Here is a 71,496-nt window from a genome sequence, read left to right on the forward strand (position 1 = left end):
ACACTCTTAAGAGCTTCCTGTAGCCTAAACCTGTCTCGCTCTCTGCCTGTGTCTGTCCGTGTCTACCTCTTAGACTCTCTCGCTCTCTCACAAACACACACACACACGCACGCACGCACACACACACACACACACACGCACATGCTGCACATTGGCTAAGAGGGTTAGCTTGTCTCTGTTCCTCTGTCTTACATCATTGATGAGGAAGGCCAGGGCATTTATAGTATCCCACTCAGAGTTCAGCAGCTCCAGATCTTCCATGAGCCTCTTATTAGACAGGAGCAGAGAAGCAGCACGCACAGATAGCATGGCTGCTACTCAGTGGTCAGACAGGTTACTTGGTGTTGGCAGCCTTGTTTGTGGATCAGATCGAGCCTGGCTTGCACTTGTACTTGGTTGGTGCCATCGTGCTTAACAAGAGGCAGCCTCTGTAGACCGTGTCTTGTGGTGGAAAAGAAAGGGCTATTTTCTTTCCTCATGATCCATTTATTGCTTATCCTCTTCTGTCCTCTTCTTCCTCCCTGAACATTCCTGCTTTTTTCTCAAAGAGCAGTAGCATGAATGTGAGGTGGAAACGTTACCTCATTTCACCCTGGTTTTCATTGGTCTTGCTGGTTTAACACTGCGAGACAAAGAAGTCTAACAGGAAAATTTATTTTATTTTTATTATGTTTTACTTAACCTTACAGTATCTCAAGTTTTCCTTTTTTAAAAGTGGTTCAGATAAAACATTCCATATGATACAAACAGTATGTAAAGCAGCAGTGGCCTTCTGTCAGGGCAAGCAAGGCAGCAGCATTTGCCCAGTAAAATCTAACACACACACACACACATGCACACACAATTGCACACACACATGCACACACACCTTTTTCTGAGCTCATTAAAAAATCACATGATGTATAATAAAACACTGCCCGTGTGAATTCTTTCATTGTGTTTTGTAGTTACTTTTACTCAATGATTTTTTTCCTTAGCACTTGCCATTGTTAGTTAATTGTGAATAAGCCAAGTAGTGCAGCAAGGTGAAGAAAAAAAAAAGACAGGCAGTTCAAAATCATTAAAAAGGTATGTTTAAGTCATTATCTCTTCTTGCCTTTCTGTAAAAGTCACTGATGTAAAGAAACATTCAATTTTTCTGTCAAACTTGTGAAAAAGGCGTTAAAATAAACAGCCTAACATTCAATGAGTTGTTTTTTTCCCTTAAATGTTAGCCTATTAACTAAAACAATTAAGCTGGTGAGCTTAGCCTAACAAAAACACTAGAATCTATAAAATGGGGAAACAGCTAACCTTGCTCTGTCCACAGCCCAGTGGTAAAAATGTACCTACAAGTACATTTCAAACTAGCTACTTAGCATGTTTACGTAGCAAATTGTTCATGTGGTCACTTACTCTCATTGTTTGGCCATGCAAGCATGACTGACATGTAGATGTACACTATAAAGACTCATATACAGCATTTTCATGTAACTTGGAGCTGATTAAAACAATTCGATTGGTTGCTAAAATTATTGTGCATTAACTGTTGATAACACAAAAAGGTAATTACACCAGGGCAATATTCTCTCTTCAGATTCTGCCAAATATGGCAAAACGGATTAAACAGCGCTTCACAGTCCAAACGGATACCGCGAAAGCAACCCGAGTGTTTCTGAAGGCAAGTCAGTCACCTGATACCAAACAGAGCAGCTTTTCAGTTATTAAATACAAAACGGAAGGCAGAGAGCTCCACAAACAACAAATACTCTGACAGAGCATCTCATGGGAGGAAACACAGTTTGTTGTGACGACCATGAGTTCTAGCGTTTAGGAATTCATTGGCTGCAAAGGATCCATGTATTAAAAATATGGAAACTCAATAGATTTATACTTAAAATGATTAAAGTCTGCATTTCTGTCACATCTTTGATTTTTGGTAAAAATCCTTGATTATAAAAAGTGTGTGTGTACTTGCAGGATGTACTTAAAGGATATGATGAAATTATAGCTGCAGGTGGCAACTGGCACATTTTTGCATGCAATGTCTACACCATGTAACTTCGTTATTATCATTTCATTGAAGTAAAAGAAACACAAAAACGGTTGGGATCAGTAATTTGTTTGTGATGCAGAAATTCACATAAACAAAGAGGAAAATATAAATATATATATTAAAAGAATATTTTGAGATAAACACAGAAAATTAATGATGAAAATTGGTGTGGCATTTACATGCATTTTCATGACCCTGCAAACTAATTATTTTAGTTTTCACTGTGGCGTAAAAAAAATGGATTAGAGGGATTCTGATTTCATTCTGGGACCTTCAGCACCAACCACTGAGAGCTAAAACCAAGTCGAAGGCTCAAAAAGCATCTACATGTTAAACAGCGATTAAAATTGCATAGATTTCATACTTTAAGGTGGAAAATGTTCAAATGGGACGCGCTGTGATTGAAAGAAGTTGTGATTGTAGTTGTTTGGCCCTCCACTGCAAACACTTTGTGCTGTACTTAGCCCTCCTCCTCTCACATTAACATGCTTCTATCATTAACCCCCACGCCCCACCTACTGCATAATAGCTAGAGCTGCATGCAGGAGGGAGGAAATAAGAATGTTTCCTTTCTTTTTTTTTCCTGCGGAGCATCTTGAATGAATGATTGATGTGAGGGGAACGAGATCAGAAAGATATAATCACGGTCTAACGAACGCAGAGCCTTAAGAAATGTATACCACAGGAATGCCATGAATTTATAAACAGACCATATATTAATATATAAGTAGGTGTTTGAAATAACAGAATCTGTTGTGTCTATCTATCTATGTGCAGTTCATGCTTTATAATCATTATTTGTGGAATACTCTGGTACAGAGCTTTGAAAGTTTAATTCAGGCTCTGCAGAGTCTCTTCATTCAAATAAACGTACAAGTTATTTCCTCGTGTACCATCCCAAACAAACATTAAACACACCCGTGTTCATTGTCAGCGGATAAACAAATTGCCATTTTCCTTGAGTGACGTATGTTTTGTGTGAAGACGTGCAACGCCAGAGCAGGGAGATAACTTCATTTCCGAGCTTTGAGCATAGATGAGGGCGAGACAGTTAGTCCGTGTTCAGTATATGAGCACCTTTCATGGGACAAATGGAATGTCAATCAAGAGCCGGTACACAGATGCTTTCTCCCTTGTGGGGACTGAGATGCTTTCTGGTGATGCAGCTCTGTTGTTCCAGCCTTACTCTGGGTGCACTGGGAATATTTTGTCCTTTTACCCCTCCACATCCCCTCGCTCCATTTCAGATCCCCTGACTATTAACGATTTCTTTAGCTCTCCAAGTTTGCCTCCTCGGGCTTTTCCTCTTCTCCACATCCATTTTTTCAAGTTGGATTTTTGCACGGAAAGTTTTTGTTTTTTTAAAACCTCTCCTTTCTCCCAGTGTTAGAGACTGTGGGAAAAGGTGAAAAACCTGAGATCGGCACTGAAGATCTTGACATTCAGAAAATATGTTCATATACAACCAATATGCACAACAAATATGTTTTAAAGGGAATCCAATTTCTTCTTCTTCTTAGATTTAGGCTGACATTTCTTGCAATCTGTATCTGAATCTGTGACCCTCATGATGCAACATTTTTCACCCTGATTTGCTAAGATATAATTTTCAGCATGCATAGAACAAATCTTCAAAGTAGCTCCAAGCAAACCATAAAGCTGCATGTGTACGTCCACAAGGAAGTAAAAATGAGACATAACTTTGTATGAAAAGCTACTTCTGTTATTGTTGCTATGAACTCTAGACCCAGTTTAAGCAAGGTGATATTCTGAATCATTTTTTTTTTAGAGAATGTCAATCTCCTAGCTTGAAAATGTCGCTATAAATTTTCAGTCTGGCTAAAAGCAATTAATGTGGGTAGAAGTAAAAATCTGTATTCAAAAAGTGGACATAAGTTCTGTGTCTGAAAACCAATGCAGTTGCTTTTACGTTGTACTCTTTCTGATGGCCAGAAGGGGGCGACACCTGTCACCACAAAATTCATCTATGTGAAAGCGACACCTAGCTATCTTGTTATGTAGCCTTCACAAACACTTTCCTGACCAGTTTGTGGACTCGTTCAATGCTAATTTGTACATTACAGTGAAAATCTTGAGCGTTCATGTGATGATAAATGGATTAGCACAGTTGTCTAACACAGCGGTCTCCAACCTTTTTTGCGCCACGGACCGGTTTATGCCCGACAATATTTTCACGGACCGGCCTTTAAGGTGTCGCGGATAAATACAACAAAATAAAACTAGTACCGGTACCGAAAAAAAGAAGATTTATTCATAACACACGTGAAAAGACCCAGGAAAACTGAGTTAACGATAAAAACGATAACAAAATAACACTGAAAACCCTGAAAACCATACATTTCACACCTGAGCCTCAACTCGCGCGGCCCGGTACCAAACGACTCACGGACCGGTACTGGTCCGAGGCCCGGGGGTTGGGGACCGCTGGTCTAACACACCAGAGATCACTGGTTCAAGAATGGGAGGGGACACAAATCCCTGGAAAGGTTGTGTAAAGATTATCCTCTTATATAGGACTATGTGAGGAGGGTAGAGTGATATTTTTTCAGGCTGGTACTGATACTATTATTTGGTGATTTTAAAATTGAGTGTTCCGATATGTCAGCAAATATATTTATATTTTGTTGATGATGTTGCTGATGATCCTATATAAGCACCATTATATTTTTCTTTTCTTTCAGACACACAAAACATAAACCTAATAAACCCTAATATTTGTTATGTGCAGTTATCCATTTACTCACTCACCAGGTCAGATGGTTGTTGTGATTAAGGCGTTCCAAATACGTGTTGCTAACAGGGAAGATGAAGAGGTCATCTGGTGGCTGGAATATTCAACATCATCATTCCTAACACGGCTGAAGGGTGTTTCTTCCATCTCTTCTTTATGTTTTTAATTTTAATTTATCGGCTGACACAAATGCAGATACCAGTCGATTGGCAAATGTCCAATAATATCTGCTTGCCTATAAATTAGTCAGGTTCTGCAATTTTTAAAATAAAAATGTATTTATCAATTACATAAGAAGATATTATATGTGTGATGTCTGTAAAGTCCTAAAGTTGCAGAGATGGTTATACTGGTTGCATTTATTAAAGGTAGATTCAACATCAAATGTCTACCTGTCTCATATCACTGCATGATCATTTGCAACATTTTCTTTTAGAGAAACAAAAGAAGAAAACAGAAAACAAAGTCACCACTCTTTCTGCCCCTTCTCCTAGCCTAATAATTTGCATACAGTCCCTAATATCTGTCCTCCTTTTCTTTCTTGTACATCAAAAACTTCTGTTCTGCCGGTGTGCCACAAATGTGTACCCAAATATTTTGGTACAATAAGCCTCTCTGTTATCCTCACAGCCCTTTCACACCTGCCCTTTTCCTCCTCCTCTATGATGAAAACCTTAAAGTGGGTTGAGAGAAAGAGAGAGGAAGGGGAAAAAACGTTTCCACTTCGTCGGGGCAGCTTAAGAGTTTGTTATTAAAAACATGACAACCCATTCAGCCACTAAAGGTGCTTACTCAAGGGAATGCATGGAATGTTTATTCTTTGATTAATTTGCTTGGAGGAGACCTGAAATTCCCCCACTCATGAATATATGGGTGACAGCGAGATTTCTCCGTGGTGACAAGTTATCTAAACAACAGGGCAAAACGATTATGCTAATATCAGGTTGTAGTCATCAATCATCGCGTGTCAATGTGGTGTCAACGCATCACGTTCCCGATCCCACCCCCTCTGGCCATGTGTGCCAGTGTAAATGCGTGCGTGGACGTGTGCAGCTGTGCGCCTGTGTTTATTGAGAGAGAGGAGAATTGATCACAACTCTCTTTACGCCTGGGGACTCTCGGGAGCATCGCTGCGCAGAGCTGTTCTCTTGGATAAGAGGCGAAAGGAAACTGGGAGGGAATTAATTAGGAGTGAGTTTCTTCATCTTGATATGAACACCGAGTTACACACACACACACACACACACACACACACACACACACACACTCGCGCGGAGTCCAGGCTGACGTCAGACAGACGCGCCTTAAAAACCAAAGAGCGCATCACGGAGAGATGCGTGGTTTGATCACACACACAAACTGGCGTTGGATTGTAAGAGAGCAGGGACACTTTAAAGAGCAGGAGCAGTCTGGTGGATGAGGTGGAAACTGCGGGTGAAGCCGAGAAGTTACTTCGAAAGTCCGTCAGCGCTTGTGCGTAAAATGAAAGCGCTGCGTAAATGTCCGCGTGTCCACTTTTGGACGAGATGGTAGATGAAATTCTAATTAAAAACAAAAAAAGCTGCAAAGTTGACCGGAAAGTATCTCTGAACTAGTGTCAGGGCAAAATAATTTAAAATAATTTTTAAAAATCTGCGTTTGGTACGGATGCTGCTGGAAGTCGCTCCACATCTGCACTCCACTTATTTCCTCTTTGGTCACATTTGAACCATGGCTTACTCTCAGCTGGGATACTCCTACTCCACCACGCCACAGGTACGGGTAGTATATTGTTTTGTCTTTGATGTTATTGATGAGGGCCTGAGCTAAATAAGGAGGATAAATAGATTTTAACTGGTCAAAAAATAGTCCATCAACAAGTCCACTATGGAGAAAATGTGACAAAATCAGCACATCGGTGCTGTTTTATTCCAGCTTTTGTTTTGCTTTTGAGAAAATAACTGAGATTAAACATTTGCTCCTTTGTGAAAGTAAGGAGACATTTAAAGCGCCAGTGTACGTAAGAGAGTTTCTATACACACCAGATTCCCTTTCCTTTATGGATATCAGTGAGTTCGTTTCATACATTTTTCCTTAGTTTCTGATGACTTCAGGCTCCCTGGCCGGTTGCTTGGAGCCGGGAACCCCCCCGTCCCACCCGGTGCTGCGCTCACCGGGCCACCAGCTCACCCCAGGAGCAGGCATCGGAGTCTACAGCGGCCCTTATCCCAAGAGCCAGAGCTATTACAACACCTGCGCTACGGACGCCGCTCTCTATTCCAGAGTGAGTGTCACACTTCACTTCTAACTCTTTAATTCTCGGATTTCAAAGTGTTCACTTCCGGATTTTTTTTTCTTATTCGTTTTGCCCTTACAGTAAAAACGTGTAAAGATTGTCTCTTGTGCAGGAACATTTCTGAAAACACATAAATAAATAAAAGTTTGTTTAACCTTGATTAGGCATTAATTTCTTCAATATTTTCAGGGGCCACTAGATCACAAAGAAGGAGCTGCATCTGTGCATGTGGGGACATCTCAGACTCCTGCCTATTATCCTTATGAATACACATTTGGACAATATCCTTATGACAGATATGGGTAAGTGAACAAGAATGTTTTCACTGCTCTTAAATTAAAACATATTTTTAACATGATAACTGTAAAATATCTGTGTCAGCATTATCATTTACTTCAGAATGATGGGAAAAACCTGTCTGTAGCAGGTTTATGGAGTCAGTGTTATACTATAATAAGATTTATTATATTTATAGTGTTTTATTGTAATTTACTCAAATTTAATTGTAATTTATAATACCACATTCTTACGAATATCGCGTTTTCTTTGCCTCTGTTTTTCACTTACTTTTGGTATGAGCTAACTGTTTATTTGATTCTCATCATCTGGCTCAGTTATTCCTGCTCAGACGGCGCTTCGCGTCGTAAAAACGCCACCCGAGAGACCACCAGCACCCTTAAGGCTTGGCTGCAGGAGCACCAGAAGAACCCCTACCCCACTAAGGGGGAGAAAATAATGCTTGCCATCATCACCAGAATGACGCTTACGCAAGTGGGTTCTTGTAAAATATTTGATGTTTATCGGGAAATTTTTGGGTTCTGTTGCATGATAATGTGTCTGATTTTCACCTTTTCCTAATTCCATACAAATAGTACATTTTCCCACATTTCGACTTTCCTTCTCCTCCTTTTCTAACTTTAAGTTCGCTTCTGATTTCTCCTTCCTTCCCTCAGGTGTCTACGTGGTTTGCAAATGCACGCAGGAGATTGAAAAAGGAGAACAAGGTGACGTGGTCACCGCGGGCTTGTAAAAGCTCAGATGACCGAGGCTGTGAAGATGACAGTGATGAAGCTGAGAAGCCACTTAAAAGTGACAAGGAGCTTCCTGGTATGCAAGTCCTAAATCAGTCTGCCAGCAAAGTTTGCTTTGTTTCATGGTTTTCCGAGCTTTGACTGTTATGCACAGACTCTTTACTGTCGGTGTCGTTTGTTTTTTTCTCAGAGCAACAGTGCGCAGACCTGCAGAGTGATCTTGAGGACTTCGATCTGCTGGAGTCTGATGCTTCTGATTGTGATCCAAAGCCACAGTTTCTACCTGAGGACAATGAAGTGAACCCAAACACAGAGCTACCCCACGTGCATCTCGCACACAACCCAGATACACTGCACAGAAAAGAGAGACTGTCCCCTGACTGCCCCAAACTCACACCGGTCCAGCACCAAAGCAGCTCCTTCTATCTTAATGCAGACCTTCGAAGCACAGATGCCAAACCCAAAATCTGGTCCATCGCTCACACTGCTGTGTCTTTGGATGCCAGCTTGCAGTCTGAGTACCCGCCATGTATGCTGTCATCAACCGGTACTTCCTCGTCACCCGGGTATCCGACCAACATGGCACTCACCAAGACAGAAAGGCAACAGGAATCTCCAGTCGCCACACTCAGAGAATGGGTGGATGGCGTTTTCCACGGCCCTCCTTTCCAACAGCCCAAACCGGCTGAGGTATGGAAAGGCCTAAACGAAGCTACGATAGAGAGCAGAACACCTGGACAGTCCTTTGAAATTGGGCGGTCTGCTTCAGCTTTGTAGTTCATCAACAAGCCATCGTTGGGAGAGACTGACTTAAACTCGACTTAATGTGAAAGTCGATATTTTGACTGTGTGACTTGATCAGCTGACCGTTCACTAAGAGCCACTCCCTGTTTGCCTGTTGAAGTTTCCATTTTGTTTTAAGGCAGGACCGCCAGTTCTAGTTCAACAACTGTTTTTGCGGGCTTGAAGACAGTGGGTAAAAATGTCATGCTTAGAGTAAAATCTTAGTATCTTTACCAGCTCACAATCCAGACTGAGCCATGCTAACAAGCTTAAGTGTCATCCCCCGTTGCACTGTTTTTCCTCGTTCAGAGAATGGTTTAAAAAAGACATTCCTTTTACTAAAGGCCCATGCACACTGCTTCAGGAAATCCAAAGCCCGGCAGACCCGCTCTGCATAGTCACAGTTGCTAAGCTATGATTGGAAAATAGTTTATTTTATTGAAGGAATTTAGTGAACGGTCAGTTATTGGTGTATGATCCTAATGTGGCAATTTGATATCCCCAATGCTCTCTTACAAGTTACAGACTGTTGCAAACTACATCAACGATCAACTGTCACGGCACACTTCTCTGCTCCAAGGCTGTATGATGCACACACATGAAAAAATACAGTGTTGTACACTTGCACGATAGCCTGCACATGCACTGAGTCACAGAAATAAAAGGCGTGTTACTTAGCATGGCAAAGTTCTCCGACTGTGCCCTTACATTAGCTGCCCACTGTCTGGAACCAATAGTAGAATCACGTTAGCTGATATAAATCCAGTTCAGGGGAAAGGGAATATACCTCGGCAGTTTTGGATGCGTGTGTGTGAGTGTGCCACAGACAGGGTATTTGTGTGTGTTTTGAAGGAAAGAAAGGGGGAATGTGAGTGGTATTCAGCCGTGACTAATGGAAACACACAGAGGAGGGTGCTGCTAAATTGTTAAATCGATGCCACTTCCACCTCGGCTCCAGATATAGCTGCAATCAGCGATGCATCCCTTTTCATTAGACGGCTTTTGACTTTGTCAACCTGGGACTGCAAGAAAATCCACCACAAGCAAAATGCTTCATAAAAGCTCTTAAGTAATTTTAACTAAGTGTCACGTCTTTATCCCCTCTGGTGATTTCTTTTTCATGCAGGCAATAAATAGAAAAGATTGCTATAATAAACAGAAATCAGGCAGTTATCATTAGCCTAAATAACTTTTTTTTTAAGAAAAAATGCGTTTTCATCAACTTTAATTATTAAAGGAACCTCCACAAATTTCACAAATAAAGCACAACAAGAAACGGTGAAGAGCTGTTGTCTTTTTCCTTCACCCCCCCAACAATATTTCTGCTCATCCTGTTTTCGATTTAGTAGCAGTGATAAAGTATTTATCAGAACAGAGGAGGGATCTGCCTGGGCTTTGTATGGAATTAACCATTTCAAATTAAATAATTCAGGATGAATTCAACCGAGAATTTCATTCTGTTTCTGCTTCATAAATAAGTAAGATCTAAGATGATAAATAATGACATCTGACGTTTTATTTCTGGAAAGTTTTCTTTCTCCTGCTTGCTGGCGACTGGGATCTTATTTTGGTAGGCTGCAGATATATCTTTCATATTTTCGCTCAAATTTTTACATTTTTCAGTCCAAATTTAATGAACCAGAACAGGTACAATTTTGTTTCTGGTTTAAAAACAATCTTGAGGCAGATTTGACTTCAAAAGAAGAAGTACTAGTGTTGTGAAGGACGCTGAATGACAGCCAGATAAGAGGTTGGCTTTGTGCTAAGTGGGGAAAGAGATATAAGGGTATACTTGCTCTCACCCTTAGCCGTTTGAGAAAAAACGTTTTTCCTCTGGTAGAGAGAACAGGGAGTACGGGGAGAGGAATATGCATTTTATCAAGTTGTGTCAATGTGACTTAGCTTTGGTTAGGAAAAGGTCCAGCTTCCCTTTATATGTTAATTGGCAATTGTTTTCAATACAGTGTTTGTGCCTGTGTTTTCATTATATAATTTCATGAATAATATGCAAACTTATTGTAAAATTCAGACAAGCAACAACACATTTATTGTCAACTAAGGGTCAGCAGCATGAAGCTGTGACCACAGTACTGACATGTACACTTAAAACTGACATGGCTAAAGGTTGCTTACTTACACATTCAATCACTGTGCAACATTAGCACTCAGTGGAAATTTACGGCCACCAGAAACTGAGCGCATTACTCATTTCCTATTGTGGTCTAAAATAACTGCTAAGAAAATGATTCATATTTTGCTGATAAACACTCCACTGTACTCGCTAGCTGGTTGCAAGTCTGCCTCACTAAAATTGGCTCATTTTTTTTCTTTGTTACTCAAAGTAGAACCAAAATAGTAGGTTAGAGCTATAATCTTAAAAACCAAAATCAAAGAGCTGGAAAACATTTCAAATAGCTCTTGGAAAGTGAACAATCTATTGATTACATTAGCATAGCCTTAGTACAAAAAAAAAAGACTTGAAGCCATCATACTTTGGTTTCTGGACTGCCTTTTTTAAGCCTTTGGTAATTTTGGTGTTACAATCCAGATTATTTCTTTTTCTAATTGTTTGGGGGGGGGGTCTTTTAATTTAAATACATTTTAACCCACATTTGGATGATAGAGTAGCTCTGGAGAGCTATTAGCTAACATTAGCTTGGTTAGCAAGGTACTACGGTAATTCAGTGCTAGCATATTGGATGGCAGTCTGATTTTGGCTAGCAGAAAACAGCTTTCAAACTGAATGAGGAACTGGAGAGACTGAACAACAAACATAGTGTGTCTTACGATGACTAAATGCTGAAGAAAAAACAACTGTCACTCAGATGCAGTTACAACTGATAAGATATAACTTTAAGCATAAAACAGGTTAGAGCAGGGGTGTCATACTCCAGTTCTCAAGGGCCAACATCCTGCTTGTTTTTGAGATATCCCTGCCCTACCAGCTGCTGAATATGTAGATCAGGTGTGCTTTGCCAATAAGAAGCTACAAGGGCAGTACAGTGGACCTCAAGGCCTGGAGTTCGACACCTGTGGGTTAGAGGACTGAACTGTGTAAATTCATCCCCCATACAATGGCCAGAAAGAACAAATTAGCTATTAGAAAAAGAATTAGCTATAGAGAACAAACTGTTTTTTGTACATGTAAGAAAAGTTTTAATGCGGTATATCTGAACATTTTAAAAAAGGAGTCTATGAGGACTGACTACAGACACCATAAAACACTGATGTATCTTCCAAGTTAGGAAAACGAAGCCAATGCAGAAGTACCTTAAACTGCATTCTCTCTTATAGCAATGGTCCTACAGAATCTATGGGGGAAAAAGCTTTCAGCCTTGACCTCGGTAAACACTTTCCTGCTGAGCTTATGGGCTCACTCTTTTTTGGTCAGATTTAATAATAGTAAAAATTAAAAATTAACATTCTGCAAATGGTAAATGGAATGGTACTTACCACCATATAGCACTCACCACTTATAGCACCTTTCTACTCAGTAGAACAGTCAGGCTTTCTAGGGCAACTCTCATTCACACAGTGACAAACATACTCATACTGTGCTTTTATATATTCCAAAGCACTTTCTAACATTTACTCCCGAAAAATGCATCAGGATCCAAACTAGAGGATTCGGGGATTCAGCCAACGACCTTCTGATTAGCAGACAAACAGCTCTGTTGATGTGTTCCAGATTGAGTTCCACGTGCCAAGTAAAAATTTTCATCTGGAACATTCAATGATATGGGATTTCCAGTTTGGAAAGGTGGAGCAGCCCCACCAACCTAAAGTTTACATTCCTAAACGGAGGCAGCGGATGCAAACAGTAGTAAAACTGTTGAACCTTTAATCTGTTGTGGATCTGTGACTTGTGCCACAGGCAGAGCATTGACTTGGCTCTATCCATGGATGTGCTGCAGCAGTCTTTTTAACCCCCACCCTCAAAAACATATTATTGTCTTTGCTAGTGATGCTTGAATTGGTCTACCTTGCTAAGAAGTAAAAAAGGTTTTTGTGCCTGCTCTGACACACTAACTCAGGAATGATGTCACTCCCGAGTCACCCGAGTAACAATCAGACAACATCTTACTCATACTATGTTTAAAAAAAATGGAGGATTATTTGTGATATGAAACTGAAACTTCTTTGGCTAACAACTTGTCAATGAGGGGGCTTCAGTCAGAAAAAGAGAAAAAAGAAAAAAACGCACTTTTTGAGGTTCCAAAAGGAAAGCAAGGTAGCTACATCAATCTTTTATGCTGTCTATTGGACTAATTTAATTTTTTAAGCCAGCCTCAAGTGGCTTTCCAAGGAACTGCAGTTATTTACACTTCCATGTTAGCTTCATTTAAATAAAAAAGAGGAAAAAACTTCACTTATAGAATATGAACAAACAATACATGTCAATGAAATTTGGGCAAAACATTTGTATTGTTGTTAGCTAAAGCTAACTAAAGGTTATCAATGAATGCGAAGTTGACATTTTAAAAATCTCAGCTAGGTCAGCATGAACTTCAATAAGTTTGCTGTTAACCAGTGCTCATTTTGTTGACCAATATTTTTAAGTCACAGTTTTCATCAACAACCTTTTTTTCTGATAAAAGCAATTTTATAACTAACTAAAAACTAAGGTACAAGGCCAAAAACTATGATTTAAAGATGTTGAAACTTGCAACAGCGATTAAAAATTAAATGAAGATATTCTGGAGAAATGAGATCCAATGAAGTTGTGTAGAAAAGTGGGACTAGTTTGTAAGTGATCCAGTCAGAAGGGGATAATGGGATCACTTTTTTGCAAAACGGTACAACCAGCTCCCTGTTTTGTAACCCACGTGGCACAACTCTCACCAGCAAAACCACATAAATCAGCTTTAGATTTAATCTTCTTTAATTTTATGGTAATGAAAAGAATTTAAACACCTAAATTATTACAAAAATGAAATGACATTTCAGTCAGAAGAATGACTGAAGATGAAGACTTCTTTTAATGGTTAAAGTATCAAATCAGACCAAAAGTTTTTTCAAATAAATGCTTTTGGGGAGGATATCGTGTGTAAACTTAACACTGAGTGAAATCCCAGTCAAAAATGTTAAAACTAGAAATGCAGCTAAAGTTTTGAGCATGAATCTTTTCCTCGTGACATTTCTCTTGTATCCCTTTTTTAACAGCCTGTTTTTTTCACGTTTCTCTTTTAACTACTCCAGCTATGTCGTGTCTCCTCTTACCTCCTTCCCCAACTTATTCCACCATTGTCCATATTCCCTCCTCCGTCTTCTCCCTCCCTCTGTCCCTCCACTTGTCTCACCTCTCCTATGTCTGCTGTCGACACAGTCGAACGACTCAACAGCCAGTCTGACACGCAGGCCTGCTCCCTGGGCCATATAATGTGATTAAGACTCAGTGTGTTGCTGCACAGGTCGGGGAATGTTAGACTCTCTGTTTACCTGTCTGTCTCACAGCACCGGGAGTTTTTTGGGCTCTTTGTGTCTCGAGGGATAGTTGACACAGAGACATGTGCGAAGGGCTTTTTTTGTGACCTTGGAAAGTAAGCTGCAAATGTTTTGCCCGAATTTCATCAACATGTATTGTTTGTTCGGATTCTGTTTCTTTTCTTCTTCCCTTCACAATCAGACCCTTTTTTCACAATCACTTTTATTTTTAAAATTTCAGGTGGAATGTCTGCACAGGAAGTATTGACAACTTTAAATTACTCCTCTCTGCACCTCTTGTCTGACACCTATTTCCTTTCAACACTATGTCTCTGGTGCGCACTCAAACACACACACGCAGGCATAGATATACACACACTTCTAAGTCGCTTGTGTCTTGTCACACACACTTTGGTTTTCCGGGGCTATCAAAGTGCTGAGTGCAAACTCTCTCCTCCAAAAACTGTCACATGTCGCCAGAGGTGTCTCGCTCCCTGCGGTAACCCTCTGAGCTCCTGGCACAAGAACAAGTCATTATTTCCATGGTAAAGGTCAGACGCTCTGTCACCTGACTCTAAAGTGGAGCTGAGTGGAGTCGCCCCGAGACAATGACCAAAGGTCAGTTTTCTGTTTTGACTCTCATACAGTAGGTGTAGATTTGAGGAGGACAGGCTGCTCCCAGATCTGCCTCTGAGCCCCTTTTGGTCACACTGGCTTCCAGACATGGAGGCTCAGATAATTGGCTGCAGGGAGCTCCTTAATGAGCCGCGGGGTCTGTAATGTGACACATCTTCAAGGAGAAATATTTTAATAGGGCAATTACAGCGATGAGGAGGATGTTTTGTGTGGAGTGAGTGATTGTTGTGGAAGGACGCCGTGCTAAGGAATTTTGTGGCATTTAACTCCATTATCTACTGTGAGGCTCGGTGGTGGGGACATTTTCACTGTGATTACAGTCTCATTTGAGCTTATCTTTGTCTGCATGGTCTGACCCGACACTGTAGCTCATAATATGCTTAAGGGTTTTATTTCCAATTACGATCTAATATTATGGAGAAGGAAAATAGGTAAGTGGATGTAGCGTTCAATCCCGCGCTGATTTGACAGTTGGAAACGGCACCCATGAATGAGCCAGTCTGCAAATTGGTTAAATCCACCTTTGCAATCTGGAGTTCCTTGATATATATATATATGTATGATGCTGAAGAATATTACATTATGCTGGAGCAGCACATTTAAAGGCGCTGAATAATGAAGCAGTGCAGTCAAACCCAGGACTAAAACACTGTGCGATTCACACGCTCAGTTTCATCTGAAGATTTTGCCCCCGGCAATGCCTCCAACCCATCCAAGCACCGCCTCTGAACCACTCAGACTTACCAACCGCAAGACCAACCAGTCAGCTCTCTGACACTGACCCGGCTCGCCTGCCTCATTTTAACAGTGCACCTCTCTCCCCTTCAATCATCCACTGTGGTCTTGACTATAGATGAGGTTAACTACAGCGTAAGCCTCACTTCCAGGAGTCACCAGGGCCAATTATATCAGCCTGACAACTCTTCCCAACCTGAGCTCCGTGGTGTGGAAAATGCAGTTCCACTGCCTGCATCACTGGGGACAGAACAGGGTAGTGCTGTCTGGAGCCCGAGCCAAGCGCAGGCCAATTTGGCATGCAGAGGTCTATGGAGAATAAGCCTGATGAAATATATATATGATCTTCTTCAAACATGTATTGTTCCACGCTGCTGTGTCCTATCAGACTGCCCCTCCACCCCCACCCAACAGTATCCTGGCAGAGCAAGACCTTCCAGCTTGGATCGTCGGGAGCCGACGGAGGAATGTTAAGGTCCTTTCAGCGCTCTTCATTGTAAACAACTGACAAAAGTCCTCTATCTATCATCTCTTTCATGTACTAAAGAAATAATCATAACTTTAAAGCAGATAACACTTTGGTGCACTATTTGTATTTTCATTGATTTTAATTACAAGTTTGCATCACCTTTCAATGCATTATATTAGAAAAAAATGAACTTTGCTGTGTCCAAAGAAGAAAATGTAAAACTTGTCTTATTTCCTGAAAGAAAGCCCTTCAGCCTGTCTCCAGCCTCAGAATAAACACATATGCAGGACTCTGCTGACCTCTGGCTGTCACAGGGTGGAACTGCACCCTATTAACCAAACGTACAGCAGCATCGGGGAATCTACAGTAAGAGCAGCAACTTATTCAGAGCTTCGCCTTCAAATCTACAAGAGCAATAATTAGAAACTGCCTGTACACATTTGACTGTCTACAAAACTTTGTGTAGTGCAGTCTTTGTCTTTATTCCAGGATGCTTAATTACAAAGAATGAACTCTCAGACAAGATATAATTTATTGAGCAATATGGCGATTTACACAGAGAAGCAAAGAGGAAATGTTTCAGTGATGATGCTTCTGCTTGAACTGCAGTCCACAGTAGCCGCACGTTCCCACTTTTGTGTCTTTATCCTGAAGACAAAAAACAAGAGCGTTTACAGTTTGGGAACATTACATCAAATAATCTTAGATTAAAACAACACTAAATAAAATTTTACAGATTATATGTGCAGAGTCAGGCTATAATCTCTCCTACTGTTCTACTCCAACCTACTGTTTGCCTAATGAAATCATAGAATTCGCTGAGTTTATCCATTTTAACAATGATGCCACACTGTTGGTAAAAGGTGGGGACATTATAAATCATTTGTATATTCTGCAAAGCAAAAAAAAAAAAAAAAAAAAAAAGGATCTTCATATTTTTCAAACCCTATTTAATATTTAACACACTACTGTACACATTCGGGAAGTGAAGAGAGCAGCTGTTCTAGTTTTGAAATCCTTGCTTGAAACAAGATTTCAGCTAAAGAGCCCTACTTTGTTTGTTTTTTTCGTTCAATCCATGCGGCATGTTAGTGGGGTTAGGTTAACTGGTGATTTTAAATTGGCCATAGGTGTGTGTGTGAGCACTAATGGTTGTCAGCCTCTTTGTGTGACCCCTGCAACAGACTGGTAACCTGTTCAGGGCGTACCCGCCGCTCTACTTGTAGCAGCTGGGATAGGATTCAGCCCCCCCAACCAGGAAATGGGTAAGTGGAAGAAAGACTCAGAAAGCCATGCTGCTAGAATACATGTACACTTTGTCCTGCTTACAAGTCTGGATAGCATCAGTAGCTTATTTTTGTTTCCAGAGACGGAGCCATCTTTACTATTAGTTTATGGCCTCGTCCTGTGCCTACAGAAATGGCCAATCAGGTAAAAGCCATTGTGAGATAATGGTTTCTGGTTCTTACGCAACTTTCAAGTCTTTTGTTTGGCCTGTTTCAACTTTGTTCCAAAAAAAAAAAAAAAAAAAAAAAAAAAAAAAAAAAAAGAAAGAAAGAAAGAAAGAAAGAAAGAACGAACATGAAAAATGAAATTGATCAATTTTATTTTCAGATAAAATCATATTTTTCCCAGGTTTGTATACCATCATGAATCAAATATTAAACCAAATATTAAACTGAATTTCATTTACATTTTATACAGCGTCCCAACATTTTGGGAAACGGGGTTTGACAGTCTTTTGGAGTCATCACTCAACCTCAGTGCTAAATAAACTTCATCGTTCCATCTGTCTATTTTCTTTTTCTTATCTAGTTCATGGTTTTGGTTGGCCTGGAGGCTGTCTTAGCTGTCCGAGGGTGAGAGGCGGCACAGAGGCATCAGGCAAACTCTACACAGAAAGGAGGATTCAGAGCTAGGAGCTTCTTGCTGTGAGGCGATGGTGCTAACCATCATGCTGCCAGCTTCATCAGTGCAACAGCACCTTTGTGTTTTCTGAGATCCCTCACTGCACAAAGCTGCTAGGTTTAGGAGATTCATGCCTATCCCAGCAATATGAATACCAAGCACTTGAAATAGTTTTATCTAATGGTGTCTGCAGGGTCTTACCAAGTTGATGTAGACTTTGGGGTGTCCCAGCGCTCCTCCGCCCCCATCGCAAGATACCACTCTGACTTCGATGTCAGACACTGGCTCCTCTGCCACCAGGTTGATGGCAAAGTTCTTATTCACCTTTAAACAACAATACAAAGCAATTGTGTAAGTACTTTCCAAAACTCGGCGAGGAAGTCGCTAGGTGTGGTATGGGGACTCTGCACTGATGTGCATGTTTTCGTTGTTTTTTTTTTTAAAGTATTTTCCAAGTGCTACTTAAAACAGCTTTTCCAAACATCGTAGTTTTAGTTTGGATGCTTACATTAATTTACTTTGCACACAGAAACAATTATTTCGCAAAAAACAAAAACTGGCATTGACCTCTGTCTTCAGTGGGATTCAAATCAGGGCTTTGTGCAGGCCAGTCAATAACGTTCACTTTGGTATTTTGGGGGCAGTTCTTCACCAGGAGCAACATATGTTCTGACTCGTTGTCATGTTTGAAGACAAAGCGATGACCCACATCTGACCTAAGGACGTGCTTCCAGTAAGCATTAATCTTTCTCCAGGTTGTCTTTAGCATACTTCAGTCTGGTTTAAAGTTGTATCTTCTGAAAAACTGAAGTTTTTCTTGGTCTGCAACCTCACAGTCTATTCAGGATTCCAGTGCTTATCTTCTTTGAGACTACAATTCTCAATTCTTGATTTGTTATTCACACAGTTTTGGCCTTGGATCTGAAAGACCTAGGCCCTAAACCCAGTTAGCAGGGGTTACACTAAGCTTAGCCAAATGAATAAATTGTTAAGTGCTTATTTCTTACCTCTTTCTGTTTGCCAACAAATCTGGCTTTCCTGTAATCATGCTCATCATACACCTAGGAGAAAAACACAAGTTACACGCAGCAGTTTACAGGCATCCTGTTATTTTGTTTATCTGTGATTTAACATTGTGGTCCTAATATGAGAACTGTTTTAAGAGCGGAACTAAATGAAACTTTTAGATTTATTGCATTATATTGCATATTGTGTATGCAATATAATCAGTGACCAGCATTCAAACATCAAACATCTTATAAGCAGAGTAATTTGGAGCTGCAGGCGTCAGTAACACTATGCTAAGGTTAGCTAACGTTGCTCCATGGGGTAAAATAACAGTAACAGAGAGGTAGTTTTCAGCTCACCTGTCCGGTGTGAGTGATGGGCTCGCCGGTAGTGGAAACATCTACACTATAACGGTGAGCAGGTACTGCAGAAAGCTTCAAAGGCGAAACGAGCAGCTTAACATTTTTACTGAAGGACAGAACTCTGCCCACTGTGGCCGCCATGTTTACAACAATCTGCTTTCCCAGACTGCCTCGCAAAGGACGCTAATACCGAGGTTAATTTCGCCCCGAGTCTGGCTTTTCAGGCTCAAACAAACTTTACCGGCGGCAAGCCTCAGCAAGGTGCCTTTCTTTATTTTGACATATATTATAAAATGTAAAATAGTTCAAATTTAAAAAAGACGGAATCCGAGACTGTTAGTATGGAGAAAGGGAAGTGTTCTCCCACAAAACTAGCGAGAGGAAACTGCCTGAAAGGCAAAAATAAGGGCCTCACTATCCTCCAATACACCGGAAGCTGTTGTATGTACTTGAAGCAAGAAAGCAGTGTGGTTCTTGTTGTGGCGATTAACACGTACTTACAGGGGCATAAATGAATTCATGAATTCAACTTTCTAGTGATTTCTGAAAGGTTTGTTTGTGTTGTTTGACTTTGTAATGTTTTCTGCGCAAGCATTCACACAGTGTGAATGCTTATTCGGTCTAGTGCTAGCAGGTCAGCTCTGACATGCTCGTCTCCTTGGCCGTTACATAGTTCTGCTGTGTGGACACCGGGTGGTAATTTTTACATGTACAGAGTTTTTTTGTACAAGGAAGGTAGTAGCCTATAAATATATCATTTTTTAAAGGCCCATGGAAGATTTTATTAAATTGGTGTGTAGCTGGTTAATGTGTTACGTACTAGGCCTCATGAGTAGTGCTTATTCTGCAATATGTTGCTGACTGTATTTTAAAAAACATGTTAATATGATTACCTTTGTTAGCCCAGGCTAGTTTGTTCATCTCAAATAGTATTAGAACGTTATTTAAGGCGGTGTATTGTGCTTTTTGTTATTTCCTCTCATTTGTGTCATGTTGCAATGGGTGATGCTTGTGTTATAAAGGCCGAGGTTTCAAGTAAAGAAGTCGGCATATGTGCAAGAATTTACTCTGACCAAAAAACTCAAATTTGATACTTTTTTTTTCTACTCTAAACATTGTATGATGTCAGTTAGGACAGGTATTCCAAATGTGGTCATGTCAGGCACGCAGCTCCACCTCATGTTAAAACTTTAGGTTTGTGAGGGGCAGCCAATTAGATGAGTGCGGGCTCAAAGGGAGGGGCGAGGGAGCCAAAACAGGATGTTTTAGACAGATGAGAAACTAAGGACCCCAGGATAGGTCCGTATGAATGAATGAATGTTTTGTGATTTTGTGTGACCGTTTGATTCCCAATGAAATGTCACCTTCCCAGACTAAGATGACCTCTCTGGATGCCCTGTTTCACCTGACCAAAAGATTTTGTTGCACTTATTTTAAACAGATGGTGAATCCACCCAATTAAGAACGTGGAGTTTCAGTAACTGTCACATTTTCAATAGTTTTTGCTTGAGGAATGGCTAATACTTGCCTAGTGAAAAAATTAAGTAATCTTTTCAGCTCTGCATCACAACGTGAGGAACTAAAAAATATCCTTTTTTGGAATTCTCTTTGCAGCTTTTCCGCCATGGCCCCCCTTCTGCTAAAGCATCTGGCTACCTCCTTAGCTAGGCAAGTGGCCCAGATGAGCCACTGGCGTCTGACCTTGTCCTCACCGGCAGCCTTTGTTCACAGATCTCTCTTTATGCTCACCGGCGGTTCTCGTGCATTTCTCCCATCATCGGCCAGCATCAGCTCCATCCAGCGCCCTTCTTCTGGCTTCCCGGCTCGTCGTGAAACCTCTCTGTTGGGACAGTGTTGGCATGTTCCCTGCGTTCAGCCCTCTGCAGGAATGAAAACCAAAACTGCCCTGAAGAGGCGCTGCAAGGACTGCTTCTTTGTTATAAGGAGGGGACGTTTGTTTGTGTTCTGCAAGACAAATCCAAGACACAAGCAGAGGCAGGGCTGAAGTGTTGTACGAGCGTGGGGGTGACTGCACCCAAGGCGTGGATATTTACGAAAACTGTGCTGAAGTAATAAATTGTTTGGGTGAAAAATACGTTGAAGTCTTCTCACCTCTCTACAGTTCCTCTCCTAACAACAAAAAAGACAAATTTTTTACGCATACTGAGCAAAACTCGTGAGCCGCCCTGTGTTTCTGCATGTTTTGATTCTAAAGCCAGGTGGGTTTTTTGGGGGGGTTGTTTTTTTTTGTTTGGGTTTTTTTTTTGTCATTTACAAAGAAAATGTGATCTTGAGCGATCGTTATCAGACTTTCTGAAGGTCTTTCAAAAGTTTTTCTTTAGACAGTGGCCTTGTTTTTCACTTATTTTCAGTCCAGTTCTTGTACCTGACCATTTTCAGGTGAATTATTATTTTATTTGTTTAAACACTTAACACCGACCTATCAATCATTCAACCATTAAAAATGCACAAGTGTTGCTTCTATAGCAGACAACTTAGCAAATAAACTGTAAACTGTGTCTTTAGGCACTTTGTTACTAGCAGCCTGTCTCAAAAGACATAATTACTTCTCACTTCTTTAGGGTAAGTGACTCAACTAAAGAAATGAGAAGTAATTATGTCTCAACTTGACTCAACTCATCTTGAGTCTATTAAAAAATGCCAACGATAACAAAGTTTTACAGGAGCAGAAAAGTATTTTTGCATCAACAAGGTCTGAAGCAGCGTGGGATCATCCTGATGGATGAACAGAACGAAACGTAGCCAACATCCAGAGCTTTAAATGTCCTTCAAAAACCCTGGAGAAATATTCCTAATGACTAAATAAAGGCATGACAAGAAAGCTGACCTAAAAGAGTTCAGGCTGTGTTGAAGAATAAACGTGGTCATGCCAAGTATTGATTTTAAAGCTTGTGAGAATTGAACAATGATATTGCCTTATATACTGTATTTACATTTATTTTTTAACCTATTTCCCATTTTTTTCCAAAGAAAATATAAATCAATGAGGGTTTGCTCAAGACATTTGCGCAGTACTATGGATAGATACATACATACTCAATGGCCACTTTATTAGGTAGAGTGATTCAGCTGTATGGTCAGAAAATCAGATAGCGGCAAGTAGTGATGTAGAGATTGTCAAGATGACCTGGTTGTTGGTCCCAGGCGGGTATTTCAGAAACTGCGGTCCACTAGCAATTTCCCTTACTAGGGTTCACAGAGAATGAAAAAAGACAAAATATCCAGTGAGCAGCAGGGTGAAAATGCTTTGCTGATGCCAGAGGTCAACAGAGAGGGTCAGACCTCTAATAGTAGGATAAAACACCCGTACAGGAGAGCATTTTTAAATACACAGTAAAGTCTGACCTTGAGCTAGATGGGCTACAGCAGCAGAAGCCCACATCAAGTGCCATTCCTCATCTAAGAACAGAAAACTGAGACTACAGTTCACATAGAATCATGAAAATGAGACAACAGAAGATTGTGTTGAAATGTTGCCAAGTCTGGTTAGTCTCCATTTCTTCTGCAACATTTGGATAGTGGGGTCAGAATTCAACATAAACAAAATAAAACTATGGCTCCACCCTGGTTCTGGCTGGCAGTGACGGTGTAAAGAGATGTTTTCTTGGACTCTTAAGTATAAATACCACAACCCACCTAGTGCAGTGCATTATGTAAAAATCATTAAAAATACAAACAAAAAGAAAATAAAAACGGGAAGATCTGTGTACTAGGTTTTTCTATGCTCTTTAAAATCAGGACCCAAATGAACTGACCAAAACTTCCACCACCATCTTCTTTTAAAAAATATCTAAAACAAAAACACAAAATGAACACTGCACAGCATACACTTACTGATTACATGGTTTATTTTTATGAATACAATTTAAAATCATCATTTATTTTTTAAATGCAATAGAATTAACCAGTTAACACCTACAGGGGCATTGAAAACCCATTTATGGTTACACTTACTGACATTTAGCACCCCCCAAAAGACAAATACAAATGTTTCAAAGGACTAAAATCCGTTACACACATCCCAGCCTTTACACATAAAATATAAAACAGTGCATCCGACAAACTGCAAGTGTTCAAAATCTCTGCCAAACAATGCTGGTTATTCAGCTGCGAGGGCTGTCCAGAGGTCGGAGCGCTGTGTGTGAGCAAGATGTAGATATTTCATGTATTTGTTTGGACAAATATGCAATATTTAAGGCACTTTTTTTTTTATGGCGGCCAATAACAGGAAGAAGATGGAGACTTTGATTTTCAATCAAAACTGTTTGTCTTGTTTTTAAATGGAAAAGTTTTTTTTTTTTTAATCTGTCATTATGCAAATGTTCATGCCTTTTTTTCAAGCATTTTGATCAATCCTGTTAGATTATGACCAATCTACTGCAATGTCGCTCCTCTTATGACCTTTATGGTTGCTTCCAGCAGCATAACACACCATGTTACAAAGCTCAAATCATGTCAAACTGGTTTCTAGAACAGTGAGTTCAATGTACTCAAACAGCTTCGACAGTCACCAGATCTCAACCAACAGAGCACCTTTGGTGGAACTGAAGTTTCTAACAACATCAGGCTGAGTTCCATCATTCTTCCACAAGAGGGAGCCAAAGTGTGCATCATGGACGGTCGCTTTTCAAACTCCCTGTCACTTTTAAAACCAGTCACATTCAAAACTTTGGGCAAATTCTCAGCCACTGTATGTTTACTAAAGGTCAGAAAAGGGGCCATGAAACGCTCTGACTGACTGCAATACTCAGTCCCAAGTGCCGAAGAAACCAAACTGGTTGAAAGATGTTTGGCAACAAACACTGAGTGTACGCTGGCTTTGCTCGAATAAACTAAAGGTTAATATTTGCTGATGGAGGATCAGGGATTCGGAAAACGTGTGTACATGCACATATATTATTTGAACACTTCTAATTTCGCAAAAGCACGGCAGGAAGATTTGATCCAGTGTTTGGGACCGTCCAATTGCTTTCCACTGAAGCATTTGGTCAAAGAAACACAGATTAAATGTTTCCTTTGTTTCTGTGTGAGCTGTGGAAGGTTGTCAAATAGGTAAGTCTGAGTTCACCTGGCAGACTCAGCTAGTGATTTCTGTGGGTCAATAAACGAGTCTTAATGCAAAGCGTCAGCCACAGGATACAATGTAAATCAGCCATCTGTGGCTTTGAAGATCAACAGAGTCTGTTTACACGGGCATTTACTGGCATGTAGAAAATAAATGACAGCAGAAATGGATGGGTGGATCAAATAGAGACAGAGGAAACAGGACTTCAAACGCCTACTGGACTTCATTGAAGGCAAATCACCCGAAGCATCTCAGAGGCGCCTTCCACAGCTAGTGAGACCGTGCGGTGTGCGAGCATCAGCAAGTGACGGTTTCAAACGTCCCCACAGCAGGTTCAGGTTCTTAGAAAAGGATGATCTTGGATTTCTTTCGCTACTGTGATTATGATTATCAATTTGATTTTGATAACTGACCAAATAAATTAATATGCTACAATCACTTGCACATCACTTCATCTAGATCATACTACTCATTTCTTAGTTCTTTATTGAAGTAACAGCCGCTCGATTGCTGTAATCTGGCGAACATGTTGGTGGGCCTCAAAGAAGCAGTGGCTTTGATTCTTAATACTCCTCTAATCAAAATCATGTTGGTGTATTAGTTTTAGTAGAGGTAACGTGCAATATCTCTCGTTATATTGGTAAGGAGCCTTATGAAAGTGTTATATATGAAATAAAGAAATTACATGTTTTTGCAAGTATATTTATGACTCTTTGTGTTTGTTTCTACGATATAATCAATTCAGTCCTTTAAGTTAAATATCTTTATAGAACTATTTCGTCATATTTGTTGCAATTTATGCTGTCCTCTTAACGAGATCTCACGGTTTTTTTTTAAATGTGAGACTGGTTTAAAGAAAAATACTGTTTTCATTCACGTGAGATATGCTTGGCAGATTATAGGCCTATTTACAACAGTTTAAATATTTATATATTATTTTTGCAATCACCGGAGGTTTTTTGGCCCAACTCAGAGTCTTCTGTTATAGATGACCGATTATAAGAAGGCAGATGTGTCAAATTTGATTGCCCTGCACTGTCGTTGCTTTCAAAGTAAAAGCTTCAACACGATGGTTTAAATAACAAGCTCGATGTGAGCTTCCAGCTTAAAAGACTAAAAAAAAAAAGCAATGATTTTTTTCATGTGCGGTAAATAGCATGGTGTTCACCTCAGTTCGGTTTTATGAATTTTTTTTGTTCACTTTAGCGTCATTACAATGAGGAGGAATTGCGTTCGTTTTATTTTGAAACCCACAACGGGAACACAAACACAGTCGCTTCTTCCGGTTTCATCTAGCTGGCTTGATCTGAAGCATGAGGTGAGCGGCACACCTCTCCACCCAGTCAGCATCATCGGTGTCCGTGACAGAGTGACAGACTGAGGGGGAAGACTTCTCCAGCAGAATAAAATCAGCGAAAGAGTAACAGGACACACTGAGGCACCATTTTTCTTTTATTATTTGCGGGTTAGGTCGTTCACCATGAAGCCTTCAAACAGTCGCCCTTCAGGAGGGGGTAAAAACCCCTTCGTGCACGAGCTCAAATTGACCATGACAGAAAAAATAAAGGTAAGACAGTAAAGATAATAACAAGTTATAAACTGTGTTTGTCTAAGATGATGTTAGATAGACATATTCCTCCGTCCTCCGACCACAATGTGCTGCTTGTTTAGTGACTTTCCTACTTTCCTAAACTTTACCGACGCTTTAATGACGCTGTTTTTTCATGACTCTTATTCGTTAATGTTGACTGGAATAAAAACGGACGAGGAAAACACAGAACACGGATAGGGTTTCAATAACCGACAGCAGTGTGATAATGCTGTGTGGCTGTCTAGGAAAAAAGTTGTTTCCTGGTTCAGGTCCGACACTCAGCTGAAATGACGACAAACAGGTTAAAAGGACAAAAACCGTGCGGTGACAAATCTAGTTTCTGTGCCCCTTTTTAAAAAGCAAAAGTTGTGTCATAGCGGATTTAAAAACATGCTGTGAATTCATTCAGTGTTGAGGAAAATCATGCAAGAGTAAGAGCTCCTTTTTTGTCTTTTTTTTTTTTAAAAAAAACGTTTGAATGAACTCTATTTTCTCAGAGATAAACAGCAGCACCTGTTCAGTCTTACCCACACAGCAGCACCTGCCATGCAGACCCATTTCCTGCATTGTTGGTGTTATCTGAAGCTTTGTGGGTTCATTGTGGAGTCAGCCACTTTCCTCACATTTTCCTGGATGGGTGTGTAAAGCCAGTCTTGAATCTTAATTGACCGTCTTTTGCATATCAGACATTTGCATTGTTTGTTTATTTAATGTTTTGTTTAATGACAGGCCTATTGTGGATGGGAAGACCTTGCAAGACCGAAACCCTGTGCACTATCATATTGACCTGATTAGCTGGCACAGTGACACATGCTAATCAGCCCAACATACACTTCACTTCTGTTAGGCCACAGTTCTGCATTTCCAGCTGCTTCCTTTCACTGAGTGCACACACAGTTGGGCTGTGTTTACGCTTGAGTTTTAGCCGACGGCTAAACAAGCTGACAGCTAAACAAGTTTAATGTGTACTCAGTCCTCATTAGGCTGCCGGAGTGGTGAAAGCCTGCACAGCAGTAAGAAAAGCAAAGATGGGAAAAGTACAGTTTAAATAAGGCATGTGCTCTAAAGCATGGAAATGTAGAAAAGACAGGACAGCTGTGGCTTCATTCCTGCATCAGTTGGCTCGCTGCTGGAGGAGAGCAGTATGGCTGAAATGATTCCTCATTAATCAAGCGGTTCAGCAGATTTTCTGACTTAAGTGATTTAGGGTCTGCTGACAGCATGCCATTGTCCTAAACACAAGTTACTGATCAACTGAAAATCATCTTATCTAGTTAAAGGTTTATGTGAAAACATGAAGAGAGCCCTGATCGACCCCCTCAGGTTACCTCTCCCATAGCTCCAGGGCCCAGAGGTGTCTGCTTTCATGCTCAACGAAACATACAACGGTCTGAAAATTGGTTCACTGCTGCCTAACCATTAACAAATCCACCGAGATAAGATGACTGAAAAAAAAAAAGGCCCGTGTGTGTTTATTATCAACCACTTGACATTGGCTTGCTGAAAGCTTTTAACTCCACCGGCCCCTCTTATTAGTGCCTGAGTGTGTCAGTTTTTCAGTCGGCGTGTGCTTTAAGTTGGAAGCGTGTCTGTGCCATATGACCGCAGCAGGTCATCGAAGGTAAACTTGACCATGTGTGTGTCTGTGTCTGGTTCACACCTCCTGCTGCTCTGCTTCCAGAGGGACGCTTTTCCACTTGCAGAACCTGTGAAGGGTTTATACGCTCGTGTAAACAAATACACATTTTGCCTGAAGGAAAACGAGGAAAGCGACAAAACGCAACTTCCTCAGTGCTTTTGTTTCTAGAGATATGGCTGCATGGTTGCTTAATGCTTATGAATCTGTTTGCTATAGGCAGTAGATTGGTGCTGCTCTTCCTGGAATGTCTTTTCTAACTTCCCAGCAAACATGATCACAGCACCGTAAACCAACCAGGTCAGCAAATGAAGCTCATTCCAGCTGAGTCACGCATTACTGAATGGCCAACAGCTGCCAGCTCTCAAGCTCACAAACAAAATGCCTGTGACATTAAACAGAGCTGCGATGTCCGGCGAATGGATGGGGATTAATACCAGACACGGCTTTAACAGTGCGTGTGTGTATAAAGTTGTGTTTCTTTTGGCTTTGATCTGCTACTGCCTGGCTTCAGTTCCTGCTGCACAGGCAGCCGAAATATGACAAATGGTAGGACAGGTTAAGTGCTTCCTGGGTACGCATTCACTGCCTCAATGAAAACAATTAGCCAAGAGCAATTACCTTCCTAACGGGTTAAAACTGTAGCGAGCCACAATACACAGGGGAGCAATGTATCTTGGGAAAATGGTTTGTCAGCGGAAGTGTTAAAATATTTTAGTGGATTTAGATCCGTTGTAATCGTCATCAAGTTTACCATTTATATGAGGATTATTTTTTCTGAAATAGGTGGTTTGTTGAACCTCTAAAAATTGAAACACCCATCATGATATCCCAGTATCAGTCACTCTTATGGCCTCAATCACACAGGCCCAGAGGCCGAGCCCTGAGACTGCATATTCCCCTCAAGTGGTGTCTTGGGGTTTCTGGCTATTGTGTGAAGTTGGTCACAAAGAGGGTGCTAGACCAAAAACTTGCTTGTGATTGATTTAGGGACTATCAGATTGCTGCAGATGCCACTAGTCTGCAGATACTTGCTAACAACCACTAGTAGTGAAACTTTTAAAAGTGTGACGCTGTGAGGTGCAGACAAAATGTGCACATCTGCAGCTCTGCATGTCAATTCGTGCAGCACAACCTGTAGAACATGGTCTCAAAATAATTTTTAATATTTCTTTGTACAAAGGGGAGCCAATAACTACAAATTCTGTGTTTTCACCTACAAATGACACGTTTTGCCACATGTCAAGCAGAAATAAATATTGTAGCTGTGCATCTATAGAGCCAGAGGTCGAGGGACTTTAGGTCAGAAATAATAAAACAGTTCAATCTTGATGGCAGTGGTCTCTACCGGGATGACATTTCCCCGATCTATAGGGCATAAGAGGTCACTGCAGGGCATAAGAGGTCACTGACTGGTTCAATGAATATGGAAATGACATGAATCATGTGCTATAGCCTTCACATTCACCAGATCTTAACCTAAGTGAACACCTATGGGAGAATACTGTTCCATCACATCGAGCTAACTTTCTGCTGCCTGGCCAGACCCCTGTGTGTTTTTTGTTTTTTTTGTCACATTTAAGGTACGTGCCAGATGTTTTGCTTTGTCTTTATATGTGTAGAAAGTGAAAGTAGTGAGAAGTAAGAGACTGAGTCACTACATTCCTTAAATGTCTCCTGAAAGTGTTAACGCAACTATACATAGCGCCTTGAGGCGACTTTTGTTGTGATTTGGCGCTATATAAATAAAATTGAATTGAATTGAATGTACACGTATGCGTGTCAAGACTGTAGATTCCTAGAATCTCTTTAGCATTAGGTACAACAGAGCAACCTCATCAGTTACTATGACATGACAAAGAAATTCAGTGACTGCTTTAATCTGAGTTGTTTATACATTTTTTAGTGGGTGAAGGATTAAAACGTTCAATATTGAACAAATTGTGCGTCAATGTACAATAAGAAAAAAAATCTACATCTGTTGATCTGTAGTCACTTTTATTCTGTGTGCTGTAAGTGAGCTCAGTGCTCTTGAAGTGCATTTCTACTGCAAATTTCAAATCTTTAGTCAAGGATCAGCCGGCGTTCTCCTAAAACACTGGAAATTGCACCCCTCTGCCCCGCCCCTGCGTTTTCTTATGCCACCTCTTGAGAAAATGTCAGCAGATCCTCCCAGATGGACTTGTTAAGCTCTGATGGTGACGCACAAGCTCGGATGGGTGGAGAGAGGCGTTCGAGCATTATAAATCACCCCCATTGCTGTTTATTTATTAATGCAGCCCTGAAGAGTGCACCTGGGTTCCTGCAGATAGACAACTACACAGGGAAGAAGAGAAAGATGGAGCAGGAGGGGAGGGGGAGGTTACATATGACTCCCTTGAGGGGTGACAAAAAACACACCAGTGCAAAGTAGGAGGAAAACTATAAAAGGAAGAACAGCAAGATAAATGAAGGTACAGCTGAGCGACTTGGAATAGAGAGTGAGAGACTGATGGATGGATACGCGAGAAGCATGATTGTAGATCACTGTAAGGCAGGCTTGGAGCTCAATGAGAGGGGGAGCGCAATAAATGTGTAGAATGAAGGGATCAAATAGAGGTCATACGAGCAAAACGAAGGAGCTTTTAAATGTTACACAGTTTGAATTTGCCCTTGAGGCCGTGACTTTGCCAAATCTTTGTCATTACACAGTAAGAGAAGTCATGACAGGTCAGTCAACTCAGTTTATATCCTTATCATCCTGTAGTTTTATCCTTTTTACCTTCGTATTTATGTAAAATTATTGCGAACTAAACCCAACACATGTGAACTTTTGTTGGCTAAACCCAATGAGAGTCATCCATTCACCACGAGTGACCTTTACTAAACAGAAACACTAACAGAATCCTTTATGGTCATAACATTAGGCAATAGAAGTAGCAACTGTCAGATCTGAGGCTTATTTAAGGTAATTCATGAGTAATCCCAGAGATTTGATGTGTAGTCATGAACTCTGGTGAACAAACAGAATTTTCACGGGTTTTGTCAGAAAAAGGATGTGCGGCACAACCTTTCCAGGAGTGGACATCCCACCGCATTCAAAGACCAGACTGTTGAGTGCTCAGGCTACAGGCCTCAGTTAGCATGTTAAAAAACAAACATGTCAGCACATCTCAGGTTTGTAAAGATGCAACTGGACAAACCACAAGACTTCTGGAACCTTGTCCTTGTACAGATGAGACCAACTGGTTTAGATCAAACACAGCATATCAGCACACCTAATACCTCACACCAGCTGAGAGGGGTGATTTAAAGCACACGATCTAGACACATTGTCATCATTGAGTCGACCATGAAGTCTCCTGTATACCGAATGATTCTTCAGTCTTCACTGCAAGTAGAAGATGGCTTTAGTCAGCATGGTTCAATCGGTTGATTTGGGGACTGCTGTTCTTTAAAGCTTTGATATTAGCGATGTTGGAGTTGAGGTTTTTTGTAGGAACAAAGATGTAATAAGCAAACGCTGGATCTGACTGAGAACCTGAGGATGCCGTGTATACTCATTCAGTAGCAAATTGCGAGTCACAGGCTTGCCACACCCAAAAACACACAAATAATGGGATCTTTTACATAGAGTCTGGTTTCAAACGACACCAGCAGTAGAAAGGGCTGTGTGTGAATAAGAGTATATTTTAGGATGATTTGCTGTTAATATATTGAAATAAACGTTGTTTAGATGCAAACACAATTAAGCCTATATCCTCCCTTTATTCTTGCTTTCGGTAATCGGCGTTGATAGTGCAAACCGCTGATGTGTGTTGGGCCTTTAAAGCGCGATTAGACAAGCACAGTTAGTGTTAATTATGTGGTTTTGTGTTCTGCTAAAGGCACAGATGGAGTGTTGACACTGTAAAATGTAATAGCATGTTTCTCAGCTGTATAGGAATGTATGCTATGCTAATTATTGTTTTTTTGACAGTTGGCTAAAACACAGCAGGGATGTTACAGTAAACAGCAGGTTGTTGAAGTGCAGCAGAAGTGTGACTGTTTGTGTCTGTGTGTTTTGTCCCTGCAGATAGGACTCATGTCAGTTACAGTTTTTCCGGTGCGGCTGCTGCTGGTCTCTTTCCTCATGCTGCTGGCGTGGCCCTTCGCCTTCACGGCTTCTCTGGGACGTTCAGAGTTTGCGATCGAGCCTCAGTCGTGGTGGAGGAGGTGGGTTTGTGTGAAAGCACCCATGTGCTACTAAGACTTATGGGATTAGACAGAAATGTGTGAAAATCTCAGCATCCTGTAATAATAATAATAATAATAATGGATACTTTATTGATCCCCATGGGGAAATTACTTGTTTTTCTCTGCATTTGACCCATTCACTCAGTGAAGCAGTGGGCAGCCCACTAAGCAGGCGCCCGGGGAGCAGTGTGTAGGGACGGTACCTTGCTCAGGGGTACCTCAGGGTAGCCGTAAATTGTAAACTGTAAATTGTATTGCAATATATAATTATAAATTGAGATGCTGACTGTTGCCCACTGTCTGCTCAGTATAACATCAGCATGCTGGTATGCTTTTATACAAATGTTAGTTGTGTGAATAATTAGAGTGCAGCACTCTGTCATTTTTACAGGTTCTTCGTTACTGACAACCTCTAAAAAATAAAATATTGAGCCCATTGTTGTATTTAAAACACAGAAAACACAACATTAGTGAAAAAGACTGCGGATTAATAAAAATTGTTGCTAAAAACATGAACAGATTTAGCCACTCACTCACATTCTGAAGATAAATATGTCTATAGCAGGGGTCTGATGATGAGTGTCATATCAACCATTGCATTAGCAATAAATTTAATAACGCTCTATATCAACAGTTACACACTATACAGAACAACTTTATAGAATTATATTTGTTCGCAGGTGTTGGCAAATCAGCTATTTTGAAAAAAAACCCCAAACAAACACTTTTTATCAATAACAAGAACACCAACAGCAAAGGAACTATACAACAGAAAACGCAATGCTATTTATGGTCTCCTCACAACACTGATAAGAAAAATAAACTGGGCCAACACGGCATGTTTGTTAATACAGAGACACACATGTTAATGTGATCTCTGGTCTCCCACTCAGAGACACAGGTCTCCGAGTGTCCAGCATTCAGAGGCTACCTGAGGACACTCGTGTGGAGCCAAATACTGTCAATAAGGCCTCTGCAGTGTTCTTAAGACAGTAAAACTTGTCAGGTAGTGACGTCCAGCAGGTGAGAATGAAAGCTCTGTGAACACGCACAGCTGTGGATTTCTGGTTTGATCAGAAAAGAAAACATTGGTCCAAACACCTGAAAGTCTTCGAATGTATCCATGTATTTCCGTGGTGTAGGGCTGTTCGATATAACGATATATATCGGATGAGGATATAAAAACATCTATCGTTTCGTTTTACGCTATCGTTTGTTTCGTGGTGTCGCAAAATAAACTGTTTACGGCAATATTTTTTTTTCATCGTTTTGATGGTCACTGTAGTGGCTATATTCATTTCTTAAAGTTCTCTCTTTCTCTTATATTTTTTAATATAACCACACTATGGACGGACAAGCGACTGTTTTTATGCGTTGTGGTTAGCATCAACGACGGTAACAGCATCGCGTGTCCGCTTGTTTATGTTCCACATAGACCTTTCACAATAAAACTCAAGATCATGTGAATCACGTGAAAGAGCAGATTATTTACGGATGAGAAGTAAAAAAAAGAGCTGCCAGGTGCTAAAACATAAACCTTAGAGTCAAACGTTAGAACAGGCTTTTCCCCGCAGCACGTCGTGTAATAAATGCTCACAAAGAAAACGGCGGCCGTTACAACTTATGTCTAAAAATGTATAGTTTCATGCATTGGGTGAAGTGTCGGGAAGTGTAAATTTCAACATCGCTTGAAAACTCTGCCAGCTAGCAACGTCCCTCTGCAGCTGTCTGTGTGTCCTTCGTCAGGTTTATAGACCTGTGTCTAAGAGCGATCATGCGAGCCATGTGGTTTTGCGGAGGTTTCCACTGGATCAAAGTGAAGGGACAACGGGTAGAACCCTCTGAAGCGCCCATCCTCACTGTGGCACCACATTCTTCTTACTTTGATGCCATCCCAGTCACTATGACCATGTGCTCCATAGTCACCAAACTGGAAAGCAGGAGCATCCCAGTCTGGGGCAGTAAGTGCACATTTACTGAAATTCCTATAATAATGTACAGCATATGCACAATGTAACAGAATGCATTCAGACAGGTAACTAAATAGATTTAGCTGAGCTATAGATGCCTCCAGATTTTCTTTCTTTCTTTCTTTCTGTGTGACAAAGACTGTGCATTCTGTTAAGTCAACTCTCCATCAGTTTTCTTTTATTCAGTGTTTTGAACATTAATTCACTTGTTGTGGCTTACTTCCAAAATCCACTTCTTCATCATCCTCTCCCAGCTTTGATCAGCTACATCAGGCCAGTGTTCGTGTTTCGGTCAGACCAAGACTCGAGACGAAAAACTGTCGAGGAAATCAGGCGGAGAGCGTGCTCTGGAGGGAAGTGGCCTCAGGTAAACTACATGCATATACGCATAAGGGCACAGAGATCTGATCTCAGCTGACACCCGGGAATTTAAAGGTGATAAATTAAAAGCGAGAGCAAATTCAAACAAGAAATGAAGAGCGATTTGTGTCTGTTGCAGATCATGATATTCCCGGAGGGGACCTGCACCAACAGGTCGGGTCTAATCTTATTCAAGGCTGGTATGTATTCAGTCCACTTCCTGCTTTGGCCTGACTGTAAAGATAGTCTTTTGTGTGTTTATTCTTACTGGTTCTCAATAAAACTGCTCTGAACTCGTCATGCATGCAAACTACCTTGATAAAATCTCATTCATTTCCATCTAGACCCACCATCAAGTCAGAAATTTTCACTCGATGGTAAAAGGCTCACTATTGCACTGTAAATGAACCACGGCAGACCCGTTCATGTTTGCTTGCATTTTAGCATCTACGTTTATTTCCACAGTTGTTGGTGCTGTAACACTGCAGTGTTAGGCTGCGGCTTTCCAGCCACCAGCTTAACACACACCAGTAACAACAACCAGACTTTTAAGCCAGTGAGGCGTGATTGCGGATGCCGCTCAGGTGTGTCCGCCTTCCCTGTAGCAGCACTGCAGACCACTCCCCGCTACATACCCGCATCGCCCAACTGAGGCCGGGGAGCCATCTGGTCGAATCAGCCCTGACCGTCGGCACCCCTGGTCCAGCTACCGGGAGGTGTCCATTCAGGTGACCACCCACGTATCCAGTGGGGCTGGTGACGAGGTGGGTCTGGGGACCAGCAGCTTGGCGGGTGGCTGCTGCACAGGATCACACAATGCGCCAGCCTCTGGTGGAAGTGAGGCCGGTCCGGACAGCATGTGGACCTCTGGTTTGGCAGGAGCCTCGCGCGCCTCAATCTCCATCTCCAGCTTGGCAGGCGCCTCAACCTCCATCTCTGGCTGCGCCGATCTCTCACACACCTCGTCCTCCACCTATGGCTGGGCAGGTGCGTGGGCCCGGCGGTTGCTCAGAGGCCCTCCTTTGGGGAGCAGGAACGGGTGTAGGCCCCTGCCTGGCAGCAGCCACTCCCACCCATGGAGTGGGTATGGGCGCGGTGGCTGGCTGCATCCTGCCTGGCCTCACCCTGGTGGTCAGGATGGGCGCCAGAACAGTCTGGACCTCCTCCACTCCCTCGCTATCGGGGAATGCCGGTGGGGGTGGCAGCGGTGCTGGCCAGAACCCGATCAGAGCTGCCAGATTTTCAATCCTCTGCCTCCCACGTTCGATCCGGTCCGGGAGTTCTTCCTGCTGGCAGCGTGACACCGCCGGCTGCAGTTCCGCCATGCCGCCTGCTGGGTTTCGGCACTACTTTAAATGAATCATGGCGGGCATGGCACCACAGACCATACCCCGCCACATACACCATCTTCCCCTTTTGCACAACTTCCAAACAACAGACTAACCGACTAGTTGCAAGCAGCGTAGTCGAGTAAACTCATTTTACCTACAGCCGACTTTGAGCGTAAGTGGGACCGACCGGTGAGACTACATGATTTAATGTGTAAAATTTCAGAAAAGGTTCAGGTAGTTCACTGCGCAGACTATCGTGTAATCACAAAATAGAAAGTTGTCGTTAATTCACAGAAAAATATCTTTTCTTTCTTTTTTTTTTTTTTTAAAAGTAAACATTAAAATGCAGCACGGTGGCACGGTGGTTAGCACTGTTGCCGCACAGCAAGAAGGTCCTGAGTTCAATTCCAACATCAGGCCGGGGTCTTTCTGTGTGGAGTTTGCATGTTCTCCCCGTGTTTGCGTGGGTTACCTCCGGGTACTCCGGCTTCCTCCCACTGTCCAAAGACATGCAGCTTGTGGGGATAGGTTAATTGGAAACTCTAAATTGCCACTAGGTGTGAATGTGCGAGTGAATGTGAGAGCGAATGGTTGTCTGTCCCTGTGTGTTGGCCCTGCGACAGACTGGCGACCTGTCCAGGGTGTACCCCGCCTCTCGCCCTATGACAGCTGGGATAGGCTCCAGCGCCCCCCACAACCCTGAAAAGGATAAGCGGAAGCGAATGGATGGATGGATGGACTTTAGTAGATTAAAAAAAACAAAAACAAAACACCCCAAATAGTTGCTAAAATCCAATGTTTGGTTGTTGTTTTTTTTGTTGTTTTTTAACATGTAATTGTTTATCTATTAGTTCATTGCTCATGTTGTAGTACGGATGGCACTGGGGGGTGGAGGTGATAATACAGCTAAGTTCAAAACCTATGTGCTCCTTCACATTTTCTAAAGCTGTCTAGTGGACTAGATTGGATTCTGGCCCCCGCACCTTATGTTTTACTTTTCTAAAAGGATCAAACAAATACATGAATAACTTCATGTATCCCATTAAAACATTTGTGACAATTAGGTTCATTGTTGCCTTTGTTGCCTGACGACTGTTTGGTTATAGTTCTTAGTAGTGGGTGTGTCTGTTAATGGAGACACTTGGTCTGTTTGCTTTGTTCAGTATACATTTCACGTAGTGTGCGTGGACTTGTAAACGATTATGTATGAATGAGGCTGACTCCATAGCTGCCAACTGGAGGTGTAGATGTCTGGTTAAATGAATTTCTCTTTTGACACAGTGAGTCTGGAGGTTCGGTGACTTGCTTCAGGACACAGAACTGTTGCACTCATCTCTTTATATTTCTGCTCACATCCCGTGTGTGTGTGTGTGTGTGTGTGTGTGTGTGTGTGTGTGTGTGTGTGTGTGAGACGTTGTCAGCCATTGTTCCCTGCCTGCTCTGTCTAATCCCCTTGCTTCCAGTCCATAATTCGGCCATTCGCAGTGAGCCTTGTGGGTCACACTCTGTCCTGCTTTCACTCACTGTGTGAGTGTCTGGTTAGATCATTGTGCGATGTGTTACCGGTCCTCTCTGGATGTGTCTCCTCTTGTTACATCTCATCACTGGCTCCCAGCTCAACAGATAAACTGTGTGTGTGTGTTAATGTGCTTAAGCCACCTGTGTGTGTGAATGCACACTGCAGTTATGTCCTTTTCTCGTTTCAGTCTTTTAATAGAGCGTTTCTTTCCTCATCTGTCTGCCTGTCCTCTTACTATAGTCTCGTCATTATCATTCAGATGCTGCAGATCTCTTTCACTCCTCTTCACGTTCTCACAGTCTCACGAGAAAACCGATTAATTATAACTTTATTCATTTTAAATGCAGGTCTCAGCCACTCATCAGTGTTTGTTGGCGGAGACTCTTTGTTGATTTACACTCTAGTTAATATGCCAGCTCTCCATCAGCCTTTCCATCACTGATATTAAACAACTATTAAAATCCTCCTCGCCCTGCCTCCAGGGCTTGTTATTCAAATACACACTGAGCTAGGTGATTCATGATGCATGCGTCTGGTTTTCTTTTACTTACTTACTGTAATTTTTTCAGGTTGTTGTGTAGTTAGCTTTATGTGTTTCATTTACAGGGTACAAGGAACTTGTTATATATTAGATATCTCATTTCTATTTCTTTTTTTCTAGCAACATTTTCTTGAATCTTGGAAAAAGAAAACCCGGTTTTAAATCTACACCAGCTGATTATAGGACAGTTTTGATGATTTGGTGACTTTCAGCTTGAGCTACATGTTCACTGTTTTGCTGTGATATAAGCAGCTTCATTCACAGCAGCATCAGGCAGATGTTTTATCCATCAAAACTCTAAAAACCTATTGTATGGTCTGTGGCCAGCATTAAACAGCAGACACACAAAGTTGGTAAACTGAGCCTGATGCTCATGTGTAATATTTGTAACCCTTTGCAATCCATTCATAAGTTACTGAATAGCTTGAGTAGGTCTTTGTCCAGTGATAAATATTGTATGTAGCTTTTATCAGCCTGCCCATCATCAGCAAGATATAATAGAATTCAATGGAAACGCTCTGTCCCTGTTCCCGATGTTATTTTGAGGTTATGATCTTATCACTCACTAAACCAGTTGATGCAGTCCAACTCTATTCTTTTTCTGTACTCATAAAATCTATTTGGAAACCCCCTCCCCATCATTTTCCATCAAATACTGCTAATTTCTCAGTTACTTTGACTCTATAAAAACAAATAAATTTGACGTGTGACATGCCTGACACAAGATAAAGAAGTAGGATTCAAATAAAAGCTTTGAGCTGGGTTTGGGGACAATCGATCACATTTAGCAAAAATACCAGATTGTTCTCATCACCTTCCTCCTCCTCTTGTCTTCCTCAGGTGCTTTCATCCCAGGACTCCCAGTGCAGCCAGTGATACTACGCTACCCAAACAAACTGGTATACACCATAAATCTTGTCCTCTTCCTTTTGATCCTATTCTGTGGCTCCTCCCATACCTGCAGCTTTAGACGTAGGTCACGTCTATAGTGACTCCACGTACACTGTACACACCCACACTGACACGCCTGTGATGCAGTGAGTTCTTTCCTTCACATTAGTGTGTTCCTCTTGTGTTGAATGAGCTCATGTTGTAGTGGGATGATATTTCATCCTTTGTTTGTCTCTCACGCACACACGCATCGTACATACGTGCGCATGTACACATGCACACAGAGGTGTCATGTCTCTCTCTCAGCACCTCTCCCCGCTCTTTCATTAAACATGCAGCTCCTGTTACCTCATTTTTCTTTTCATTCCCTCGAAAGCCTTTGTCACCGTTTCCCGTGGTGCTCGGTGTACTCACTGCGCTGACGTCTTTGACACCGTGGCACCGCAAGACGGTTAAGTGAGGCAGAGAAGGTGAAAATAAAGGACAGGGTGACTGCTTCTTAGTTTGTTTTTTCTCTGCGCACCACAAGATGTGCTTCCATTCAGTCTCTTTGCATTTGTTAATTTAATGATGGCCGCCTTCTTCGATGCGAGGTCAAGTCAGGTCATGTTTGGCAGCTCTCACGTTATGAGACTGAGTGTGGAATAGCAGCACGCAGGAAGTGTTGTGGAATTAAGGGGGTTTTATGTTTTGTGGGGGTTTTTTTGGTTTTTTTTATTCTTCTCTCGGTTGGGGGTGAGGGGAGGGTCCACAGCTTTATTTCAGTCGTCCTTCCTTCAGGGGAGCGTCGCTATTGGTTAATGCAATTTTGAATCGCAGCCTACATTGTGTCTGACTTTTAAATGTGATGGCCATGACCCTTGCCTTGAACAATATATTAGACTATTTCCATCTTATAAAATAGAAAGTGAGGTGTTTTGCTTTCACAAAGCAAAGTTGAGGCTTCAAAAACAATATTCTGCAAACCAACAGGTGGTTTTTCTATACAGGCTAGGATCTCTGCTATGTTTCACTGTAATAAGTGTGCCTCACAGTGATTATGGATACATAAAGAGTTTGTGGATTTGTATAAAACTGCTTCATGGGGTGTTTGGTTCTCTCTCCACAGGATACCATTACATGGACGTGGAAAGGTCCCGGAGCGTGAGTGTTTCTTTCTCTCACACACCTTTACAGTCACTGTGGGAATATGCTGGGAATATGTCTGCGAGGCTGTGTGTCCAGGACACTTTTGTTCCATCAGGGAGCGTTAAAAAAAGCACAGCATGCAAAAAAAACACACCAAAAAAGGGACCAGGTGCTGTTTTTTTTTTTTTTGTTTTTTTTAGCCGACCAGAGCAGAGAGGTGCATGTGTAACGGGCTGGTTAAAAGCAAACATCGTCGTCTGGTGTGATCGACTCCAGCGTATTCCCAGGGTTACATAGAATATACACAAAACAACAACACACACAGTCTCCCACTCTGTGTTATTAAAGTTACAAGCTGTTTGTTTCCATCAGGGTGTAGATGAAGCTGTTTGTTCTGTCTTCCAGGTTTCACATTTTGTGGCTCACTCTGTGTCAGCCTCATAACTCCATTGAGATTGAGGTGAGCGGTTTCGTATGACAGAAGTCAGCAAACTGACTTATTGCAATTCATTATTATGTTGCCGAGCAGTATGATCAGTGTCACAACAACAAGACTGAGTTGAACTCTCTCTTTAGTACTTGCCTGTTTACAGTCCATCGAACGAGGAGAAAGAAAACCCCGCACTGTTCGCCAGCAACGTCAGAAAGCTCATGGCCAAGTAAGTGTCCGATGATCAACGCACGCTTGCTTTGGATGTTCTTGACTCAAAACTTTTTCTCTGTCCTCGTAGGGCGTTGGACCTGCCGCTCAAAGACCTGTCCTTTGATGACATTGAGATCAGCCTATCGCGCGGCCCTCTGGGCATATATGATTATCACAGCCTCCTAGAGTTCAACCAGCTAACATGTCGTTTAGGGTAAGTGGTGGGAGACTGGAACGACTAGTTAAACTGCTTGGTTGATGGGTGCTGAGTCAACACTTTGGGAAAAGTGTGTAAACACTGCCACCTATTGGTGGCTGAGCAGAAACACACACCAAAACCAAAAGCCAAAATAAAAAACCCCAATGAACTTCAATTTACGAGTATAATTATAACCATGTTGGACCTCCTTTTTTGTTTTTTTGTTTTTTGTTTTTTTTTTTCTTCCCCCTGGATTTGTTTTAAAAAAGGCTGAGGAAACTCCACACTTTGTACTGTCTTTTTTTTAGTGTTGTTTCCAGTATGACTTACTCTTATTTAATCTGGCTTCTTTGAGGTTTTTCCTTTTTTTGCTTCGTCCTAACAGACTGAGAGCAGCAACAACAGACAGGGTGCTTGAAGAGCAGGCCAGGAGAGCCAGGAAGCTCCAGGGAGACAAACTGGGTTTGGAGGACTTTGCCCAGTTCCTCAACCTCCCTGTTACAGACACACTTAAAGAAGTTCACAGCTTCTTTGATGAGGTAAACATGAAGGAAGCACAAGATATAGCAAAGGGAAATGTATAAACGTGGATTTAATGTTAAGAAAAGTTGATTAAAAAAATGTTTTTTTAAAAAGATCCAGCAATGCTCAAATAATCACACAAAGTTATAAAATGAGCTTTACAGAAAAATACATAAAAATCTGTTCTTTTGTTTCTTTCTGCAAAATATAAAAACGATAAAATTCTTAAAATTTGTTTCAAATTCACGAAAATCACAATAAAATAAAATAAAGTTCTCATAGCAGAGAATAAAAAAAGGTAAAGTCAATGAATTTTACTTCAGAGTTAATGTGTTTGCAGGGTGAAGGGAAGCGGTGAGGCACTTTGGGCAGGACTGACGGGCCACAGAGGAATGTTTAGGATATGAGGAGAATGTTTGGAAGTTTGGAGGCTTTTGGAAGAAATTGCAAAGTTTTCTTCTCCTGCATTTTTGATAGAAACTAGTTGTAGAGTTTTAGATTTTTGTCATTGAATCTGTTTTTAGTGTTGTGACCATTTAAAATGAGCATAGTTTAAAACCAGATCTGCTGCCTTTAATATTCCACTTTATCGGTAACACAACACAAGCTTTGTGTGGTTTAACTCTGCCTGTATGTATCCTAAAAAGGTAAAAGATACATTTCTAATAGTGAGCCACAGTTGGAACAGTGCTTTTCTTTGTGGCATCCTGATACATAAATCTAATAATAAACAGAGGGTTTTACAAGGTGCTCAAAGGAGCGACAATTTTTCAGAAACTCCTTAAAAACAAAAACAAAAAAAAAACAATTTCATGAGCTGAATCCTTAAATTAAGACTAGATGGTTTTCTCTGTACTGTGTGAACAATCACACAGTTACAGTCTGACGTTAATATGGAGGCATGAACATTAGGCATTGTGATGGTCCACAGGCATCAACAAATAGATGTTTTTCTTGCTAGTTGTGAGCTCAGCAGCTTCATCTGTTTGTAAGAAGCAGCCAACCATAAAGAAGCTAATTTAAAGGAAGGGGAAAGGCAACCGAAACAGTGTTATGTCACAGGCTCAGTATAAGCTAAATAAGGATTATTATGAGCTATGAGTCATCCAAAGCTTCTCTAGTAAAATTCTTCAGGAATAAAAATATGCAGCTGGAAAATTGTAATGAGTCCACTTTAAATTTAAAAATTGGGCGTCTTTGTATGTAGACTGAACTTTGTGTGGCTATCTAGTCCTAAATGCAGTCAAATACCATCATAGCCTCTTTAAAATAATAAAAATAATTTGATATTGATAAAATACTTTAATTGGTTGGGCTTGATAGTTAGCTGGGTAGATTCTGTCTATGCTGACCTCTCAACAAACGTCCATCCATCCATCCACCCATTTTCTTCTGCTTATCCAGGGCCGGGTCACGGGGGGCAGCAGCCCAAACAAAGAAGCCCAGACCCCTCTCTCCCCAGCCACCTCCTCCAGCTTGTCCGGGGGAATATCAAAGCGTTTCCAGGCCAGTTGCGAGATATAATCTCTCCAGCGTGTCCTGGGTCTGCCCCGGGGCCTCCTCGTGGTGGGACGTGCCCGGAACACCTCACCCAGGAGGCGCCCAGGAGGCATCCTTGTCAGATGTCTGAACCACCTCAACTGACTCCTGTCGATGTGGAGGAGCAGCGGCTGAATGGCTGAACTTCTCACCCTATCTCAAAGGGAGAGGCCAGCCAACCTTCGGAGGAAGCCCATTTCCGCCGCTTGTATTCGCGATCTCGTTCTTTCGGTCACTACCCGCAGCTCGTGACCATAGGTGAGGGTAGGGATGCAGATCGACTGGTAAATTGAGAGCTTCGCTTTTATACTCAGCTCTCTCATCACCACAACAGACCGGTGCAGCGTCCGCATCACTGCGGCCACCGCACCAATACGTCTGTCGATCTCCTGCTCCCTTCTCCCGTCACTCGTGAACAAGACCCCGAGATACTTAAACTCCTCCACTTGGGGCAGGAACTCATCCCCGACCCGGAGTGGGCACTTCACCCTTTTCCGGTTGAGGACCATGGCCTCACAACAAACATGTTATATTTAAATAAATTAAATAATTAAAGTGCTTGGGCTAAAAGTGGTCTATGTTTAGTTTGAAACCTTGTCTATATAGGAGCTATGACACTGCCACAAAGTTAAAATCAGGGTTAGTGCTTAGTAGGTGAATATACTAGAGACTTCATATGTACACCACAGTCCTCCATTTCAATCGATAACATGGTCAGATCAATGGATACTTGTGCTGTAAGTGTGGGGCTTATCCTGCTCCTTTTGTTCACCGAGGTGTTTTTGTTCCCAGCATGGAGATGGACAGATAGACGTCAGGCGCTACGTTATCGCTCTGTCGACCGTTCGTCGACCCACAAAGTCCATGGAAACCCTCAAACTGGCCTTTAAGGTAAGTTTTTATACTGCTTACTCCGGTTTAACATACACTGACCAACAGCTGAGCAAGTACACCTTGCTAGTATCAGCTTTCACCCTGAGAGATGCCTTATAGCATAGATTTAACAGGGTGCTGGAACCATTCCACAGACACTTTGGGCCATAGTGACATAATGATGCAGATTTGTGAGCTGAACATCCACAGTGTGACTCTCCTGTTCCACCACATTACAACATGTTTTCTATTGGATTGAGATCTGATGACTGTGGAGGCCATTTGAGTACAGAGAACTCATTGTCAAGTTCAAGAAACCAGTTTGAGATGGTTTGACTGGAAGCTAATCTATAATTCTCAGATCAGCCTGACTGGACCATCAGCCAGCAGCCACCCTTCTTCCTCATTCTCATGCTGGTTTGATTCCAGCCGGTCCCCTTGACTGTGTCTACAGGCTTAAATGCATGGAGTTGTTGCGCTATGATTAACCTGTGCTCATTAACCAGTTTAACAGGTGTACCAGCGTAGGTTTCCTAGCATTGTGCTAACGCTTCGTGCCGGGTTCGCAGATGTACGAGAGCGAGGAGAGCGGGGAAATCCTGGAGGAGGAGCTAGCCGGCATCTTGGAAATCATGTTAGGAGTGAAGGAAGTGCGACTTTCAAGTGTGTGCTTAACGCTCGGACCCGACACAGGAAAGATCACTTATGGTAAGACCCTGTTTCTGTTTGTAACATGTTTTAAGCATTTTAACACATTGACAGAGATGTCAAATTATTTATAGGACCATTGTACTAATGAGCCCACGTTAGAGATGATTGACAGCATCTGTCAGTGTGTCCCCCACTTCGTCTGTGCTGTCACCGTCACATTTGATTTCTTCTCGGCTTTACTGAGGAAAATAAATACCATCTGTTAGACGAGATTTTACATCCACCATCTGCCTTTTCTAGAAACTGTCAAAGCCTCTGTGAGCATTCTTTTCTTGTCCAATAAAAGAACCTTTTTATTTTTACCATAAAACAACCCATCTGCACAAAATAGCCACTTTCAGTCCGATCGCTAATGATCTAGAATGATCAGAGTAATTATGCTAATGCTGCTAAACAAAAGAGCTAATTACATATGCTGTTTAGATGCCACATATTACATGTTATATTTAAGTTTAGTGTTTTGATTATTAAGAATGTAAAGTTAACATTTGTTTTAATCTCACACTCCATCTCTGCCAGATGATCTTCTTCATTACATCCAGCAGTTTCCACACTTTGCTCTGGACTGCCTCCACTTTAAAGACCATCCACGGGATTTCTGCACAGGCCGATCTCCGAGCTGCAACGGCCAGAGCCGCAGCAAAGACGACTAACTCACAGACTCAAGCCACTTTTTTACCTTCTCTATCAGACCCCATCAATGCTGTCACAACGGTGCCTTCAAGTGCAGGTAGAGAAAGGGCAAAACTTTTAGGAAGAGTATGAATTCCTGATCCAGATAATGTTTTTATTTTTTTATTTCTTTCTTTGCCTTCCTTTATTTTTAATGCCCACTATAATATTAAGATACATTTTGTGTGCTCCACAAATATTTATATATATGTTTATAAAGAACAGATTGAAAAAGGAGGATTTTATGTATCCTTATGTATTGGAAGGTTAGCATTGTTGTTATCTCAGGCTAATGGACACTAGCACAATACCTGCTGTCGTGTTGACACTTTGCATCTCGGCCCATATTTATGTGTTTATATTCCCAGATTACTGCCATTAAAGTTTCACGCGTCACCAGCATATTGCAGTACATTTGCATAACCATTTGCATTACAATGTCCAGACTGTGTTGCTTACTGTACAAGTACCTTTGAGGGTGTTACTGCATCTCACCACACATTCAACAACAAGCTTGTTCATTTAGGTGTCTGCTTTATGCAAAGTCAGAGATAACAGCTGTGGTTTCTGAGCTGTAGCACCAGCATCGTTCTCCTCCTCCTCCTCCTCGTTGGGCCTCACCACTGGGGTTTTTGTGCTGTGTTTAGATTGCAGGGGCCTCTTCAGTGATTCTCTCCCCAGCAGAAATAACATGGAAACTTCCACAATGCATCGGCTCTTGCCTGCTCTCCTGACAGCAGGATTGGATGCGTTCTACTAGTAAATAGCAGGATTATCTGTTTTTCTTTTTTTCCTCCACAATAAAAAAGTTTTCAGAGTACTCTCGGGTTCAAAAACTGCTCTTAGAGATTAGAATCCAAAAGGTTCCTCATAAGAGAAAAACTATATACAAATTAGAGCATGATTGAAAATACTTACAATTCTCAGCTTTAAATGACATTTCAGATGATTTTTCATGTGGAGTTTTAGTTATTAGTGAAAATCTGGATGAAATGTCTGCATTTACCCAGACTGAAGTTAAAACACTCCCTCAGTGCTTTCACTCCTGATTTTCAAAAGCACGACTAAAGAGGTGCCAGCGTGACAGCTGTCTGATTTCCTGCTCCGAGAGTCTTAATGAATGTGGGCCCAGATGTTAGACTGCTGCCTGCAACTACCTTCATACTTTCGTTTGTGCATGAACCTACAGTTATATGATGAGCAAAACAATTTCTCCACCTCTGTCACGTTACCTCTGTCACGTTAAACAGTTCATAAAACACTGCAAAGGATGACGGCTCAGTATTTGGATGAACATATCTTTAAAAACTTGATAAATAACATGTCTTCGCTTTCACGCATCTATCTCTCTCTTTTTTTTTTTTTTTTTTTGGTTTGTTTTTCTGCAGTTTGAAAGTTGATCTGTGATGGTCACATTTCATGCCTTATGCCTAGTTTCCATTATGTTTTAAAATTCAAAGCAGAAATCAAAGTTTTCTGCTTTTTATTTTACAAATACAACCTTCTGTTTTGTCATAGTCACTTACTGTGTGTACCCACTAGGGGGAGCTCTGCTTTTATAGTTGTATCTTAAGATGCTTTGAGTTCTCTAAAACTGCCTGACAGTGTTTGTATGAATCAATGCAGTGGGTCACACTTACCTTAAAGCTATCATCAGTGGATTTTTGTCCATCTTTATCTGTTGTCATGTTCTCTGTGTTTTTCTTTTGATCATTATTAGCGAGTTAATGAAAAGGCAGTTCTGTTCATGCTCATCCTATTGCTTTCGTAAGACCTCTTCTCATCTCGGTCCACGTGGTGGCACTAGCTCCGTATGCTATGTACACCAGAGAGCTCATGCACCACTGCCCACCTGATGGACAGCAAAAGCATTACCTCATCCCTTGCTTTCATTCCTTGAGGTAAAAATAGACAGATTAAGCCTGGGCTTTGATGAGAGAAACCTACAGAGGAGGTGTGGAAGCAGGGAGAGAGGGATAGAAACGGAGGAGAGAAACTAAATGGATCGTTCTGCTCCAAATCCAATTCCTAATAGCTGCAGGGAGGGAGGGTGGGTGGGAGGAGAGAGAAGAAAAAAACAGTCAAAGAAAGCAGAGAGGGAGAGTGGAGATATCACGTCTAACAATTAAGACCTGCCTTTGGGGTCTAAAGAAGAAGCTTTGTTGAGGACATATAAATTGCTCATTGAGCAGCACCTCACTGCAGACTCCTTCAGATACTCCTGCCTCAAAGGAATATGCCATGAAAGACAACAGCAGCAGCCGACCACATAGCAGGGCTGGAATCTGTTCACCGTATTTGGGGATCCATCACCAGCCCTCATCCTGGCCAAGCAAAAATCCCCCCTACAGTAAACACAACCCTGGATTTAATCCAGGTGACTAAGGAAACATCACCGCGCATCCACTGGAGATCCTTTGTAGTACCTCTGCTTTGCAGGGCCAAAGAAGCAGCTCACATAACATTTACTTATTTTTGTCGTAGAGACAAAGTGGATGATCCTCGTGGTCCTCTGACTCAGGTTGTGGATGGCGCTACTGCCAGCTATAATGTTTAGAGTCAAAGGTTTATAAATAAAATAAAAGTCCACAGTTCATCTTGAAAGTATTGACAATTTGAAAAACATTTGCTTGAAATTGTTGCAAATGTATTTAAAAATTAAAAACAAAAATATATCATGTTTGTAGGTACAGTCTGAGTGCTCTGGAGCAGGATGTCTCTGTACATTCCTGCATTCATCTTTCCCTTGATCCCAGCTAGTGTCCCACTGCCAAAAACATCCCCCAGCACGATGCTGCCACCACCATGCTTCACTGTAGGGACAGTATTGGCCAGGTGATGAGCGGTACCTGGTTTCCTCCAGACGTGACACTTTGCATTCAGGCCAAGGAGCTCAATCATTGTTTAATCAGATTGGTGATTTTTTTTTCCCTCATGGTCTGAGAGTCCCTCAGGTGCCTTTTGACAAACTCCAGCTGGGCTGTCATGTGCCTTTTACTGAGGAGTGGCTTCAGTCTGGCCACTACCATGCAACCCTGATTGTTGGAGAGCTGCAGAAGTGCTTTTCCTTCTGGAAGGTTCTCCTCTCTCCCCAGAGCAACACTGTAGTTCTGTCAGACTGAAAACTGGGTGGTTGGTCACTTGCTTCAATAAGAAGGTAGACATTCCAAACTTCTTCCATTTACGGATGATGTGCTTCGATACAATCCTGTCTCGGAGGTCTACAGACCAGAGTTCTTTGGACTTCACGGTTTGGTGCTCTGACATACACTGTCAACTACAGCTGATGTAGGCAGGTGGCCTTTCCAAATCATGCCCAATAGACTGATTTACCACAGATGGGCTCCACTCAAGTTGTAGAAGCAGATGACGGATGATCACTGGAAACAAGATATACCCGAGTTAAATTTTAGTGTCATGGAAAAGGCTGTGAATACTTTTGTACATGTTTTTGTTTTATTTTTAATAAAGTTGATGAATTTCAAGCAAAGTTTTTCCACTTTGTCATTGTGGGATATTGTGTTTAGAACTTTGAAGTGAAAAATGAATGCAGTTTTGGAAGGATGCTGTACCTTGTTCTGGCGATACGTACAGCTAATGGAGCAGAGGTTAAAAATTCCTCCACACAAACCGTGGATGAACTGGGCTCCTGGATAAAGGAAGATATTTAGATTCAGATTCATTTCTGACATTTTCTTGAACTTGACTTTTTTATTTAATTTAATTTTTTTTAATTGCTTGATTTTGTGATGCAAAATGCCCAGTTTACTCCTATATCCCAGATATCTTTTGATTCTGGGATCTGTATCTGAATAAACAAGCATTTATCTGCTCCTCTATTCAAACCAAACCAATCACAGGCCACGATTTATTCACTTGCGTAAAGTGATGGATAAATGTGAGATAAATTAAGTTTCTCTTTACATTTTATCTGAAACATAAAGGCAACCTGAGCGAATACAAAATACAAATTTTAAATCGTATTTGCATTTAAAGAAGCTACGCGGTTATCCAATACGAGAATCATCAATCAAACCTGGCTGTGCTACCCACACCTCTGAAAACATCTGCAAACAGTGCCACGTCCAATATCTTGATGTGGTTCAGACGTCGCTGTGATGAAATTTTATCCAATTCTTCTTTCAGAAGTTCTTTACTGCAGCCTCATCAGAGGGTGAACTCCTCTTCTCAGGCACTTCCCCAGCATCTTAACAGGGTTCTGGTCCAGACTTTGAATATTTTTTTTTTTTATTCTCTGCCAGTTTCCATTTTTATTTTTCATTCCGTTCACAGGTGGACTCACTCATATGCTTGAGAATGATTGTCATGCTGCAGTGGCACTTGAGCTTCAATTGACATACTGATGCTTTCCTCTCCAGACCTCTCTGTTAGAGAGTGGGATTCCTTCAATTATTGCCTGAACCCTGGAGCGGGAAAGCATCCCCACAACATTGTGCTGCTGCTTTTTGTGGAATATAACAGGACCCCGATGCCTGATATATATGATTTGGATTTTTTCTTTACATTTAACAGATTTTTTTTTTTTTACCTTACATGTGTGTTCTGTGCCTCTCAGAGGACATAAAAATAGTAAAACTGTAACTTTTGCCCTTAATGGTTTGTTAGCCTCCAGTGTCTTTCACACAGTGGAGTTGTGACTGCAAATATTTGAAAAGAGATTAGATTTTTTTGACTTCCTGCATTCATTCTTAAATCCAGTTATTTTATACGAGTCATAGAAATGGTTATCTCAAAATAGAGACAGAAACGAAACCCACTGTTCCAACAATCATCTGTGAGAATAAACTGTGTGGGTGGGGAGGAAAATCTCCCCTTTGGCAAACCAAGTGCAACGAGGGCAGCCCAGTGCCACCACTGGATGGGAGAATGGGAAAAGAGAAGAAGGAAAAAAAGTATACAGAGATAACAAATGGAGCAAAAGGCAAATTATAGAGAGGAAACACAAAGTTAATGACGTCCAATAGTGTATAAATACATGGTTAGGGAAAGAGGGGAAAGACAGTTGCTCATTGCACGATCAGAGGTCCCAGGCCAATGTGAAAGCTGGGAAATGCTTCAGGACATAGCCTGTACAGATGTAAAATTGCATGTTAATTTTTAAACATCAGTGTTAGCATTTTTTGTTTTGTTTGTTTGTTTTTCTTTTTTTTAAAGGCAGAAGTGATGATTGTCAGTAGTTCTAAGCCAGGGGTGTCAAACTCAAATACACAGTGGGCCAAAATTTAAAACTGGAACAAGGTCGCGGGCTAACGTTAATATTTATTGAAAAAAAGATCTTCCTCCAGATTTAAGAATGAATCTGTTCTTATGGACTCAAACAAGTTTTGCTGAAAAACTGAACATGGAACAAGCAAAGCTTAATACTAAACAATATATATATTAGCTGTATAATACCGGTAGGCCAGCTCTAATGATAATTTGGTATGGCTTCGCAGGCCAAATGTAATTAGGCTGCGGGCCAAATTTGGCCCGCGGGCCAGAGTTTGACACCTATGTTCTAAGCTATGGTCTAATGCTAGCAAGCTTGGTTAGGGCTTTTACAGGGCCAATGTGCAGACATGGACACCTGCTAAATAAGAGTAATGAATTACTGCACTTTCAGCCAATAACACATAATATACATCATATTTCTTAGATACTAAAAGCCATCAACATTTCAAACACAGGTTTAGCAGATGTCAAGCTTAGGAAATGGCACACCTGGCATTGAATGCGATCATGACCCAATTTCTAAGCTTTAACAACATTCAAATGAGTGAGTTAATTAGGGGGAGGGAAAAAATCACCCGCTATACATTGCCTATGAAGGCGGAAACATATATTTTTTTGGTATCAAGCTAAAAACCTGCTTTGTACTGAGTTGGCCCTCTTAACATAGGGGTTCTTTTTTGGTCCAGGTTAAAGTGGCTGTTAGATGAGATGGAGTCTAATCACTCAGCATTTGTACACGAGAGGAAGGTATATAAAGATTTTAAATGTAATTCTGGATTTCAAAAGAAGACAGTGAAGAGAAGCTAATATGGGAGAAACTCCCTGTTAGTGCTCTCAAGAGCAGGCTTTCATGGAGTAATGAGTTTTTCAGCATCACCAGCTTTGCTAACATTACACAGATATAAAGGACAGCCGTGCTGTGCGATCAGCCTGGTTCTGCAGGAGTTTTTTTTTTTTTTTCCTGTTAAAAAGGAGTTTGTCCTTCCCACTGTCGCCAAGTGATTTCTCTGATATTGTCAACGTGTTAGCACGTTTAGCTGGTTAATGTGCTAGCGCCGTGCAGCCCCACGCACAGGGCGATCCGTGCCAACTCGCTAACGGAGATTTGCCACGTTAATGCGGTTGTGGTGTTAACGTCATTTTAACGAGATTAACGCTGACAGCACTACTTACAATATAAAGCACCTCGAGGCAACGGTCGTTGTGATTTCGAGCTATATAAATGAAACTGAATTAATCGAAATGAAGGGAAAGGTTGGCTGAGGTTCAAAGTACTTCATAGATTTTCTGTCTTTCTCTGGATTTTTGGACAGTAGACCCTTGAAAATGTAGTTTGGAGGGAAAAAAAGAATCAGGAGGCACTTGAATACTTTTTCATTGCGCAAAAACAATTGGACAAATCCAGTTGAACTAAAGTCTCTTACTCAAAATGGCAGCTAAAAGGATTGAGTACATGCTAAATGTACTCGATAAATACTTGATGAGCTGTGGGGGTGCATCAAACAGAATTGTTTGGAACCACTGATGTGCCACATCTGAAGGCCATTGAAAAATAGTTATCTCTGTCTTAAGGTCCAAGTAGAAGTAGCATAATCTCTGTTGCTGTCAGTCAGTCTTTCCCACTCTCATAATCGAAGCTGCATTTGTAGCTACGTGTTGGCTTTGATTTCACTGTTGAGCTCCTCTTCAGTTGGCATTATTTAAATACCCTGCATTTCAGCTGGGTTTAGTTGTGACCTCATTCTGCTTAACTATTCACTGCTAAAGTGAAATGTGTTTTTTGGGGCAGTGACACATCTGAGCAAACATGTCAGCTGCTTCTGCCACTCAGCTTCGTGTGCTGGTTTCATCATGCTTATCTGCCCACGGAGTTCACTGCCAAAAATAATAAATGAAATCATCACCAGTGAAATTTTCTTTCTGCCGAGGCGTCACCAGCTTACAGTTTGGCTCCTCTGCTCAAGAAAGAAGTCGTAAGTATACAAAGTAAACATAGAGTATGTCACAAGTAATTACACAATTGTTTGCCCATTTTCAATTGTTCGCAAAGAGTTCAGTCCGTAGCCTTAGCTGGCAGCGACAGAAAGAAACACAATGGCCTGTCAGGGAAAAAAGCATTATAGTGTTGACTCATTTTTAAATATATCTAAGTTGTTAAAAACTGAGATGAAAGGATTATATTTTTTTTTAGCAAGACTAGTTCCTCTTAATTGTTTCTGAATGTCTGTCTCACCTCCTAACATCCCGGGAAGTTTTGGTTCATGTACAGTTGTCAGTACTGCCTCCCAGACCTGCTGTTTTGAGGTCTACTGCTGCCCACCCTCATAGTTTCTGTTTTAGGGAGTCTCCACGGGTTCTCATAGGTTTAAGGTCAGAGTATAGTGGCAGCCACACCATGACATTTTTTTTCTTTTTATTCCCATAGCAACCTATGAGTCAGTGGCTTTCTGTGTAACATGGGATGGTGCTTTGCCCGGAATGGAAATGATTTCCTTCCACATGGCTCATTTCTCAGGAAATGGTCAGTTAAGAACTCCACATACCTCGTAGAGGTCATTTTGAGACCCTTGAGGATCCTAAAGGGACTGACCATCTTGGTCCCCATTATTTCTGCACACATCCCCACTCTGCCTCTCCACCTGACCTTGGTAGAGCAAGGTACACTAAGTGGAAACCTCAAGGGCTGAAAATTGAAGCCAGTGCAGAAGAGTCAATAACTGCAGTTCATCTAATGACCATTTGGGGCAGTATAAAAGATGGGCCTCGCCCACTGGTTTCTGAAGACCTACAACACAAATTTTTGGATGCACCTTCTCATTTAATGGTTTTTCTTTATTTTTACTACTATTTTTACTGAAGACATCAACTATCAAATGTTCATGGGCAATGACTCACGATTCCCACCCCCTCCGTAACACACTCGACAATCTGAAGAGCAGATTCAGCAACAGATTTCTTCAACCTCACTGTCTGATGGAATTCATCCACTTGGGTCAGATCCACACATGCAGAACAGGATTAAACACACCTCGCTGCACTCTGTTACTTTTATATGCCATGACATATAGTTGTCTCCTTTTATATTTATGTTTATATTTATACCTATATCTTTATATTAGCTATATATTTATCTTTATTTATCTATTAATATCTCTGTTCCTACACTTCATTTTATATGAGTGCTTGACGTCTATTGTATGAATAACTAACTTCATAAATAAATATAAATATGTGTTGCAAACCCTTGGCCTTCAAGATGTAGTCTGTATGTCAACTGTTCAGAGGAGACTGTGCGAATCAGGCCTTTATGGTCAAATAGCTGCTAAGAAACCACGACTAAGGAAAAGAAGCAGAAGAGTTTGTTTGAGTTAAGAAACACATTAGACCAGTGGAAATCTGTGTTTTGGTCTGATGAGTCCAACTTTGAGATCTTTGGTTCCAACTGCAGTGTCTTTGTGCGATGCAGAAAAGGTGAATGGATGGTCTCTACATGAAAGGTTCCCACCATGAAGCATGGAGGAGGAGGTGTGATGGTGTGGGGGTGCTTTGCTGCTGACAGTGTTGTGGGATTTATTCAAAATTGAAGGCTCACTGAAGCAGCATGGCTACCACAGCATCCATGCCATCCCATCCAGTTTGCGCTGAGTTGGACCACCACTTATCTTTCAACAGGAGAATGATCCCAAACACACCTCCAGGCTGAGTAAGGTCTATTTAACCAAGAAGGAGAGTGATGGAGTGCTGCACCAGATGGCCTCCACAGTCACCTGACCTAAACCCAGTCGAGATGGTTTGGAATGAGATGGAGCGCAGAGTGATGGCAAAGGGGCCAACAAGTGCTCAGCATCTCTGGGAAATCCTTCAAGAAAACCATTTCAGATGACTCCCTCATGAAGCTCATGGAGAGAACGCCAAGAGTGTGCAAAGCAGTAATCAAAGCGAAGGGGCTATTTTGAGGAATCTAAAATATTAAACATGTTTTGAGTTATTTCACACTTTGTTTACAAAATAATTCCATATGTGTTCATTCATAGTTTTGATGCCTTCAGTGAGCGTCTACAATGTAAATAGTCATGAAAATAAAGAAAAGCCATTAAATGAAAAGGTGTGTCCAGACTTTTGACTGGTAGAGTATTTTGAAGCCTTAACTGCAGAAAAAAAAGGCAACATATTGAGGCAATTACTGTGACAGTAGTTGCCTCAATGTGCTTTATGTTGTAAAGTAAAGATGCTACAATAATAAAAAGCAAACTGAGAAAACCCCAATAACAATAATGCAAGCCCCTATGACCAAACAATTTGGCGACAGTCGGAAGGAAAAACTCCCTTTAAACAGGAAGAAACCTCCAGCAGAACCAGGCTCAGTCCATCTGCCACGACCAGTTGGGAGGAGTGGGGAGGAAGACAGGACAAAAACATCCTGTGGAAGAGAGCCAGAGATTAATAATAATTATTAATTAATTAAATGCAGAGAGTGAAAAAGAGCGTGAAGAAGAGGAAATACTCAATCCATCATTGGAATCTCCCAGGATCCCTCACCTGCAGCGTAACTAAGGGAAGATTCAGGCTCACCTGATCACAAAGAAAAGTTTTGAGCCTAATCTTAAAAGTAGAGGTAGTGTCTGTCTCCTGAATCCAAACTGGAAGCTGGTTCTAAAAGAGGGACCTGAAACCTGAAGACTCTGCTTCTTGTTCTGCTTTTAAATTCCTTTGGAGCCATACGTCAGCCTGCAGTCTGAGAGCTGAATGCTGTATTGGGGCGATATGGTACTTTAAGGTCATTAAGATATGATGAGGCCTGATTATTCAAGACCTTGTGGTTTCATACCACAGATAATCTTCTATTCTGAAATATGGCATAACCAAGATTTACAAAACAGACTCAAGTTTTTTAATCACTATGACGTAAAATGAGCACAAAACCTCACCTGGAAGGTGTTTAAAGAGGTCAAAACGGAAGCCATCTTCCTTCTACTGGACTAATAGAAGTTAACTGTAACTATCACCATCTGGTGACCTTCACATAGAATGCAGATTCCAGGTACTTCTGGATTGGCTTCATGTTTCCATCCCTGAGGTTGCATCCATGTTTTATTCTGTCTTTGTTCCAAAAACTAAAGTTTATTTGTTTAATGACACAGGTGACAGTAGCCTCACCATCTGCTCAGCTTTCCCACTGCTCAAGATTCTCAACACTAGGAATAAGTCGTTGGTATCTTTTAGAGAATCTCTGTGAATGTACCTGACAAATATTGTGACTTACAGCCCATGTTTGTGAAGTCTGTGCTCAAGTTTTGGTGATCACACCTGCTAATTAGCACAAATGAGCAAGTTTATGCCTGTAAATGAATGCTAGTGCATGACCAAACTTGTTAGCATTATTAGCTGATAGCACGTCACCCTCTTCTTCCAATTACAGCTTTAAAAAGCCAACATTGTGAGATTAGCATTAAGGCTTTAAAATTAGGAGTCAAAATAGCATGTATGAGGTTGGCTGCATACATATACAGTCTATGCTCACTTACCAAGTCAAAGTCCATTCACCTGGAACACCAAGCACAGCATCACAATACTGAAAACATCTTTGTAAGCTTTGGTTAGCAGTGGCTACCAGGCTTTAGAGGATTGTGCATGAAGAGGTTGTTGAGATTGAGACCAGCAGTCTCAAACAACAAGTTGCTGCTTTTCTTTTCTCTTCTTTTCTTAAAGCTGTCGATTAATTTGCTTGATGGAAACTTTCTTTAGTAGGTCAGAGACAGAGGCGTTCAACAGAAATCCAAGGTGGCTTTCATTTATTAAAAGTCATACATGGTTACAAATCTGTGAGCGAACCAGTCTCATGGTGCAACATTTGTGTAATGAGTGAACCTCGTGAAGCTGCATTATTCCTGCTTTATCTTGGCACCCGGGATGATAAATGAACTCACATCTGTGCACAGGACTATCATCTGTTGATTTTCCTTAATTAGCCTTTATCTCACCAAATTTATCTCGCAAATGTTTTCACGGCCCCGTTATCTTCTCTTCAGCTTTCATGCCTCTTGTGAGACACTGATCTTTTCCACGCTTTTCATCTTCTGAAGATCTTTCTCTCTCTATTGCACAAGAAGTGGGTGTGCTTAATAATATGGAGAAACCTCTTTGCATAGGTTTCCCTTAAGTAAAGCATACACTGCAAGCTAATTGGGAGTGTCTTCTGAGACAGACAGCGCACATTGTCTTCTGGGGACTATGAATGTAATAAAACTATCACTCGATAGTTACTGCTGATTGAAAATAGTGAATCAGCATCTCCAGTGTAAACACCTTATGCCTGCTGCAGAGCTGGGATGCCTCCGCTCCTTGTGTCATATTTCTCTTTATCTATTGTTTTGTCAATGGTGCACTGTGGATTTAATAAAAGTAGGCAGCATTGCAGCTTTATTTGATTGGCTGCCAGTTCGATCCACTCACGCCGGTTGGGTGTAAGGAGCGGCACGATATCTGTGGGCTGCCTGTGGAGGTTTAACACTCCTCTCCTCGTTTGGCCTGTTTGGCATCCACAGTTCGTACTCTCCTCTTCTGCCTCGTGAGGGCTTCATGCAGTGGCTGCTCCCAAAAAAACAAAGTGATGTAGGTGTTGAAGTAGTGATGCATGCAGCAAATTCTTCTGAGTCACTTTTCATGTTTTCATGGTCCAAATTTCTCACTTTTGAACATCCATCCTCTATGTTATATCCAAAGGTGTGTGAGAGTGTGTGTGTGTGTTTTTAACACGTCAAATGTCAGAAGCAAACTGCTAAAAAAAAGAATAAAATGTATTTCTTAGAAAAAGGAACAGGCACCCTGCTGTTTGAGTCACAGTGATTCTGTTACATTCACATCATGCCAAGAAGCGAGCACCACAGGCAGTGCTGCTTTTTAAAGAACTTTGCGTTGCTTTTTCATTTTCGGTTTACATTACATTACAGTGATTAGATCTATTTTCGATTCCAGACCGCTAAGCTAGCTGTATTGACAAGCTTTTGCAATTTGGAGGGAAAAAAGCCTTTTATATATCTGCCATTTAAAGAAGTATGGAAGTAAAAAGCTGTAGAAAATGGATAATGTGCCTGTGCTACTCTGAGTGCTACATATTGATGGCCGATGGGTTGCATCCATAGAATATTGCCACATCCTTTATGTTTCCCCCTCTTTGTTGCATATACAGTGGGGCAAAAAAGTATTTAGTCAGCCACCGATTGTGCAAGTTCCCCCACCTAAAATGATGACAGAGGTCAGTAATTTGCACCAGAGGTACACTTCAACTGTGAGAGACAGAATGTGAAAAAAAAAATCCATGAATCCACATGGTAGGATTTGTAAAGAATTTATTCGTAAATCAGGGTGGAAAATAAGAAACGTGCACTTGATCGAGGGACCCTCGCCATAAAAGACACCGCATGTCTGTATGGAGCCCATTAGGCATTTAGACAAGCGGGGACAAAACACAAGCATTACGAGATGGAGAGATGCAACGAGAGCGAGACTGTGGCTGAAAGGTTCAAGGCAAGTACCAAGAGAATAAATCAGGGCTCGCCTAGCGTGATTGTCAATGTGTAAACAGGATGTAGCACCTATCAGGTAGAACAGCCTGTCAGCAGCATCGGAGCACGGAGCCGGGGCTCTATGGAGGAGAAAGAGAAGGACAAGGACATTTACAGTGATGACAAATGTTACAAATGGAAGATGGGACATTGTGGAGCTTTGAGTGAGGCTGTTTGAGAAGCACGCCTTTTTCTCTATAGTGTTACCATCAATCATGAGTTCTTTCCATTACTGCTGACTGCACTGAAAAGTGTTTTCAGGTTTATTTCCTATAAGCTTTGATGACCCATCACATTTAATCTCCAATTGTTGATTTCATTATTAAAAATGTATCCAGTAAATAATCATTTTGCTTTAACTGGGATTTTATCTGCACAGCATAAACAGTTATAATAGAAAGGCAAATTTACTTTTAACCATGGCGTCAGGGAAAGACCCCCCCCATCTCTGCCTCTCCCACACAAAGACCAGGGGCATATGCATTTTGAATGGCCACAGCTGCAGTCATTAACAGATCTGAGCATCAGCAATATTCAACATCTGCTCTATCACGTCTGTGCGGTTAGGAGAAGAATGCTGGCTGTGTAAAATATACCCATATACTACATGTGTACTCCTTTACCTAAAGGAGGTTGCAGTATGTAATGTCTGTTAGAGCTGTTCATGCTCTTTTAACTCCTTTTTGTGCTGTTTGTTAGTTAAGTTTTAACAACTTTTTAATATATATATATATATATATATATATATATATATATATATATATATATATATATATATATATATATATATATATCTTTTGTTTTGGATTTCCTTTGCAGTGTTACAGCACAACACAGAAACCTTTCCTGTGGTTTTTATGACACTGGATGGATGTGCATCTATATTTGTAGAACAGCAAGATGGAAATCTTTCTTTGTGAAAAGACCAGTGATTGATAGTTTTATGTTACAAAGTGAGTTATGGAGTTTTTGCTGAAAGTTTTTACAGCATAATGCTGTTGTGAGAACTGGAAAAAAAGCTCTTTCAGTCAGGCCCACTGTGGTCAAAAGAAGATGTAGTTTATATCTAGCAGCATGATTCCATGTGGGACTGCCTGCTCCTTCCATGTGCATGCAGGAAAGAAGCAGGGAGCCCACCATGAAAACACCCAAGACAGAGCAGAGCAAAGCAGGCATCAACAACAGTTGATCAGACTTTAAGTCAGCAGTTTGCAGATGTGCAGCAACTGCAAGCATGCTAAAGCAGCTTAAATGGCATACCCTATATGACATTTACCAATTGAATGTGTGAAAGGACATCAGCTGAGCCATGTGCATGAGCTGATGTGATCTGGTATAAAGATCAGCTGATCTGCAAGAATTGCTGCTGAGCTTGGCTTTCTAGCTTGCCTGCATTAATGCTATCCTGAATTAAATAAACCTTTAGTTAAGAATTAGGTTTTTACTGGAGTTCTTTTTTTTAGAAGCTGGACAAATCATAAATCTGAACAGTGTGTTGATGATTGTTGGCAGTAGTATATAGCATAGGGGATATATATAGCCTGTAAATTGCCTTTAAAAACGATAGTCACCACCCAAGTTAATTCCCATCTGAACTATCTAATTCTAAAGTGTTCCCAAACCAGTCAAATTCTAAAATGGAAAGCATGAAACTATATGTGGTGATGGTCTACCTGATATCCTTGTTTTGTTGTTGTTTTTGGATCAACATAGTAATATTTTTCCAAGATCACCATTGCAGTCGACCAGGGTGTGATGGTGCTTCCATGTCACGAAACTATGACATCACTATATTGTGGTTGGTCACTTGCAGTGTTGAACCTGAACCAACATTCTTGGTGATCCAAGAACAACACCAACGCAATGATATCAATTTGTATTGTCTTGTTTGTATTGACAACATATAGATATAAGGGGATTCTAAATATCGCATTATTAAGGTCAAATAAGGTCAAATTTCATAAAATGTCTTTTACTTTAAAATTATGCTTACATTTATGTTGCCGTTGTTTATATCTGCAGCATTTAGGAAATGATTCTGGTATATGGGGATTCTAAATGCTGCATTATAGTTTGCAAATATCGTGTCACATTTGACCTCTGACCTCACTTTTCAAATCCGCCTTTCTTTCAAGTTGACCCCAAAACGTGTTTCATCTTTTAAAAAGTACTGTCAAGGGAAAGAGAATGAGCTGCTCAGTCAGTCAGAAATTTCCTCCAGTATGATATTAAATAATAAGCTCAAGTTATTCACGGCCATTTGTTTAGAAATCTACACATATTGTCCACGACGTACTTCTACATAATGTTTGTGTAATCAAAGTAAACGTCCGTCATGATGTGAAAGAAACCAACATGAATATATTCAAAATATAATGCTGTTCCCTTAAAAGTAAATGCTGCCCAGAGAGCTGCTCGGAGCAGGTTTGCGCTCTCTTGCTGTTATTATTTTTAACATTTTATTGTAGAGTATAATAGCTCCATGGAAACGATGATGTTTTTTGTGGAATGCTCCGTTCATTGTTTTACAAACCAGGTTTTCACCCATTACAACAAAGAATGCGCTTTTTTTGGCCCATTTCACCAAACCTATAGAGCACTTCACTCGCCGTTAGAAAGGTGTAATGTTCAATTTGGCGTTCCTGGACGCACTTTCAAACTGAACGAGTTCAGATGAAAGACAAATGCCTTTTCTCTTTTTTGTATTGCTTGTTTGTCTTTTATTGGCAGCTCTTTGCGTCACGCTGTCTCCTCTTATCCACGCTTTACTGACACGACATGTCTGTGAATGTCCTCTGTCTCGCTGGAATTGAATATTCGACCAGGTATGGAGGTTTTGGAAAGCTGATTAGAAAGCGGACGCACGTCTAATTTATCATACGTGGTTAACCGAGTCATATTGCCATCCCGGTGCCAAACGGGACGGGTCGTCATTTTGCCTGGAGCCGGGCTGTCAGTGTGTGAACAGAGGCCCTGTGTGTGGTTCAATCTGTTAGTGTGTAAGCGTCCATCCTGCCTTCAGCATCACTCCTTTTCACTGCAGCCATAATTACCACTGTCTGAGGGTAACCAACAGTGGCGGATCTCATTACGCCATGATATGGGTCGCCGCTGCACATACAGGCATGCATACACTGCCTATTTACATATGAATGGAGCTGCACACACACACACACACACACACACACACACACACACACACACACACACACACACACACACACAGAGTATTTACATATAAAAGCCTTAGTGTGGGATACACACGTTACACAAACGGGCACGCACGCACACATGCACCTCACACATACGGGCTACTCATAAATTTAGACACTTCCGTCAGAAGGCCCTCGCCAGCCGACAGGGATATGAACCCAATATAGCATCCCAGAGATAAGCCAGTGACTCTGGAAGCAGAACTAATATTATTTGCATGGTGTCGAGCGTTTATCTGGCGCCGCCTGCAAAGTGATGGTTCGGTGTCACTTTTGTTTAATAATGATGTGCCAATAGTAATATGCCTGCAGGCTGGAAACCTATTACAGTTCAAAAGATTATCCAAATACAATCTAATTTGGAATATTGCATTTTGACAGCCTGTGACTGGAGGAGGTGGGATGGCAATGCGATATATTTCTTTCTTTCTTTCCTTTTTTTTTTTCAAAATTCCAATTAACATTTTTAATGCTCAACAAACCAGTGGTGACTGCAAATACGCAGAGGTGTTTGACTGTGCCAAATCTCCTGATGGGTTTCAGACAAAGGCGGCTCTCTGTGTGTGTGTGTGTGTGTGTGTGTGTGTGTGTGGGGGGGGGGGGGGGGGGGGGTGTCATTTTTTCACAATGCAAACTTTTGATTAGCTCGAGCGACGTGTTTGGACTCTCCTGTCAATTGCCTTTAAATTGACATTGTAGGGAAGGGAAAAAAGAGATAATCTTTAAGAAAACACTGTCCAACCACGATACCTTCTAAACACAAAAATCCTTATTTGCCATTCATCACTCTTATCAGCTATGACAGTTGCCTCACTAAGTCGGGTAATCTCATATGCTGCCCCCTCCTTTAAACATACACATTTACATTTAAACTCAGATTTAATTCTCATTGAGATGCGCTGTTATGACAGCGTGCACCACACATTCCCACTTATTTCACAGCACATTATTCTTAAGCTAGTATAATAATTCAACATGCTACTTACCTCTTTATTAAGATCCGCCTTTGCACACCTGCAGCTTTGAATTTAGCCACCTTATTGTCACCCTCCCCTCATAAATACTTAACCAAGGTGGATCAACACGGTAAATGAAATTGTTGGGCAAGAAAGATAGACTTTTTTTTCTTTCTTTCTCGCAAGTTAGTAAAACTGAAATTAAGATCCAGCCCAAAATCACCTAACAGAGTTATATATCACCAATATCTAATGTTTAATGTATTCCTGAAGTTATCCTGTGATGAAGTGCTTTAATTTTTTTTTTTTTTGCTCCCCTCAGCTTGTCTGCTCTGCAGTCCTCGTTCTTCACTCAGTTGTTTCCTGCTTTTGCATGAAGGACTTGCAGCAGCCACCAGGGAAGCAGTGAGTAGTTGCTCCAATCAAAGTGGGCGTGCAGGTGTATTAATATTACAACATTATAAATATAAGATTTCATGTGACGTTTGGGTGTTTTTAAGACCACAAGCTTTGGATTTGTACGTATTTGTTTCTGTTCCGGTGCCTCTGCGGTCTTATGAGTTCTGTTAAAATGAAAGTAGTAAACACCTCGTGTCTGTGTAAACTGTTACTTTTGCATAAATCGTCTGTTTCGGGGATTCTTATTACCAGGCGTGAAACCTTAAGCTCTACAGAAAATCTGTGAACAAACACAGCAAACTCTTAACCCTTACATGGTCCTCAGAGTCGTTTTCTGTACTACTTGTGTACTAGAGTCCTCCAGCCTGGTTCTGTTGGAGGTTTCTTCCTCTTAAAAGGAAGTTTTTTCTTCCCACTGTTGCCAAAGTGCTTGCTCATAGGGGGTCATATGATTGTTGGGTTTTCTGTGTATTTATTAATACAATATAAAGCACCTTAAAGGACCCGTTGCTGTGATTTGCTGCTGTATAAATAAAACTGAACTGATCTGAATAGAATACTAGTACTGCTCAAGGCCGGAGCTGAGGGCAGGCTTCGACCAGCAGAGTATTGATCGAAGTGGAACATGACTTCATGTCAAATTAAAGACCATTAAGCCTACATTCTTTCAGCAGGGGGCAACTAATCCTGATCCAAAAAATGAAATGCACTGATTTGTTTGCTATTTTCATTTTTTCCCTCTATCTTTTAACCCAATCGAGCAACTGTAGGATGTGCTGAACAAAAAAGATGGATCCATGGAGGCCCCACCTTCCACCATACAGGGCTTAAAGGCTCTGTGTGCAGGTGGTCAGGATGTTCTAGTGTAGTCATTCTGAGGACTGCAAACTTTGTTCAGAATTAAAGTGTGAACTATAAACCTAAGTGTGAACTGAAGTTTGAGTTAGCGCCTACTTGCACAACAGTTACAATAGTAGCCTCAAGCCATGTTTTCAAACTCTTTCAAAGTGTCTAAACTCAGCAGCAAAGAATTCCTGGTTGACTGGTTTGGAATTTCACATCCCCGCTGCTTCAACTGAAAACTAGTCTTGATATAACTTTGTAGTTCAAAGTTTAGTTCTCTTCCAGTAGAAGCTCCTGTTGACCTCCTGCCAGCACTCAAAGTTGTTTCAGAGTGTTCAGAGGGCTGTGATGTAAGACTGCAAGCAATCTTTAATAATAAAGCAACATTAGCCAAACATGAGAGTAATTAAAATATAAGAAGCTCATGTGTTTTTGGCATTATTGCAATAATGAACAATTAGGTCTTTAACCATACAAATTGTGCCTACCCTAAAAATACTTCTTTTTTTTAATAGCACATGTGATCAGCTGAAATTGTTCAGAAAAACATTCTTTAGTTTTTCTGAAGAGAAAACACTGAAGTGTTTCAGAAAATGATTGACTGAGCTTCAATTATTCAGATTCATCAGTTAACTTTATAAATATAAGAAGGTCTCATTCTCTTTTCTTTTCAATACTACCTGAAGCGTTTCTAATAAGGAAACTTAATTACCTCAGCACCATAGCAACGTCACTTTCAGAAATAACCACAGTGGGTTAGCCTAAGACCTCTCAATGTGACAAATGATCATTAATGTTCTCTAAATTTGGTTGTTTTCATTGAATTTATCAGGTTTCTTATTAAGCATTGGCTTTTTGGTTCATTTGCTCTGAGCTGATTCAGTATTCTGTGATTTAATTGTTGCAATTTCCACTCAGAATCTTGTAAATTAAGTGTCTAATTGGAGACTATACCTCTACTCATCTTTGTTTTCTTTCCTTTGCCTCATATTCTCTGTGGATTTTCTTTCGCAGGTCGGCCTCTGGTAATGAAGACTTTTGGCTGATGAAACGGGGTGTTGGACTGCCCGGCAGACCTCGTTGCATCTTCAGAGCCTCTGAGCTGAGGTTGAGTGATTGGGGGTGGAAGAGGACATCTCGAAAGTACAGAGAGTGCATGTGAGGGCTAGTTCTGTCTAAACTGGTACACACTGTACTATATTGCCAGAAAGCAAAACTTTCCTTTCACTAAAATAGAGAAATGAAGTGAAGAGAAAAATTTGACTGACATGACTTTCTTCATAATACTGGGCAATCTGTCAGCTTCCTGCAGGAATACAGCACACAGTGGGCTGCAGCTGAATATTTCATGGTGATGATGGGCTGTATATTGCGCTGCTCAGATAAGAATGTGGCCACTGCAAATGCTTAGATTGAGTTGTGGTTGCGAAGGGAAATAACATCTCTTTATGTCCTGATGGGTGAGACACGAGCGTGGTCAACCGTAACCATTTCGAAAATTTTGATGGGTTCATTGGCAATGTGATTGCCTGCTGTTGCTTCATTTGTAATGGAGCCCTGTGCATGTTTGGTACTTTTAGAAGCAAATGTTAATTTCAGCCTGAGGGCATGTAATGACAAATGAAAGTGGAAGTGAGACTCTATCTGCTGCTGCATTGCTGTCTTTTCCCCCTCCGCTGAAATTCACATGAATGCCATTCCCCACCCTCAGCTCTATGTTTTTCACATTGGTCACATCTTTCTGGAGTCTGTCTGTAAGGTCAGTGCTGTATAGGTAATAGTGAGGCAAGGCCATGCTTTTCTATATTCACTGCACTGATGGTCTCTCACCCCCGAGGGCAGTCTTTCAACCCCGTGTCCTCTACGACTTGGACTGTGCTCTTCTGGACAGAGTTCTCAGAGTTATTTGTTCTGGGATCTGCTGGAGCCGCTCACCTGCTCCATTCCATAGACAGTCTTGTCAATGATCTCACTGAGTGGGTTCAGATTGATCCAGAACAGCAGTTGGGACACAGCATCTCCTTGGTAGATCCCACACTTGATGGTGATTTGTGCTATAGGATTGAAGTTGGCCTCTAGTGCCATTTGCCAAATCCCCACTGGCTTCCTGATGAAGTCTGATGTCCAGTTGTGACAATATCAGGAATAATGAGCATGTTTATGCATGTTTTTTGTATTAAAACCCCGACTTCAGTTTAGCAGATCAGGCTTTTGAGGTAAGGAGGTAGAGGATTACATTTTATTAAGATGCTGGTGGCGCTGTCTCTTTCCTTTGCGTTTTCATTTCTTTGGTGCAGGGAACCCCTTCTCTAATGATTAAACAGGTATCATGCTTCACGTCTTGAGTCTGGAGGTGCAAGCACGAATTTAAATGTCTGTCGATGACACATGAATGCCTACCACTTCTCTTCTCCTCTGCCTTTAGTGTGCTATACATGTGGCTGGTCTCTAGCCACATATTCCACTACCCGGTGCCTGCTCGTGTAGATTTTTAATACATTAATAGGAATTTCATGAGAATCCATCAGTTTATTGTAAGAAATAATTACACACTATTCTGTGTCTAATTAAGTCTTTTTTCTCTTAAACATCCTCAAAATATGATTGACTGGACCTTTAAAGAAAACCTTTCAAATCTAGCTCCATGTTTACTTTTGTGCCTCACTAATTTCTAAAAGGACACCGACCCAACATGATGCACACACTCATCATCGCCCCAGGACAAACTGTTACAACTTTAGGGATTTCTTAAGTTTTTGTTTAGCACATTTAAAATTCAGCGTGTTTTATTCTATAATCAACGGAACAATTAGCAAAGCTGGGCGAATTCTAACACACTAATTCAAGGTGCTAAAATGTCCATACCTGAAAATATCAGCATGGTAATATTATATGTTACTGTAGCACGTGGATGCTATCATAATAGCATCCACGTGCTATTATGCCACATGTAGAGTAATAGCATTATTCTGTGCTTGTAAGTGGCCTGCAGAGCAACTAGCCTGGTGTTTATTTCTGTGTAAGACACTGAACATGTTTTAGACCCATTTAAAAATATATCTAAAATGATTTGTGTAAAAGAAACAGCTTTCTGATTTTCTGGGTTTAAAATATAAATCTATTAGTAAAATATGCAGTGTTATTACAGATGTGCTGCCGAGCAGCATGTAACAAAAACGATCTCCATCTGCATCATCTAAGTGATGAGACACATTAATGAACCGATAATTGTGATCTGGTAATACAATATTTATGATTTTGAAAAGAACTATTCTGTATAATGGTTACTTTACTTGTTTTTATGCTGAATTTCTTTTTACTATTACTTGTGGAGAATTATGATGAAATATAAAATTAGAATTTATTAAATTTACTTCTCATGCCAAGCAAGCTGCTTTGATCCAAGCTCTGCCAACACCCTATTCAAAAGAAATTCCAGCTTTGTACTCCATAGCAGATGAGATGCTACACTATCATATCAAATCTGTAGACTCACAAGTAGAGATACAGCGCTGGGATGGCTGGGCCTGCAACCCAGTCCTCGGTTGTATGGTTCTCTCTGTAACAACAGTGTGACTCACACTCCGAGCTCTGCCGCCAGTGGAGCGTATCAGCCTACCATCTTCACAGGAAATGCTGGCGCAGCTCACACTTTTCTATCCCATTATGCACATACATGCACTTGCTAATAAACCTAGCATGCTCAAATCAGCCACTCAAACATGAGCTCAAGGTGTAAGGAGCATGTTGACAACTGGGGGAGAAAATAGTCCCTGTGATGGCACGGATGTTACATGCAGGCATGATGTGTTAATGATTTTGCCACAGGAAGAAAGGAAGAAAGGGAGATATTCTTCAAACATAACACACAATATGCATTCCTGTAGTTGCTTTTATTATTTTTTTTAAAGAAAAAAAGTTAATTTATGGTTATAACTTATAATACAAGAGGTATTGTAGTGCATGTAGTGCAGTGGTCAGTGTAACCATTATAACAGAGCCACCAAAACAAAACAAAACAAAAAAACAAAACAAAATATTATATTTTATCAAGAGCAGATTGTCGGATGATGAGTGTGTCAGTCCGACAATAAAATGCAAAAAAATAATAAAAAATAAATCATACATCAGACAATAACTAAACTAAAAGCCAAATGTGATAAAAAAAAAAAAAACACGATGATGAGAACAACTTGTGACCAACAATGAATGTGCACTGTGTGTGTACTGTCTCGGTCAGAGAACATTAGGTGTCTTTCATGTTGCTGTGTGACTTGGGAGACGAGATGAGTCACACTCACAGCTGTGATTCATCTCACCAAAGTAACACGATGTACTCATACGGGCATAAACACAACTCTCTCTCTCACTATCACAAACACACTCCTGCACATACTCACAGCTACCTCAATGCAGCATCGTATAATAAGATTATATAAACACTTTTTGCAATGTGCATTTAACTAAAGATGCGATCCTCTTCTAGTTCAGCTTGATTTTGAGTTCTTCATGTCTAAGCAAAGCATTGACGACATAAGTGACTCAAAATGTTACTTTGACATCCAGCGTATTTCACGAAAATCTTGGCCTTTTTCACCAAATTTTAATCTCATTTCAATATCCTACTGTAATGATCATAGGACATAAATATATTTATGTATGTTCCCTAACTCTTTTTACTAATCAATTGATAAAATTTACTATATACCAGGGGTAGGCAACCTTTCTGATGACGAGTGCCATCCGAAATTTCCTCAGAGGTCAGTGTGCCATATCACTGCATTAGCAATAAATTGAATAACGCTCTATATGAACAGTTACACACTATATAGAGCCACTTTATAGGATTATATTTGTTCGCAGATGTTGGCAGCTATCAGCGAATAGTTATCAGTTATTTTGAAACAAAAAAAAAGACTTTTTATCCATAACAGCAAATGAACTGAACAACAGAAAATACAAATGCTATTTATGGTCTCCTCACAACAATGATAAGAAAATTAAACTGGGCCAATATGGCATGTTTGTTAATACAGAGTCACACATGTTAATGTGATCTCTGGTCTCCCACTCAGAGACACAGGTCTCCGAGTGTCCAGCATTCAGACGGCTACCTGAGGACACTCATGCGAGAGAAAATCTGCTCACACAGATATGTAGAGCCAAATACTGTCAATAAGGCCTCTGCAATGTTCTGAGGACAGTTAAACTTGTCAGATAGTGACGTCCAGCAGGTGAAAATGCAGCTCCATGAACACACACAGCTGTGGATTCCAGCTGCTTCGATGTTGCATTAACTGGCATTAACTCAGTTAATGCGAGACAAATCCAGCTGCTCATTAAAGATTTCTGGTTTGATCAGAAAATAAAACATTGGTCCAAACACCTGAAAGTCCCAAAAACGCATTGTGTCTCAAGTCTATGGATGTATCCATGTATTTCCGTGATGCTGTGCTGAGCAGACAGCTCCTGAAGCTTTTGAAGTGTCGGAATGTGGAAAGCCAACAGCGTCCCTCTCACCAGTAGGCTAAGTTATTTTTAGCCAATTAAAAGTTGAATCTGGTAGTTGGGGTTTTTAGCTAAGATACCGTCATTAAGAAGAGGCACAACTAATGTGTCTATGCGAGCTGATTTGCGATGTGCACTGGTGGCGCGACCATTTATTTTTTTAATATTTTTTAATTTAAATAAAAACTTTGGTTGTAAGCTTCAGATAATTATTTAATAAAAAAAAGAAAAGAAGAATAAGAAAGTATTTCTTTGTGCCCCCCTTTCCCTGTTAATGCCCTACCTGCCCTCCTGGCAACACTTTGCTAGACCTGCCCCTGTACAGTTACCAGCTGTCAGCTACTTAGAAAAGGATCCTGGGATTAATTGTCTCTCAGAAACAGTTCATAACTTCCCTTCAACTCATCCATGTCACCTAAAAGGTAAACCTGTTTCTCCATCACCTGTTCAGCTCTGATGATTCAGTAAGGACATCTCCTGGTTTCATCTTCATGTTTCCCTCTCACCAGATAACCAAACCATATCATGACCAGCAGCTTTACAGCTGTGGCTCCAGCAAACATCAGCTGATACTAGAAATTAATATTAAATAAATTTAACAACAGCTGATCAAGCTTAAACGTGCTGCTGTTGTCATTATTTTTTAGGCATTTTAGCATTTGTGTATTACTGTGCTAACTAATAATTGTGGAAAGTAAAATCAAAGTGATTTAGTGGCCATTAAAATGTGTGATGACTCATCTCATAAATCATCACACACTGGTCTCCTCTACATAATTTGCCTTTACAGGTTAAAAGCACCAGTATCAATATTGGTATTGGCAACAGTGACCTTGTATTTATTTGTTATTGGATTAATACCACAATTTGCAGTATTGCACAGCACTACTGACAGAATCAAAGGGGCAAGTGACAAAGTGAACAAAGTTATGCTGTATCTGTTTGTTGCAGACAGACAGTGTGCTGTTAGACGTGTTAAAGAGAAGCAGGCTGCTGCTTCTCAGTGCAATGTTCAGCTCTTTGTTGGAGCTCAGCTTGGTCTATCACTTGGAGAACTAAAACAATTTCCTAAAAGAGGATAAAACCAGAATACTTGCTTTGTTAAAAATTAATAAAATAATTAGTTAAAATAGGTTAAAAGTCCAAAGACATGCAGCTTGAGGGGATAGGTTAATTGATTAATCCAAATTGCCACTAGGTGTGAATGTGCGAATGAATGTGAGTGCGAATGGTTGTCTGTCCCTGTGTGTTAGCCCTGCGACAGACTGGCGACCTGTCCAGGGTGTACCCCGCCTTTCGCCCTATGACAGCTGGGATAGGCTCCAGCGCCCCCCGCGACCCTGAAAAGGATAAGCGGAAGCGAATGGATGGATGGATGGAGGTTAAAAGTAACAATAAGCTGTTCCAACATTTAATACCCATTAAAAAAAGAAAAGAAAAAAACTTCTCCTTAGTAAAAGTGTGTAGAAAAGATCCATAATTTTATGAGTTTAAAAAATAGGAATCCAGACTAATTATTAGACTTGACTTTGGTTTCACAAACCTAATCTAACTGTTTTTATTTTCCTTTCTTTATGATTTATTACACCGGGGCTTAAAAAAACACGCACGAGTGCACTCTTGGTTGTATTTGTTGCCTAGCAGCATGCACTGTCTCGCTAATTTGCCCTTCACAGTCTGTGGCAATTATGAAAGAGCATTCCAAAGAAAAGGCACTTTCACCCACATTGAAATAATAAAATTAGAAGATCAATAGAGACGTGCAGTCAGCGCAAGACCACCGACTGCCGAGCAGCTTAAGTTCATAACAAACAAAAAGGAGCTGAACAGGAAATAAATCTTTGTTCTGATTCAGGGAGCTTTCCTTCCGAAATCAATGTGAAGAAAAAACTGGAAAGACATCCTGAGCAAGCCAAAGAACATCAAACCAGTGGGATTCTTCTTCAGAAGACATCCGCATACAGCATACAGCAGTCTAATTCTTGACGCTTACTGGTTTGATTGACGTATGTAAGGTTAAACAAGTATGTCACACAGAATCAAAATCTCTTGTTCAGATCATGATTGTACATCCTGTGGATTGCTTCTGCCCCACCTCTCCAATACTCTCCTTCTTGTAAACATGAGACACAGTGGACACATTTCCTCTATCGTTACAAGCTCCATAGAAACCACTTAGGTCATATCTCTATGCCTGCTTCCAAGCATACACATACAACAAGTGAATATTGGGTTTAAGCATAAATGGTTTAACTGCTGTAATACAGTCGGACATAACAGAGAGACAAGAAAATATGAATTATTCCAGTTTAAAGATAGCTTTGCATACGTGTCGTTGTGGCACAGATTTATTAAATGGATCCAAACACTTTAAAAATTGCAGATCACAAGTTTATTTTGGTGATTTTCTTTGCACCAGTGACACGAAACCCCATTTTACTCCATTATCTTCACCATAACCAGTAACACAACAAAACAATGAAACAGCAATAGAAACACTCAGTGAAATTACTCCCATTATATCAGGACATCGGGGTTGCTCTTTTTTTTTAAATACTTTTTTTTCTAGGTTGTAGTCTATTTTTCTGAAATTTGAGGACCTAATCAGACAGGGGGCTTCTAAGGTGCCAGTGCAAATTCCTCTCACCTCAGCCCTTCATCACTCACTCGCTGCTACTGTGTCCGCCTGTAAACACAAAATCTGATTGGAGTAAAAATAACGAGAGGGGACGTGAGGGACCAATCAGAAAAGGGTCTTTGTTCGGAGTTCAAAATAGAGCACTTGAAGCCCAACTGTTGCCTGGAGACACAGATTGCAGGCAATTACGCAGCCAGATTACAGTGTGGAGAAGGGAGGTGATACTGTCAATGGAGCACAAATTACTGTGCGTCTGTGCGTGTGGGTGTGTGGGTGAGAGTGAGAGTGCGTGTGACTG

The 71,496-nt window shown here is 41.0% G+C and overlaps 4 protein-coding genes across 8 annotated transcripts in view; 2 read left to right on the forward strand and 2 right to left on the reverse strand.

Annotated features, from left to right (window-relative positions):
- The first annotated feature begins 6,034 nt into the window (after nt 1-6,034).
- On the forward strand, nt 6,035-10,136 carry irx4b (iroquois homeobox 4b). Its single transcript, XM_080863749.1, has 6 exons — nt 6,035-6,542; nt 6,865-7,050; nt 7,252-7,364; nt 7,677-7,833; nt 8,016-8,169; nt 8,284-10,136. The coding sequence occupies exons 1-6, from the start codon at nt 6,498-6,500 to the stop codon at nt 8,868-8,870; spliced, it is 1,242 nt and encodes a 413-aa protein (XP_080719875.1). The 5' UTR covers nt 6,035-6,497; the 3' UTR covers nt 8,871-10,136.
- A 6,512-nt stretch (nt 10,137-16,648) lies between these two features.
- ndufs6 (NADH:ubiquinone oxidoreductase subunit S6) lies at nt 16,649-19,579 on the reverse strand. The gene is made up of 4 exons (XM_080862366.1): nt 19,416-19,579; nt 19,056-19,109; nt 18,250-18,372; nt 16,649-16,788 (listed from the first exon to the last, which is right to left on the reverse strand). The coding sequence occupies exons 1-4, from the start codon at nt 19,557-19,559 to the stop codon at nt 16,720-16,722; spliced, it is 390 nt and encodes a 129-aa protein (XP_080718492.1). The 5' UTR covers nt 19,560-19,579; the 3' UTR covers nt 16,649-16,719.
- A 6,238-nt stretch (nt 19,580-25,817) lies between these two features.
- lpcat1 (lysophosphatidylcholine acyltransferase 1) lies at nt 25,818-46,879 on the forward strand. 2 transcript variants are annotated; one of them, XM_080863149.1, is made up of 14 exons: nt 25,818-26,071; nt 31,786-31,925; nt 33,693-33,907; nt 34,171-34,283; nt 34,416-34,476; nt 38,508-38,566; nt 39,667-39,701; nt 40,092-40,146; nt 40,263-40,345; nt 40,418-40,543; nt 40,914-41,067; nt 43,382-43,480; nt 44,032-44,170; nt 44,693-46,879. In XM_080863149.1, the coding sequence occupies exons 1-14, from the start codon at nt 25,985-25,987 to the stop codon at nt 44,824-44,826; spliced, it is 1,500 nt and encodes a 499-aa protein (XP_080719275.1). In that variant the 5' UTR covers nt 25,818-25,984; the 3' UTR covers nt 44,827-46,879. The 2 variants fall into 2 exon arrangements, with proteins under 2 accessions (XP_080719275.1, XP_080719276.1); XM_080863150.1 differs by lacking the exons at nt 43,382-43,480; nt 44,032-44,170; nt 44,693-46,879 and adding an exon at nt 42,455-43,375.
- Nucleotides 46,880-70,937: 24,058 nt separating this feature from the next.
- The window catches only part of nrsn1l (neurensin 1-like), a 12,022-nt gene continuing 11,463 nt past the window's right edge, over nt 70,938-71,496 (reverse strand). For all 4 annotated transcript variants that reach the window (XM_080863527.1, XM_080863525.1, XM_080863528.1 and 1 more), the window contains exon 4: nt 70,938-71,496. This exon is cut by the window's right edge and continues 2,468 nt beyond it. The gene's annotated coding sequence lies outside the window, so the exon portion shown is untranslated.

The sequence above is a fragment of the Rhamphochromis sp. 'chilingali' genome (assembly GCF_963969265.1).
Source record: "Rhamphochromis sp. 'chilingali' genome assembly, chromosome: 17".
Classification (NCBI taxonomy): Eukaryota; Metazoa; Chordata; class Actinopteri; order Cichliformes; family Cichlidae; genus Rhamphochromis; species Rhamphochromis sp. 'chilingali'.

What these genes read in the sequence shown, in the direction of transcription:
- irx4b (XM_080863749.1), top strand. Translation starts at nt 6,498, where the DNA reads ATGGCTTACTCTCAGCTGGGATACTCCTACTCCACCACGCCACAG. An exon ending in ACGCCGCTCTCTATTCCAGA is followed by an intron (nt 7,051 to 7,251) that starts GTGAGTGTCACA and finishes CAATATTTTCAG; the next exon opens with GGGCCACTAGATCACAAAGA. An exon ending in TATCCTTATGACAGATATGG is followed by an intron (nt 7,365 to 7,676) that starts GTAAGTGAACAA and finishes CATCTGGCTCAG; the next exon opens with TTATTCCTGCTCAGACGGCG.
- ndufs6 (XM_080862366.1), bottom strand. Translation starts at nt 19,559, where the DNA reads ATGGCGGCCACAGTGGGCAGAGTTCTGTCCTTCAGTAAAAATGTTAAG. An exon ending in CCATCACTCACACCGGACAG is followed by an intron (nt 19,110 to 19,415) that starts GTGAGCTGAAAA and finishes TTTTTCTCCTAG; the next exon opens with GTGTATGATGAGCATGATTA. An exon ending in TTGTTGGCAAACAGAAAGAG is followed by an intron (nt 18,373 to 19,055) that starts GTAAGAAATAAG and finishes TGTTGTTTAAAG; the next exon opens with GTGAATAAGAACTTTGCCAT.
- lpcat1 (XM_080863149.1), top strand. Translation starts at nt 25,985, where the DNA reads ATGAAGCCTTCAAACAGTCGCCCTTCAGGAGGGGGTAAAAACCCCTTC. An exon ending in CTGGAGGGAAGTGGCCTCAG is followed by an intron (nt 34,284 to 34,415) that starts GTAAACTACATG and finishes TGTCTGTTGCAG; the next exon opens with ATCATGATATTCCCGGAGGG. An exon ending in CCCTCAAACTGGCCTTTAAG is followed by an intron (nt 43,481 to 44,031) that starts GTAAGTTTTTAT and finishes CCGGGTTCGCAG; the next exon opens with ATGTACGAGAGCGAGGAGAG.